The sequence below is a fragment of the Ambystoma mexicanum genome, chromosome 6p (genome assembly GCF_040938575.1).
Source record: "Ambystoma mexicanum isolate Mex_15411 chromosome 6p, UKY_AmexF1_1, whole genome shotgun sequence".
In the NCBI taxonomy this organism is placed as follows: Eukaryota; Metazoa; Chordata; class Amphibia; order Caudata; family Ambystomatidae; genus Ambystoma; species Ambystoma mexicanum.
In genome coordinates this window covers 451,654,601-451,726,689 of record NC_090935.1, presented here as the reverse complement: position 1 = coordinate 451,726,689, position 72,089 = coordinate 451,654,601, and positions in this window count along the sequence as shown.

The window sequence follows — 72,089 nt, the reverse complement described above, 5'->3', positions numbered from 1 at the left end:
TCAATCCATTGTGGTGTCAGGCCTAGGGACTAGGGTTGCAACAGAAAGGAAAAAAAACAGCACTATTGCGAGTTTCTAATGCACCGGGCTCACGTTTCACTCACAAATGGTCTACGTTACTTTAGCGCTGTCTATCTTATTTATTTACCTTCCTTTTTTTTAGGAGTATACAAAATAGCGAGTTTCTGAGAAACGTTCTGTCGCCATGCCAGGAAACCGTACACGCAATATGGTTGAACATTCTGTAAATTCGATGGAGAGCTGTATGTAAAAAAAAAAAAAAAAAAAAAAATACAAGCTGATGGAAGGGATACACTACTTGGAACACTAGAATATGTAATTCACGGCTTGGCAGTCTCCACTATTCATAACGTGTGTAGGCTTGTTTTTTTTTTTTTTTTTAAATAGTTCAGTGATGAACTGCAAACTAATTATTGGTGTAATGTGTCGTAGACCTGGCAGGAAGTCACGCATTGCTCTCGGCATCCACGTTTAGAACGAATGGGAGGCTGCAGCGAACACAGAAGGGCAATCACGGATCATTAGCAGGTTGTGTGCACATTGACTGGCTTGTACAGGCGATAGAAGGCCCAGAATATGTCCAGAGATGTAGCACCGCCAATCAATAGTACCCTATACCATGCTGGGAAACCCAAACACACAGCGTTGCATTCTTAAATGCTGAAATCTCGACGTTTAGTTCAGGATTAGGAATCAGGAACCTCTTTTTCTGGCCGCCGGACTTAGATGGTACAGGTTGAAAACACTGCCTTTTACAGTTCCCGAGCTGTTCCCATCCTAAAAGGCCTAGTCCAGATAAAAATGACATAATTGTATATAATCGACAAATGGGACTCATTTTCTGTGCCACCATAGTGTAAAACAAGGGTTTCCTTTCCTGCAAAAAGCAGCCGGTATTACAGAGCAATTATTGAGCGCTAACACTACTTGCCTGGGCTGGAAATGGTTAAAATTGTCTTTTATAAAGTAATGCGCTCTTCCACTATTAAGAGTCATTTTGTTATTACATATATTCCAGTCTCAAAGAATGGCCCGTCTAAAAGCCATAACAGCGTGAGGCCTGATGTTGGATCCCGTTACAGAATTCCTTTTAGGGACCTCGAGAATTCTCAGGTACACGAAAATCTCCTGCTGCCCTATATTAATGGTTCAAAGAGATGTGTCATTTGTGCAAAACATCCGTGGATGGTGCAAAATAACAAGAAGGCCGTGTTGAAATCATAGGAAAATGTATATCTGAGTGCTGATCACTGCGAATTCACAGCAGAATGAAATGTGTTTAATCATTTTTTGAAGAATGACTATTCAGATTGAATATAAAAAAATAGGAGCCAGCATCTAAACCTTGATGTAACACATGTGTCTCCAGTAGTGACAGGTACAAAGCATATGCTATTGATAATTCGAAGGGCAGCTCCCCAATAAAATGGATCTGGTATATTTAATAGGTATGGTTCACGTAGGCATATGATTGCACAGTTAGTTTTATTTTTTTTTAATTTACAATCTTAAAATGTGCAATTGTGAAATCATATGAGAAAAAAGAGCAGCACTGTGTGTGAGGGAAAGATGGTGGCCATCAAGTGGGGCTGGACCTGTGAAGCCAACGCCAATGTACATGGACTACGCCAGTGGGACGAAGAACTCACACATTTTAATAATTAATGGAATGTGACAGATTATATGGGCATTGACTTGAGCTCTGGAACCAAAATACCTGTTCTGTGGACAGAGGCATCCACGTTTTCCTGCCCTTAAATGTTGAGGGGGCTATACATGCAGCTGTGGGCTCTCACACCTGACACGGCTGCGGAGCAGAACAGCGAGATCTTGGTTCCTTCTGGTTACTAGTACCTGCATTCACCAGTCTCTCTTCTGCTAGAGCTGTAAACACATGAATGTTGTGGCAGGCCAAGCCCAAGCTGTCAGTGGGACACTGTGATGGTCAGGGCCTCACAATGAGTAGAGATCCGTGTTCACTGCTGAAAGACAAAGCAATGAGAGTGACTACAGATATTTCAGTCACAGAGTCAGGAGGCAATCCAGATGGCGTAGAGGGCTCGTCTTCTTGTATCACCTCAAGCAATTTATCAGACAAAGAAAGATACCCAATGAACTGGAGCAACCCAGTACCTCAAAGTGGTAATCTCTCTTTACATGTATGCGGAGGGACCAGTGTCTGCAGATGGACAGGAGAGGGAGTGATTGTAAGAGTGTCTTTATCGGATGTAACCCAATCGTTTTTTTTGTTAAGTGACTGGGTGTCCTCAGTAATAAACTGGGATTTCAGAGAAATTATACAAAAAAGGAAATCTTTAGAGGGAACGTGAATTTCTGGATGCTCCTCCAGATGGAATGCTATTGAAAAGTAGATTGACAACTCTGTAACTGACCGAAATGACCTGATGGCCTGCAACTTCCCCATTCAACCTTTTTGCAAAACACACGATATAACATCATAATTGGCATTTCATGGCTTTATACCAACCCCTATCATTTCAAACCATCCCTTTAATGCCACTTATGCTGTGGGACCAGTATGGGATTTTATGGGGAATGCTACTGTCCTTACATTCATGTCATGCAACCAAGAGGCAGTTCTTTGCGGTACACCTATGGGATTGCTGCTAGGTTCCATAGGAAGAATGCTATGATAACAGCAGCTGATTAAACAATAACAAATACAATATGAAGACAAAACGGTGCAACCACAAACAATGAGTCTAGGAAGAGAGGCCAGAGGAGAAGCAATATTATACATGTGTGCAGTGGGTGAAGGAACAATAACCAAAAAGAGTAGCTTGAGAGTTGTCAGAGGTGCTGCTTTCATAGATTAAGCAGGGAACAGTCCAAACTATGACATCTTTGTATATCAAGAGCACTTTATTTTTCTCAGGGTGAAAAGTGTACGAGGAGGCGGTTGACGTTTATGAAACGAGAAAGTGGAAAAGGGGAGCCTCGCACAACTACAGTAATTTGATGGACATGCCTTAAATAATAACCTCGCTCATAAATGTGCCAGCTTACCTCAAGACAATGTGAAAAGAAGGAGTCATGGGCAATAGAGGGTCAACAGTAGAATATGATCTCAAACTGCAGGTAAAGATAGTTATTTGATGGGTAATACTTTGTATAGGAAAACCATATGCATTCCCAACCTGTGGGAGCCACTCTGCTCTGTGGTGAATGACGGGGGTGATAGAGATTGAAACACAGATCATGTATTTCATTTCTGTATCACTTATAAGACACCCACAGTGACCATTCACATTGTGCCCCTGAAGTTTAAGATAGAAATGGTGGAAGGGATCAGGAAGACTGTGGATGGAAGGGGAGAGGGGAGGTAATGAGGTAAATAGTCAATCCAGATTTGTCAAGTGCCAAAAGGCGTGCAGGGGGAAAAGTGCAAAGAAAAAAGTACTTGTCTTCTAGTGTTCTTCATATGGCAAGTCTCTGAGGTTGGTAAGGTCAACTTGAAAATTGTGGACGTGAAGTTTCTCAGGGATCTTCAGTAGTAGTTCTACAGTAACCAGGGTGAAAGTGTGGGGAAATGGAAATGCTGGTGCTGTTTCTGCAGAGTAAAAGTCAAAGAATTTCACTGATTCTACGGTTTTGTGAGACTGTAGGAGTTTGAGAGCAAAGACTTGGAGGGAAGAAGCCAGTCATCACAGGTCAGTTTTAAGCAGGCCTGGTAACCTAAAGTGGCCCTGGAAACGTTTTTCAATGTGCCCCCCTTAGTAACATATAATGGGAGTTTTGTAACACATTATTTAGTCCATCCCACTCAAAAGAGGACCATGGTGCAGAGGCCCACTGGGAAATGTTATGTTCCGCACATCATTACCGCCACTGGGGTGGTCTCCAGGCGCTCACAGGGCTCAACAAGAAAGGGGGGGTGTGGGGATAGTGAGGGTAGAATGATAGAATATGTCTGGAACCAGGAAAAAATTGTGTCTTTGTGTGTTGGCTTGCAGATGAGATGATTGTGAGCACTGGTTTGTTGTATCCATAAGGGGAAGGCCCAGTGTTTGAGTTGTATGTTGTATGCAGGTGTTTGCTATGTTGGTGTGTGTTTATGTGTTTCATGTGCAGTTTGGCTGGTAGTTATTATTGTGGCTGTGTGCATTGGCATGTTGTATCCATAGGGGTAACATCAAGTGCCTGGGATTGTTTGTTTTGTATGCAAGTGTTAGTTTTGTTAGATGTGTTTTTGTGAGTAGTTTGGCTAGCCCATTGGGTGTGTCTAGTACTTGGGAGGTATGATGGAGGGGAGCAGGTTAGTACATTCAGTACTCTCAATGTTCTTCCAGGTGTGTCCTCAGAGCTCATCGAGTTGCAACTCAATAGTACCCTCCAAATTTCTAAGTGCTATACACTGGGTGAAACACATTTTCTACCCCCAGAATAGAGCTAAAGAGTGAAGCCTTGGCCCTAATATAGTATTAGAAAGTAATGAAGTGTTGGGGTTTTACTGAAGTACAGTAATAGCCATACTCCCTACCCAGACCATCATACCTGGCTATTGCTGTAGGTTGTCTTGCTGGGTGCTCAAGGGCGAACAGGGGAAAACAGGGATGAGAGCTGCCCAGAGGGGACCTTCCCTTTGCCCTGGCCCTTAGCCAATGGCTGCCTGGGTAAGGCTGCCCTGGGAAGGTTCCTTAAGTGGGGTGTTCTGCTCACCTTGGACTGAGTGGGCCTATCCACACTGGGCTGGGCAGGGGGCTGAGAGGGACTGGGAAGACATAGTGATTGAAAAGATATAGATGTGGGTGGGAATGAATAGAATAAATCCATGGTGCGGGCAGGAATTACTTAAATTATTACTTTCATGGTGTGGGTGGGACTTAATTAAATAATGGGTCAGAGATGAGGGAGGAATCAGGTAAGGAAGGGATCAACTAAGGCCAGAGGAGAGGGGCAGGCAGAGGCAATCACGGTCAGTGGTTCACACTCAGCAAAATGGAAGTTCTAATAAATCCAGCCCAGGGAGAAGTTTCCAACAAAGCTCAGAGTGTTCTGGTCACCTGGGACTAAGTGGGCCTATCTGCACAATTCTTTGTGGGGGAGGGATAGGGCAGTCCTGGGAACTGAAAAGGTAGTGATGTTGGTGTTATCTGACATACATGGCTGCTATGTTTAAATCAATGGCTCTATAATGACTTTACTGCTAAAAGGCTGGTCATTTTGGCGTGTCAGTATTACCATCTCTGGCAGGGGACCAACGGAAATTCCAGTGCACTGCAGGTCCTTGGGCAAGCTCAGAGAATTACCAGTGTTGGCAGCAATCAGCTGGTAATACTGGCAGAAATGTGCCGTTAATAGCGATACCGACACCCAAACTGCTGGAACTACCAGTGCCAGAAATAGCGTCACCGCCAGAATGGGAAGCTAGCCAGTGCCCATTTTCAAAACTCAATCCACTTTGATTACCCCACTTTCAACTGCCATTCACAACAGCAGGAGGTGCCAAAATGGCTGGGAGCAAGAAGTGAACAGTCCCTGACGGTGGCAAGTACAACTTGAGCATCCTGCTCAACCGTCTTCGTGATAACCTGGGTATGACCGGTCAGGCTCTGGCGTGGCTGACTTCTTTCCTCTCCGACTGACCCTCCCAGGTCCAACTTGGGTCCTTCCTCTCCGATATATTTTTCTCTACCTGTGGTGTCCCCCAGGGATCCAACCTCTCTCCCTGGCTGTTCAACCAGTACCTGGCACTCCTTGCCCACTGAATTGCCGCTCTCTGCCCCAACATTCAGTGCTATGCGGATGATACACAGCTCATTTTCATGCTACCCTCGGCCTCCTCCTCCCCTTCCCTCATCCCTGACTGTCTGTCTGCTATCCAGGATTGGTGAGCCACCAATGACCTCTGCCTTAATGCCAGTAAGACTGAGATTCTACTCAACGGCACACCCACTCCCTCCTTCCCTGCAGCTCTCTGGCTGGCCTCTCTTGGCCCACTTCCTGTTCCCACCTGCAAGGCTAAAAACCTTGGGGTCATCTTCGACTCCACACTCTCCTTCTCAACTCACCTCTATGATGTCTCTAAGAAGTCACACTACCAGCTGCACCTCCTCAGAGGTATTTTTCCTTTCCTCTCCTTCCCCCAGAAGCTCACCATCTCCAGAGCCCTGGTTCTCTCTAGGCTGGACTATTTTAACAGCCTCTATCTAAACCTGCCTGCCTCTACTTTCCGCCCTCTAACTTATCCAGAACAGGCCTGTGAGACTTGTCCTTGTCCTCAAGCCCAGGGATCATATCTCTCCAGGACTTATATCTCTGAACTGGCTCCCAGTGGCTGTGAGGATTAAGGTCAAAACCCTCTGAATTGTCCACAAGGCCTTCTGGGGCCTGGGGCCGAAATACCTTCAACTCTCTCTTCCCAAATATCTTCCTTCTCGAGCTCTTCGCTCATCCGCCTCCAACTCCCTCAGGGTCAGTCACTTTTCTAAGAAACAAGTTGGTGGTAGATCTCTATCTTCAGCAGGGGCATCCCTGTGGAACAGCCTTCCTGCCTCCCTGAAACTTGAGAACCATCTCTGGTTCCGTAAGCACCTCAAAACCTTCCTCTTTGCTTCTGCTTTCTCTCCCTCTCTCCCCTGCTGATTTCCTGTCTGAAACTGCACTGGTCAAAACTACCTGGCCACCCTGTCTGATTTCCGGTAAATGCACCACCAGTTGCACACCTGCACTGGCTCCCTGGCAACCTTTGCACCTAGGGACTGTTTCTGTCTCCCTACAGTCCCCCTACTAGCACTTATGTCTGCACTTACTTTGCACTTGCATCTGGCTGTTTTATTATCTTATTTATTCTATTACCCCTTGTAAAGCACTTTCCCCTCTCCCTTCCCCCTCACACTTTTCCCCTTTCCCCCTTCCCAGGCACTTGCGAGATCTGAATGACACCATGCCTAGTAAGATCGCTGTCTGTCGTCCCTTTATTCCCCCTCCCTTGACTTGTCGCACCTTGAAACACTCGTGTATAGGTGTGTTATAAATGCCATATCACATCATATCATATCATATCATAACATAACAAACCCCATGCACATGCAAATGTTGAATCCAAATACAAATTTCCATGGCAAAGAATCACCAAATGGGCAAGGGAACATGTCCAACAAGTGTTAGTCACAGCAAATGGTCCAATCATACACACATGCCAGGGGATGCACGTAGACGTAACCATGCACAAGCACGGTTGCCAAAATCTACAGCCCCACACAAAGACACGTGATTAGCAACCATGTGTTACAAGGGCGAACAGCACATGAATCATAGGCCCACCACACACACAACAAGCCACATTGGCAGACAAACAGTCAATGTGCAGTCCCACCACCCACATGTTGAAGGACACATCAGAGCAAAAAGACTGAAGAAGCAGTATGATAAAAGCAGGACACACACAATGTAGCATGAGTGTAATGCAAGCTCGCAGATATGACCTCCAGATGATTAACAGTATGCTCATCTGTCTCCAACAGCCAAACAGTCCTCTGACAGCAATGCGACTGGACCATTAACTTCAGGCCCGTCCGCTGCAGGAAGACTTGCGAAGGCCCCACAATCTCCAGCTATGGCAGCCCCATGACCTCCAGCTGTGACAGCCCTACAATCTCCAACTGCAGCAGCCCCACCACCTTCATCTGCAGCAGCCCCGCCACCATCATCACCACCATTGCCACCAACCACTGTAAGTGGCAGAGCAGTAGTGGTGTATGTGGCTTCTGCTGTCACCATATTTATGGTCAGTAGCGCCACCGTCCTTCCTGGGCCCTCATTAACACTACAGGCAAGGCAGCCACCAGGCCATCGTAGCAGGTAAACCATGGATGAGGAGGAGGAGGATGAGGACTGCCCCTACCCCACACTGTGTTTCAACCAGACAACTCCACATAGCCCCGCTTCACTGCCACTGCCCAGCATGCGTTTCCTTGATGCACACCTGTGACCAATGTGTGCATGCCTGTAGGCCTCCAACCACAGGAGTGCCCAGTCTAGAGTCCATGCCACTGTCACCCTCCTCACCCTTGTCCAAAGAATGCATGAGTGTAATGCGATTGCCTCTGCCACAGCCGAGGCCATGAGAGCTGTGACTAACAATTGACTCTGGAACACATGTGGGACTATGGGTCTGACCCATCGAAATTGGTCACACCCACTGAGGACTCCCAGCATGGCAGCCCAATGTTCTGCATGTAACGACTCCAGTCCACAATGAAGTCTGCAAAGGGCCCCATAGCAAAGAGGGGCCACAAGTGAATGTACATGTTACACTCAGCTGTCATCCACAGGGATGCCACTCAGCCCTGGTTGCTTGATTCGTGCCCTGGACCCCTTCCCAATCCCGTGTGGTACCTTTGATGGAAGTTGGGCCTGAAAGCACAAAAGGACTGGGTTTAAGATCAGGTACAGTCTCCTCCCACCTGCCCTGGGTTCGACCCGATGGCCCTCTCCTCACTTTGTTGTGATATCTGGCGTGCTCTCCATCCTGCCTTCTTTGCAGGGGTGCGTAGTCTTCTGCGGGCTTGAGCGACCGAGTTACTTCACTGGTGCAAGCCCATTCAAATGTCTTTAAAGGTAGGCCTTATTTCGGCAGTCTTTTATTTGTTACTGTCCTTGCATTCCTTTCTTTGTGGTTAATGTCTTTTCTTTGCCCCCTTAGGTGAACGGAGGTTTGGCGTGTCGTGCTGCTTGGGTTGAGTTCCTGCCGAAATGGGGGGCGCAAGAAGAGTACTATGATTGGTAACGCTGTTTTGTCTTTCACTTGCTAACCTGTACTCTTTCTTCTTTCTCAGGTCGCAATGGTCTTCTCTGGTGCGCAAGGTGTTCCGGAATGATGCCGGCCTAGAGTTGCCCAACTCAGTGAGGTTCTCATAATGACTGAGGCTTACACTGTAAGTAACCTGTTCTAACGTTGTCTTTCTCTCTCTCCCATCAGGTTGCTTTGTTCCGATGCTTTCGCGGTGTCATGAAGATGCTGATGACTGGATGGATGACCGCAAGCAGCAGAAGCATGGACGAGCGTCGAGCAGGCACGGGATGGAATTCGCAGGTAAGTGAGAGTCTAATAATGATGTTCTTTGTCTCCTCTGCAGGTCCATTGTTTCAATGATCGCCGGTATCAGGACACTGGACACGGTGAGCGTAATGCTGCTGCCTGCAGAATAACGCAAAGCGTGTTCTGTAGCTTGGATGTGCTTTAAATAGCCTTATAGAAATGTAGTCCTGGTAAAGTAGTCCCAGGCTACCACACCCCAAATCACTGCAACGCACAGACTGTGTGGGTGCCTCCATGTTGGCTGCAGGCCCCAAAGAAAATTATACTCTTCAAGGATGTTTCCCATTCTGAACATGAGCCTGGTGCCAAAGGTGCCAGGACTGGCTCCAAGAGAGTCCTGTAAGGTAGTGCAAAGCTCCTGAGGCCCCAATGGAACCCCGAATCCTGGCCCCACCATGTGGACATGCCAGTGGGGGTTTGGGTCAAGGGTCGTGAAATTACACTGACTGGGTGCTTCACTGGGTGAGTTTGGTGGGGGGTCTTTAGGGAGGGTGGGAGGTAGTGTTTGGGGGGTGTTTTGGGGAGAGGGAGGGCATGTGCGCATTTGCATTGTTAGTTAATACATAGTTTTCACCTGCATCACTGACTGGACATTACTTTTTTGAAAGCAGGTGTTTACTGCGATGGTGCATGATGACTACAAAGGTACAAGGGCTGTACAGAGTGAACGGCAAACTCAAAAACACATCTCTATCAGTTCTTGGCTGTCCATGCGCCCATCCCTGGCCTCCATGCAAACAAGCCTCGGTCCGGCTGGTGCTGCATCATCATCATCCTCTGGTGGAGGAATGTCCAGATCTGGGAGTAGGAGTATGTTGCACCTGATGCAGATGTTGTGCACAGACCAGGACTATTTGCCCAACCTTCTCTAGCCTGTACATGAGCACACCCCCAGACCAGTGTAGGCATCTGAAACATGCCTTCAAGAGCTTGAAGTCCCGCTCGATGGCCACTGTTGTCCTCACATGGGCCCTGTTGTATGCCACTTCCTGTAGAATTTGGGGATTCCTCAGAAAGGTCATCAGCTATGGAAGCAGTGGGTATCCAGAGTCACCTACAAGGGTTAAGGACACAGGTGTGAGTAATGATGCTCGGCAGTGGTGTTACCTGTGACGGTGGAATGTCAATGGTCAGTCTGTGCATGCATGTCCCATGCAACATTTTGCACACTGTTTCACATTACAGTTCTTGCATACATATTGCACTGTTCAGGGGGCAGGGTTGCATTCTGGTACCTGTAGTGCATTGCACTCAATTGTTGGGTTTGAAATGGCCTGGTTAGTGACTGATACATCTCCAGTCTTGTGACACTTCTGTGTTTTGTGGCCTGTGAATTAAGGGGTGCACTGGTGGGTCCTGCGTGTGCAGGGGGAACTCTGGGCATGCATTTGTGAAATTGTTGCACCCCCTTTGACTGTCACTCATTTCGTTAGGTAGATGGTATTGCACATGTACTCACCCAACACCAAGGTCATTTGACCTCAGTGACACTCCATGTAGGCCGGCAGCATGCTATTCAGAAAGACCATTGCATTGTGGGTTTATCCTGTGAATCATGCACAGCAGTGTGTGACGGTAAGGTCAGCATTACAGGTGACCTGGAAATTCAGGGAATGGACCTGCTTCCAGTTCCTGTAGACCTCTTCTGAGGAGTGAGGGGCCACCAGCTCAACATGTGTGCAGTCCAATGCTGCCACAACACTGGGCATACCCACAATTGCATGGAAGTGGGCCTTGGTGGCGTTGAACTGGGCCTGGGTGGTGGGGAGGGTGATGTGCTGGCCCACATGGCGCAGGATGGCCTCCAGTACCTGCACCAGCATTCTGAAGAAAGCAGGCTTTGAAATGCTGTGCAGCTGTCTCACAGAGTGCTGGAACGTACCACTGACCAGGAAGTGCTGGCCCAACATCAGCTTTAGCAGCAGTCGTATGACTGACCTGATGCCGATCCTGCTCTCAATGTTGTCCTGGATGTGTCTCAGGAGGTCAAGTATGTTCTCCCTGTTTAGATTATACACAGGGTTAGTATCTGCCTGTTTCTGAGGGCCCAGGGTGTGGCCCTTGTTCAAGGGATCTCTGCATGCACCTATCTCTCCACCTGTATCCCCATCATCCTCACCACCTCCTCCACATTCTCTCCCTGGCTTCCTGTTGCCACTGCTGGTACTCCAGCCCCTGCAGCTGTAGATTTGCATATAGCACCTCCAGCTCCATGTTAGAGGTAATGAATGGCAGCATGCTTGTTTTGGGAAATGTATTTGGGGTAGGTGTGGCCCTTTTGTACTCTTTCTGTGTGCAAAGAGTCCACCTGGGTGGATTGGGTGCAACTCTGGACTTATTTCCTTCACTTGTGTCCATTTACTGGCCGCTCTGAGGTGTTTTTATCTGTGCCTTGCTTTTGCCGGTATTACCAGGATATATCAGCTGGTATTAATGGCACATCCAATTTAATAATATGCTGGTGATGCCATTGTGCCTGCATTACCACCGGTGTTGCTGTTATTTTCATTGCCAGTATTACCAGCACCATTAATTCTGGATGGGGTGCTATCAGCGCTGGTAATTCTGGCAACTGTGTTGCTGCAAACACGTACCTTACAGGCCCAGTAATAGTGCTCATAAATGGTATTACCAGCACTTTCACTGTGTACCGGCAAATTTGTAATGAGAGCTAAAGACTTTTGAAGTCAATACAAAAAACTAGCAGGAGACAAAAAAGGCGGTGGAGTGTGGGGATGTTGTGGTCCTTACATTTTAGATACAATATCAACCTGGCTACTTATTTGTAGAAGTAGTATATTGTGGATAATGTTTTAGGGGATACCCAAGTGAAGGCTATTATAATAAGTGATGCAGGACAAGATTACAATGCTGTTTACATGTCATACATGTAAGGAAAGGGAAGGATGTGGTCGTGCATGTTAAGGTGGAACTGGATTTCAGTCAGAATCTCATTTTATTTTGTAAAAGAGATATTCTCATCAAACATGATTCTATGATTTTTAACCTTCAAGACAAGAGTGGGGGACACCATAGTAGATGGACAGGCAATGGAAGAGAGTGGGTGATTGTTGAATACATGAATATTACCTCAGTTATTGATGCATTATGTAGAGATTTTATGTAAATCAAGATTAAATGTCATCCTTCTGGTTTGACAAGGTCTGAAATGTGTTAATCTTTTATATCTGTAAACTAGGCCTAACTATTCTTGTTTGTAATTCATGAAAGCAAATATGACGGTTCAAATTGTTATCAAGTAGGGTCCACTTGATAATCTATAAAGATGTAACATTGTGACTTGAAAAAGGAAAGTTACGTAATTTATTTTGTATATTCACTTATCCCATAGTCAAATCAAATGCATTTTTAAAAATGTAATTTTATTTTTTTCCTGAGACATCATATAGGTTAAAAAGAAAATGTTAATCTTGCAAAAACAATTACACAACTCATAAGTGCCATCTTTCATGTCATGCTCATATGTCAATATATATGTAATTTAGGGATAGACTGGCAATCAAAAATGGGCCTGGAAATTTTTTTCAAAAATGGCCCCATATTGCACTGTGTAAGCAAATGCTGCAAGGAAGCTGAACACTGCTAAGCAGTACATTTGAGAAAATGAATTAAATTAGGGAAGTTTAAAGGACATTGGTTCCTATATGACAATTAGAAAGTATAACAATTAACAAAAATGGCATACACCATTTTTTTTAAGATTGAGAGATAATAGTCTGCAATCTTTATAGCAAATTATTTATTTTAACAGGACATTTAGGAAGAGGAGAGATAGAAATAAGGGAGTTGGTGACAGCAGCAGAACCCATGGTGACCAGACTAAAGAGGCCCAGTAGGGGATCTTCAGAGATCCCTCTAGGTAAGTACACTATCAACGTTAGTCTACAGGTGTTCATATGTTTAGCCATAATCTTTTGTATTATTTCTAAAGAGAGAAAGATAGTGCTTGAAAAGTCACAAACTAGGTATTGCTTAGAGAGTTATTAAATCTCCAATCCGGGAGATAATACAAACATGTCAAATGTAATTTCCAAGAAACGGTATGTTAAGAGTGCTAGTATGGTAAACATCTAATTTGGAGAGTCTGGCTCCTATTCATTTCAGTAATTGGTTTCCTGAAACACATGGAACGTGACCTACAACTGGTAACTGAATGATAATTGCCAGATTCTGGCTATCAAAGGTACTTCTTGACAAATTCCACGTTTGTGCTTTGGGAAAGACAAACAATACATTTTTAAATTGTGCCTTTCATGAAATCCAGGAAAGCTCTTATTCATATGGAAATGGTATATCATGTCACTTTCTTGTGTTACATAAATGCCAGACCTCTTCTGATTTAAACAAGTGAAACTCAATGAAAAATGTTATCACTTGGCAGAGAGTGAAATACATGCAAACCTCTTCATAAAACAATATAGATATTCTAAGTATCATCGTATGAAGTAATGAAGGTAAATATTTTCAATCAGTGGACAGACCTGAACATATTACAAATCACCAGAGTCGAAAGAAGATTTTCAATCTGAGGCTAAATACATTTACAGTAAAATCTCTCATGCCCATATCCAAAAATGTTTCCTTCAGGAGGGGAAATCAGTGGGTTTTAGACTAACTAGAATTAAGTTTTAAGCAATAGTGGACCAATAGGACTTTGCCTCACCCAAAGCCCTCTTAGGGCAAGGATTAGCAGTTTCTTAATGGAACGGTGTGAGAAATGGAGCTAGACAGGGGACCAGGTAGATTGTAGAAGAGAGGGAGAAAACGAGTAGAAGAAACCCCATGGAACTGGGGTGGCAGTAGACTTTAAGAGCATGAAGTCAGATTGGAACAATAACAGAGTAGAATCTAGTGCTTAGACTGGAAGAAAAATGTACTTCCTGGGTTCCAGATGATTCAAGGCAATGCTGAGTACCATCTAGCAGGAGAAAAAGTCAGCCGAGCTAGGGTAAAAGTAAGCTTACCAGAGACTGGTCAAATTGTGATAAGCACTTCTGTCATTTTCTCACCACAGTCTTTGAAGAAAGTAAGTAAATCAGTAATGTATCACTGTAATTAAATAAAACACCACTTTAGAATTTAAATATACTGCCGGGTGATACCCCTTTACATTAAGAATGAATAACTCAATTCGGCATGGTATTGCAGAAACAGGGTATTCATAGGTTATGCAATCTATTCAAACATGTCAGTTTGCTGATTGACAGGAGAATTGCAAGACTTTTTCCCCTTTAAGAACCAGTAGTCAAAGTAATGCCCATTATTAATTTTCAGAAGAATAAGGGAAGAGTACTGCGTGAGAAATGAAAGTTAAAAGATGTGTGGCCTGAATTGGATTATACATTCATGTGTTCCCCTTAAATTAAATCTAATTTTAAAGTCCAACCATTCAGTTGCCCCGAATCTCTGTAATCGTCTGGAAAATAAAGGTGTTTGACCACAAGTCATTCCTCCAACTAAATGATTATAGAGTTCCAACAGCTTTACAGTTTTCACTTTCGGAAGGACATGATTAACCTGTCCTTTCGAAAGTTCAAACTGTAAAGCTGTTGGAACTCTATAATGATTTAGTTGCCATTGAATGGTTAATGTATTAAATGGGAAAACATTTTCAAAAGCCTTTTTCAATGGCATTCAGAACTGTTGTTGTATGTGTTGAATTAAATGTGAGCACCGATTTTGAATAGCAGTGTCATTACATCCTGCACATCTTATTAATTCTGAGTAACACTATTTGAAACAGGCAGTGCCCTTTATTTGTGTTTGTGTTGAAAACATCATTTTATCATCAGTGTGGCAGACACATCTTTTGTTTTGATGATTTGATACACATTTATTTTATTGTTATAGTAGTGTTTAGTTCCAAAGAACTTTTATAACTGATACAATTTCATATTCATTATCACTAAACAAATTCATTCAAACAAACTATCACTTAAACAATCAATCAATATACATCTATATTGAGTATGTGGTCCTCACAATACATACAAGCATTTACTATTCTTTTACAATTCATTTTCATTAATTAATATGTAAAATCCTAAAACATACTGAAAACTATACAATTCCAATTTTTTTTATTTTTTTTTATTACGAGTATATAATCACCGAAGTGATTTTTACAAGAAGATGAAGAAGGTAACGTAAGATTTCAAAAGTAAAAGCGAAGGTAAAAGCAAAAATAGTAGTAGAAAAAGTAAAGATAGAAGATAAAACTGAAGAACTGGTTAACAATGAAGCCAGGGTGGAAATACAGATGGAAAAAGTGAGGACGAAGGCAAGAAGAACAGGACATAAGAGGATCACTCCCCACAATCTGTTTGTGTTAACCCATTCTGGGGAGGCTGTAGTGCTGCTTGTAGAAAGATCTGGTCCAAAATTTTTGTGGCTGCTATGGACCAGGAAGGTCTCAAGCCTCCTATTAAGCGCTCCCACCAAAGATCTTCTTCCCTCAGGTAGGCATTCTTTAGATGGTGCAATATATATGGGGATCTAAATTTGTCTGTACCTGGACACAATAGCAAAAGATGACGTAATGTTTCTGGTTGGTCGGGGTTGTTACAAAAGCGGTAGGTGTTAGATGGTGAAAGACCTCTTGAATGTAGAATTTCGTTTGTAGGTAATAAATTTAACCTTGCACGAAGAAGTGTATTCCGAGTTTTTCTGCTTGGGTGTTTTATCAGAAAAGGTTGAGTTACGTTCAGTTTTCTAGATGTTGGAGGTAAATGGGTGGCACGTTTGTACTCAGATGCCTTGTCCAATGTATTTATCCAATCCATTTCTTCAATTCGTGCTTTAGTTTTTGTTGGATTACCCATCAGTTCTTCCATCGAGCAGCCGCAATTTTCAAGTTGATGTAGGCACATGAGCTCCCATTTAGATAGTAACGTTGAGTTGTGTAGATTCATCTCAGCCTGAACCATCAAAAAAATTGCAGCGGAAGTAGGATCTTTGATCTTCCTGTACAGCATGACTGACGCCCTTTTGACTATTGAGTCTAGAGAGGAGAGGGAGAGTTCGCGTCTTATCAAGGCGATCGGAGTCGGGGATGGTAAGTTCAGGACTGAGCGCCAAAAAAGACTCTCCAATCTAGCCCATAGGGAATGGAGTAAAGATGGCATTGCGTCGGCTCCATAAGTGATAGCTGGAATAACTTTGCCCCGGTAGAATTTAAGTAGAGGCATCAGTGAGAAGCGACCATATTTTTTGTCGAGTAGTTTCGCTTGAGAAACTAGTATTTTCATTTTTTCCACAAGATGTTGTTGCATCGCTGTATCTTTCGCTGAGGAGTCAATGAGGACTCCCAGGTATTTAAATTCTGTCACTTGTTCAATTTTGTTTCCTGTCAGGAACCACGAGTTCTTCTTTTTCCTTTGGAGATTTTTTCCCAACACCATGATCTTTGTTTTCTGTTTGTTTATCTCTAAGTCATTATTTACTGTGTAAGTGTTCAATGCAGCCAGCTGGCGTTGTAAGCCAATTGGGGTCTGATCCAATTGGATAAGATCATCCGCGTACAAAAGTCTTGGGATCTTCTCTTTGCCTAATTCTGGAGGAAATGCTCGTAAACCAATTATGGTTTCTTTGTAGTCTCCGAAATATGAGAGGAAGAGGGCTGGTGCTAAAGGGCAGCCCTGTTTAACTCCTCTGTCAGTAGTTATAGCTGATGAAAGCAGGCCTCTAGTGTTCAATCGTACCTGTACCGAAGTGGAAGCATGGAGAGCCTTGATGGGATTTAGAATTTCCTGTGGACAGTTCCATTTGGTAAGTTTCTCCCAGAGTTTCCTGCGATTGACAAGGTCAAAGGCCTGGGAAAGGTCTATAAATGCCAGATAAAGGTTCCTGTTGGATTCACGGGCTTTGGCTTTCAAAAGGCTGAGAATAAAGATGTTTATGCTGGTACCTACACCTTTTTTAAACCCAGATTGAAAATGATCATTACAGGGTGCACTTTTTGCCCATTGGTTGAAATGATCCAGCAAAAGGGAGCCGTAGATCTTCCCTATAACGTCGAGCAGGGCCACTGGGCGAAAGTTCCTGGGATCATCTTTCCTTCCTTTTTTAAATATAGGGATAATGATCGCTAAGGTCCAGGTAGGCGGGATTGTGCAAAAGGTTGTACCTTTGTAGAATATTAAGCTCAGCAAATGTGACCATTCTTCTGGTGCAGATTTCACGTTCTCATTTGACAGACCATCAGGGCCTGGGGCCCTTGATTTCTTCAGTTTTGATATTTTTTCCAAGATTTCAGTTCTGTCTGAAAGATCAACCCATGGTGCTCTTGTCTGGGGTGTTAAAGGGAGCTCGGCCATGTCTGGAGAGCAAAAGAGTTTCGAGTAGAACTCAATCCAAGATACTTCCGAAATGCTATTCAGCATCATTGAGGCTGTCTCTTTAGCTCGTGGGTTAACCAAACTCCAAAACTCTCTAGAGTTGGATTTTTGGATTTGTTCCAACATGTTTTTGGAGTCTTGTTGGTATAATATTAAACGGTGCTCCCGTAGCCAGCTTTTATAGGCTCTCGAAGCCTTTTTTGCATATGCCCTATTAGAGGGCGTGTTGTTTCTCAGGGCCGTCCTTTTTGCTTTACGAAGGAGATTTCGCTAGGCCAACACGAGGGCATCGAAATTGTGAGCGTGGATTTGTTTTGTGTTTATCCCCTTCGAGCTCTTTGTCGTGGTTCTGTGAGGTTCCAAAAGTGGTCTGTAGTCAACCTTCTCTGCCTCCTGCGCACTTCCATATGAAGAAGTAAATGCTCAAATGTTTGCCTTTGTAACTCTAACCCGGTTGCCTTTTCCTTCCGGTTCAATTCTAGCTGAGGCTAATGCTGGTTTTGTAAATGCCCATTTAACAACCAGGAGATTGTGGTCACTTTGATTAGTCTGCCGGATGCTGAAATCTGTCAGCCTTGCTAGCAAAAATTCAGAGGCGAAGATATAGTCTATTGTTGAATGGGCCATGCCTCGTTTCCATGATGGAAAAGCAGTGGAGTCTGGAAGAGCAAATGCAGTGTTAAACAGTTGCCTGGCCAACATCAACTTGTGCCAAGCTAGACCTTGTCTGCAAGGAGTGATCTGTGCGGGACTTGAGACGATCGAACTGGGGGTTGGACATTTGATATTTAAGTCTCTGCATACTATGACGTCGCAAATACCGAACTCTAGATATACTGAGTCCAGTGTAGAAGTCACTGTGTCGAATAGTGAAGTCTGTTGCATCGTTTTGTGATTCCAATAAATGGACATCACTAGCAAAAAAGTGCGTGTCTACTGGTCCTCTGCGGGCTCTTTTCGCAGGCAGGAAATTAGTACCGCGATGAAGTAAGGGGACTTCAGTATGGTTTTTGTTATTTCTAGTCCCACGCCCATCCGGACTGCAACAGTTAGGCCTGAGGAAGGCCTTCCTTTGTTTCCTGCTAATGCTTCTACAAAGGCGAGTTCAAAACCATCCAGTGATGGTTTAGATTGTAGCCAAACTTCCTGAAGACAAAGGATGTCATATTCTCCTAGGTTGATGTCACCGGGAGTTGTTAAGTGTAGAAACCCTCTTGTGTTCCAGGTCGCAAGGGAGAGTGAAAGTTGTGCTTGGACAGTTTTTGAATCAACTGGTGGCTATTTGTGAAGACGAGTAGTCAAAGCTTTGGGTAACCAGGCCCATGTGGTGGAGTTAAAGTTCGATCTTGCCTTTGTCGCCCTTTGGTTCTCCTCTAGTGAAGTAGTCGCCTTTGTCGTTATTAAGTTGCTAGGGTGGATATCTTGCCCGTTAGGTGACGATTGGGCCTGATCCGCCTGGGTGGTTGTTAGTAGTTTACTTGACAAATCAACTCTTGGGCTAAGGGGCCGACGTTCTTCATTTGTTGGTCTGTGATCAGTGACGCAAACTTTTGGCTTCTCATGACCTCCTTTAGGAGGTGTAAGTCGAGTTAGCTCAAACCCTTGTTTGTATAGTGACCCGCTGCAGCTGCCAGCAAAGTGGACACATTTTCTGATGATATGTATAACAAGCAGTAGGCCTTGTGTCCCTCGTGGGAAGGTTCCACCGTTGTAAGGTCTTCTGATTTTAAATTTCTTAAGGAGGAGATGCTATGTAGCAGTCTCAGCACTGTGCGTCTGTTTAACACTAGATATTTTGTGTTACCAGACCGTTGCCGTATTTTGATCGATGGATACGACTTGTGGCTGTTTGCCTCTTGGTACAGCTTCTTCTTCTGATGGGAACTGTAATCCCCACTCTCCTGATGTTTATGGTCGTGGGGTCCTTTCTTCTGATAAGAATGCTTATATTCCTTAAATTTGTCCGCTGAGTCATCTTTTGTTTGGATGTGGACTCTCGATCTGTATTCCGTGTGGGGCCGACGAGAAGGTGTGGCTGAGTCCAGGTTTTGTTCCATTCTCTTTTCAGTGGGCTTACTGGCAGGACCCCCATACTTGCTTCTTAATGTTTTGAATCGATCATCTAAGGAAATGAAGCCTGAAAGATCCCTGGTTACTGTCTGATGGCTGGGAGACAACTTAGGCAGATGGGAAGTCGCGTCATTCTGTTGACTATCTGTGGAATCATCGAGGTATTGACTTAAGTCCATTAATTCTTTATGTAGGGGAGAGGCTAGTAATGCATTTACTGGCTGAGGCAGCGCTTCGGTGGGATTGCCAGTGTCTAAAATGGTCGCTAATGCTGGTTTCGTCACAGCCTGCAGTTGGATCTTCTTTGGTAGAGGTTCCTTCTGACGAGGCTCAGGTTGCTGAGTCACGGGGTTTGGCTTAAACAGAGGTGCCGTTCTTAAACATGGCTGGGCGGTGAGAATCTGTCGTTTAGTTTTCAAACCTGAGTTCTCCCCAAAAGATGGGCCTAAGCCCAGTGATTTTTGGCTTAGGCCTTGAGTAGATTTCAGTCTTGACTGGTCTTTAAGTGGGGGAGTATCATCCAGACACATCACTTCATTTTCTCCCGACTTGGTGCAACTCAGATTCGGACCAACTATTAATAAACAGTTAAGGCCTTGTGAAGTAATTGCACCCGATTTGGGCCTCGTCCCACAATCCGAGTTGGAAGGCTCGCGCCACAAGATGTCACATGATGGAGTTTGACAACTTGCGTCCTTCCTTGGCCTATCTTTGTTGTTATTTCTTAAGCCTAGTAAAGGTTCTGTAGGCTCCGCTTGGTAGGAAGTGCCAGGTAAGTCATTTTTTCTTCTCTCCAGAGCATTAATGTAGCCCTCTAGGTAGATGAGCTTTGAGTTCATCATCGCAGAAATAGACGTGTGGTCTTTCAAAGAATCATTAATTCCCTCATATAGCTTGCAAAATGGCGCTAATGCGATTGTTACAGCCGACATGATGTACATAAAGTCTGCTTTTTTTGCCGGAGTCTCTTTTGGGATAGTATAGGAAGACTCCTTTGGGGTAGTGTAGGAAGACTTACTTGCTCTTCTGTTGAATGAGGAGCTCACCGGAGTAGGGGGAGGCCATAGCCGTGGTACTTCCTTTGCTTTGTGTTGAGGGGTCGATAACCTCGGCGTTTGGCCCCCCCGGGGGTCTATCACGGTCTCTTTACTTCCATTTCCCTCGTGTGCTTCCATATCCAAAGGGACGGTCAGGGGAGAAGGCTTAGTCGCCAAGTTCCTTCTCTCAAAGATCTCTTCCAATGGCCTTGGAATGGCGGTTTTCTGGGCCATTCGATCTGTCTGGGGAATAGAGTTCATACTTCCCTGTAAAGGTTGGATTTGCATGTCATGGTCCGTAGACAATAGGGCTTCAGTATGGGGCTCTGGGCTTTCACTGACAAGCACATGATGAGGTAATGAGGATGGTACTATTGGTGGTTCCTCTGAGCAAAGTTATTGGGGTTCCGGGATGACTGATTGAACCGGTAGCCCCGGGATGGAAGTGTCGTTTGGTTGCTCTTTTTGATGTAATGGAGATGCAAGGGACCGACTGCTAGGGATGTTCTTCTGAGAGCCGGCTGAGGCTGTACGCAAGGGTTCAAGAAGCGCTTCTAGCAAGTCTGCATCCGAGATTTCCCCGAGCCCTGCATGGTGCAGTTTCTTTTTGGCTTGTCTTTGGAAAAGCGTTTTCAACGAGTTTTCCAGACGGAGACTCGCCGATGAAGCTGTCGAGTTGATAGATTTCGAAGGCTTTTTTACTGTTGTTCTTTTAGTAGTCATGGGGAGATCGAAATTATTTTTTGATAACAGCCTAAACGGAATTCCATGTGGTTGTTTAATTGGGACCCCTTGTTTACTGCCTTCTCTCAGATCCCTGGGTTTGGCAGTAACTGGTTCGTTGGTATCAGAATGTAAGGGGGCCGCAGAAGAAGGTGGTAATGTGGGCGAGATTACAATTGATTCGACAGGATGGCCCACAGTCTTGAGCTTCTCCTCTAGTGACTGTAGGCTGTTTCTTTCATGATGATCTATTTCGTCACAAACAGGACGTGTTGAGGTCGAGCTATTGTGAATTTGAGCCTTTACAGTTTTTACCGAAGGAATCACTGTCACAATGTCTTTGGCCGCTTGGTGGCGCTGTGGCGTCGCTATACCAAGAGCAGGTGGGTATAAAGGCCTCTCTATCCCAGAGACTCTGGTTTCGTCGCCAGGACCCCGAGGTTCCAGGAATGCAGCCGGACCTGCGCTGCCCGCTCGCGGCTCTCCCTGGCCTTTGTCCCGGGTGGCCCCCCTCCTTCGAGGGATGGCTCCTCCGCGTCGACAGCCAGGCACAGAGACCGAGCTGCGAGCTGCGCGTCCTCGCTGGGACTTCCTCCGCGGCTGGCCCCAGTCTCCAGATGGCACTGCGGAGAAGCTGCACCATGGGTCTGCCGTCCCATGGAGCCGCAGCCGGCCCCACTTGTCGCCTCTCCACACATGAGGACCCGTACCAGCTCCTCCCGGATTCCGCCACGGGAGGTCTCTCCTCCTGCGAGGGGGGGTCCCCCCGCGCGGTCCTCCGTCGGAAACTGTGGCCCCAACAACGTGGACTCTCCGATGCTACAGTCCACCTCTATACCGGAGGCAACAAGCTCCTCCGTGTGCTTCACCCTGTTGGCAGCGTCCACAGACGAAGAGGATCCGGACGTCTGATCAAACCATCCTTCTGGTAAAAGTTTTTGTTTATGCTTCTGGAGAAGCTGATTTATTTTTGTAGTGTGCTGATGTTGAGTCGTTAGTTTAGGCAATTTTCTTGATGAGGTGTTATGTAATTTACCTCCTGGCCGCTTTACAGAGCCTGCACAGGATAAGGTGTTAAAATGTAAGGTTGGAATCGTTTCGGTGAGTAGGGAGGAAGCCAGCAAGAGGGCCGAAGGACTGTTGGCACTCCGCAACCTTCGTGGTTCGTCTTCACCTCCAGAAATATTATGTCTCAGGGCCAGGGCGTCTTCGCCATCCGCCCTAGCCGCCATTAGACTGCCACAGACAGTCCACTCTCACACCACTCCACTCCGCTTCGCTGCTGCCTTCTGGTTTTGAAGGAAGTGTAGCCACTGTAGAAAGACTGAGACTGAGAGGGACTGCCACAGACTGCCCACTCTCACACCACTCCGTTCCGCTTCGCTGCTGCCTTCTGGTTTTGAAGGAAGTGTAGCCACTGTAGAAAGACTGAGACTGAGAGGGACTGCCACAGACTGCCCACTCTCACACCACTCCCAATTCCAATTCAAATGTATCAACAAACCTATCAACAAACTCCAATAAACAATATCACTGAAGAGCAATGCGCTTAGGGAACTCGACTAATTTAAACTATTTTCACAGTTTCAAATAAGATCTCAGTTGATACATATTAAATTGATACCATTTTCTTTTTTGGAATTCAATATTGTTAAACACCTTTGTTTCTTGTCCCATTATTTGTGGTTCGAGTTTCTATTTTGGAACCATTCACCTGTATTTACACTCACCTTTCAAAGGATACACAACTAATGATTGTGCAGATCTTGTTTTAGAGTGGGTTATTACATTTGCACTGGATGGGTGTTGACCAATTAAAACATCATCACAATTCAGGAAAATCATTTTTTGCTGATCAACAAGTTATACATATGTGAAAGGGACTTGAGATCATTATTTTCAGGATGACTCCCAGCCACCCATAATAAATTCAATCTGAGTATCATTGGCACACATTTGGCCAGAATAGGAGATAATATCAAGGCAAATGTAGCAGCCAATGGTTTAATGTAGTTATTAAACAGACTCATAGATAAAGCAAAGGCATTGGGAATTTCACAGTTGCTTCCACATACTTTATTTAGAAAGTATCCTGGTTTTAGCTGCAACTCTTTGTTTTGAAGGACATGGTCCATTTCAGTGCATGCTCTTCAATGACCACAGAAACCTTGAGGCTATGTCTAACTAGGAAATGCAATGAGGAGAAACTGGAAATAGCAATGGGGAAAGTAGGACATAGCAATGCGGAAAGTAGGACAGATTGAGAGAACACGCACATTGACACCAAGAAGAACTAAGACTCCATCTAACTTACTTTATGTAACAACACGTTCAGTGCAGTGTCAAAACATTAAAAACTGTCAAAAGTAATTGGAAAGGCTTAAACATAGATACAACAAAATGATTGTTTCACAGCCCTCCAATATTTGACACAGAAAGGGTAATTAACTGAGAAATGACTAGGACACAAGCAAAGTAAGGGAATGATAAGAGAGGAATGCACTCTTGTGGCAACTGTCAACATTGCCACAATTTGATAAGAGTTAATACTGTTTATCTCCATTACAGTGGGAAAGCTATTAGAATGAACAATTCATTAAAATGCAGTGCTAACAATGTTATTAATGGCATGTCCATGCAGCCTGATCTATAGTGGGATGACTACAAGGAGAGGGTAAATGAGGTGTACAGACCATTAATCTAATGTATGAACCAGCAATGAGTGATTGCCAGTTTCATTACAGTTTGTTGACAAGAAACACACTATTATTCAATTATAATTTGTGATTTTTTAACAAGATAAATTGCCTAGGAGAGTTGATCATTTGAATCTATTGTTAACAAGAAAGGGAATGGTTTGGAACAGGAAGATACATGCTTTAGAACCCAGAGAATATAAGTGATAATGATGCAGACCATTTAGAAACATACAAGCTGGGATAACCACTACTGATAAAGGCTAGTGTTAACATGGCATTAGAATATGGAATGGTACATAGATAGCGATATGTATAAAACTAGTGTTCTGTAATTGCTGCAGTTTTCACTGGACAATACTGAAAGAGGGAAATGAGGCAGAGCATTAGTGAATTTATCAGGTAAGATTATCCAAGAGGGTGCTACTGATGCAGTAGCTTCATGAAGATTGACATTAGGAGAAGACTCTGGTCCTCATTCCAACCCAGGTGGTAAGTTCCCTACTTTACCACCATGGTGTAAACTCTGTTTACACCATGGTGGATGGCGGATTTACCACCCCATTCCAAGGTGAGTGGGGCGGTAAATCCCCAATCCCCATTTTTGCCCCATAGGGCATAATGGGAGTGGGGAAAGCGCTAATTACGGCACCGTAAATTACGGTGCCGTAATTAGTGCCAAGGACGCTTAGCGCCTTGGTACTTAACGCCTGCTAAAAGCAGGCGTTAAGGTGGAAATCAGGCGTTAAGGATTAACGCCTGGGTTGGAATGAGGGCCCGCGTGCGATTTATTTATTGAATATTTACTAACCTTGGGCACACTGTATTGAAAAGGAAGGTGCTAGCATCATTAAGTTGAAGGTACTGCTGGATATCAGGTATCACAGAGAAAGTGGGTAAGAATGTTAGCACTTAATGAGGATATGTGGTACAGTGAACTAGTGAGCTTTTGATAAATTATTTCTTTATTATTTTTGGTTACAGTTTATCAGATAATACAATGTAAAAGAAGTGATCTTGGAGACCTGTGAATAAGGTTAGTGAATACTATTGTGATAAAATATTATAGTAGAGAGAAATATGAATAAAGAATTATTTGTTGTCATTAATTATTCGCAGAAAGACAGACTTGAAGATCTCCTGGAGAAGCATATGCATTATCTGAAACCTGTAGAGAGGCTTAGCAGAATTAAGAAGATATGATGTCCTCTATTACTTTCAGTCTGTTGATGATTGATCAGAGATTAAGGCATTGAGCTATAAAGACTGAATTTTATTAAATTGTTTTTAACTGATGGAATTATTGTGTTTACTTGTATATTACTACAATTTTATGAACAGCATTTACCCAATAATAATGTAAATCAGATCCCCAATAATATAAAAGAGGCTGTTGTTTTTTCATATATTTTGAAAGGTCTGATGCCCCAACAGGCCTCATCCAAATGCACTTCAAATAAGAATGAACTTAGTGAATGTATAGTGGCTGTGTAGTTATGGTTAAGTTGCTGTTTCCATAGGAAGAGCCCTTTTTGGGTGGCTTGTAACTTCGCTCTCCCTGGACGAATCCTCACCAAACTTTGCAAAAAAAGTATATGGTCACTCTGAATTTTTTTGCAAAGTTTGGTGACGTTTGGTCCAGGGGGGGCAAAGTTATAAGGGGGGTCCCAAAACGTCTTTTTTTCCCATATACTGAATGGGGAAAAAACTTTGCTCACGCCTACAGCCCAAACCGCTGGATGGATTTTCGCCAAATTTGGACCAGGAGTAAGTAGTGGCTTGGTCCCGAAAGCATGCTTTTGCAAATTTGGTGAAAATCCGTCCAGTAGTTTTTTATAAAATGAGCAAAAAATAGGTTAAAAAAAAATAGTGATATCTATGTTCGGTCCGCGGACACACTTCCCTGTTCGCTCCGCGGACAGTGTCCTGATTGGCCAACCAGCTTGCGTCATGTCCGCGGACATGCAACATGTTCGCTGATTGGACGGCGAAGAGCGTGAAGTGCGTGAGATTTTCGGGAACGCCCGACATCTTGAATTCGCGGACATCCGCGGACATCACGGTGAAACTTGGCGGAGAAATGCTATTTAGTAGAGTGTGTTGGTGTGTAAGACTGTTTGGCGATGTTGGGGGAGTAAGAGATGGGTTAAATGTTGTATTTATTTAGGTGGTAGATCTCCTTGTTGTGTTCGATTTGTCCGCGGACAACACGGATGTCCTGAAATTTTCTAAATAAATGAAATGGGGGTGTTTTGAGGACAGTACGTCCGTAAATATGGTTCGTAGGCAAGTTGAAACTGTTCTAAGAAAACACGCGGTGTACTGATATGTTCGAAAATAAACAAAATGGGTGTGTCTTGAGGACGGTATGTCTGTCCGTACTGTTCGCAAGCAAGTTGAAACTGTTCTAAGAACACATGAAGTGTCTCGGGATGTTCGTTAATAAACAAAATGGGGGTGTCCTGAGGACGGTATGACTGTCCGTAGTGTTCGCAAGCAAGTTGAAACTGTTCTAAGAACACATGAAGTGTCCTGTGATGTTCGTCAATAAACAAAATGGGAGTGTTCTGAGGACGGTATGTCTGTTCGGTTCGCTGGCAAGTTGAAATTGTTCTAATAGCAGATGATGTGTCCTACGATGTTCGTAAATAAATAAAATGGGGGTGTCCGGAGGACGGTGTGTCTGTTCATTTCGTTCGCAGGCAAGTTGAAAATGTTCTAAGAATACATCATGTGTCCTGGGATGTTTGTCAATAAACAAAATGGGGGTGTCCTGAGGACGGTGGATGTTCGTCAATAGACAAAAGGGGGTGTCCTGAGGACGGTATGACTGTTCGTACTGTTCGCAATCAAGTTGAAACTGTTGTAAGAACGCTTGCAGTGTCCTGAAATGTTCGTAAATAATGGAAATGGGAGTGTCCTGAGGACGCGCTCCGTATTGTTTGCTGGCAAGTTGAAATTGTTCTAATAACAGATGATGTGTCCTAGGATGTTCGTAAATAAAATAAAATGGGGGTGTTCTTAGGACGGTAAGTCTGTTCGTTTCATTTGCAGGCAAGTTGAAACTGTTCTAAGAATACATCATGTGTCCTGGGATGTTCTTCAATAAACAAAATGGGGGTCTCCTGAGGACGGTGGATGTTCGTCAATAAACAAAATGGGGGTGTCCTGAGGATGGTATGACTGTTCGTACTGTTCGCAAGCAAGTTGAAACTGTTCTAAGAACACATGAAGTTTCCTGGGATGTTCGTCAATAAACAAAATGGGAGTGTTCTGAGGATGGTACATCTGTCCGTATTGTTCGCAATCAAGCTGAAACTATCCTAAGAACACTTGTGGTGTCCTGAAATGTTCGTAAATAAATGAAATGGGAGTGTCCTGAGGGCGCTGTCCGTATTGTTCGCTGGCAAGTTGAATCTGTTCGAAGAACACTCATCATGTCCGCGAATTAAAAGTGTTCATATGGCATAGTCAAAATGTTTGACTCTATGGGTGTGATATGCTGCGGTGGTTGTGGCCAGGGCATAGAGTCTGGGGTGCATGGCCATATGGCCATGCACCCCAGACTCTATGCCCTGGCCACAACCACCGCAGCATATTTCACCCATGGTGACTTATAACTTTGGGATCCAAGAACAAATTTATAAGCAACAAAGTTGTAAGCCATTATGGGTGTGATATGCTGTGATGGTTGTGGGCAGGGCCTATAGTCTTGGGTGCATGGACAAGAACAAATTTATAAGCACCAAAGTTATAAATCAATATGGGTGTGATTTGCTGCGATAGATGTACTTATTATAATATACTTACTGTTTGGTTTAGTAACTGGAGTACATGTATTTCTTGTTCATTTCTGTGATAAAAGAAAAGATTATGTTAGTATTGGTATTTTGTAATGACTTATAACATTGAATAATCAACATTTATTTTGACCCTCATATTTAGTAGATTACAAACCAGTGTACTGTGCAATTTGCTCAGTTTCTGTGTTTGTTGCTAAAATCATTGGGTCTGTGGAAGAAAAAAAAAATCCATGTTGGATTAAAAAAAAAAACTTTTTTTGTTAAGCTACAGTCTATTTGTTTGTTTTCAGTGTTCACTTGTCGTTTCTGGGTAATGCTCTAAGTATTGGCTTGTTGTAGATTTTTGGAGCATATTGTAACTGTCTATTTTTTGTTATAATGAAGTGGCATTGATTTATCTGTTTGGATATTGTACAATTTTGGGGCAGTCAGATACCAGTTGGCGTATTCTAACTGTCTATTTTTTGATATAATTTAGTGGTATTAATTTATGTGTTTAATTGTTGTATAAACTTGGGGCAGTTAGATACCTTTTGGCATATTCTAACTGTTTATAGTTTATTTTTATAATGAAGTGGTATTGATTTATCTGTTTGGTTATTGTAAAATCATGGGGCAGTTAGATACCAGTTGGCGTATTCTAACTATCTATTTTTTGATATAATGTAGTAGTATTCATTTATCTGTTTAGTTGTTGTAGAATCTTGAGGCAGTTAGATACCTTTTGGCATATTCTAACTGTTTATAGCTTTTTTATGATGAAGTGGTATTGATTTATCTGTTTGGTTATTGTAAAATCTTGGGGCAGTTAGATACCAGTTGTCATATTCTAACTATCTATTTTTTTATATAATTTAGAGTATTAATTTATCTGTTTAGTTATTTTAGAATCTTTGGGCAGTTAGATACCTGTTGGCATATTCTAACAGTTTATTGTTTTGTAATAGAAGTTTAGTTAAGGTTTAAGTATAGTTTAGTTAATAAATTTTGTTTTTTCAGATTTTTGGAGCAGTTAGATACCTGTTTACATATTGTAACTGTCTATTTTTTTATGTTATAATGAAGTGGTATTGATTTATCTGTTTGGTTATTTTAAAATCTTGGGGCAGTTAGATACCAGTTGGCGTATTCTAACTATCTATTTTTTGATATAATTTAGTAGTATTCATTTATCTGTTTAGTTGTTGTTGAATCTTGGGGAAGTTAGATACCTTTTGGCATATTCTAACTGTTTGTAGTTTTTTTATAATGAAGTGGTATTGATTTATCTGTTTGGTTATTGTAAAATCTTGGGGCATTTAGATACCAGTTGGCGTATTCTAACTATCTATTTTTTGATATAATTTAGCGTATTCATTTATCTGTTTAGTTGTTTTAGAATCTTGGGGCAGTTAGATACCCGTTGGCATATTCTAACAGTTTGTAGTTTTTAATAGAAGTTTAGTTAAGGTTTAAGTATAGTTTAGTTAATACATTTTGGTTTTTCAGATTTTTGGAGCAGTTAGATACCTGTTGACATATTGTAACTGTCTATTTTTTGTTATAATGAAGTGGTATTGATTTATCTGTTTAATTGTTGTATAATCTTGGGGCAGTTAGATACCTTTTGGCATCTTCTAACTGTTTATAGTTTTTTTAAATAATTAAGTGGTATTGATTTATCTGTTTGGTTATTGTAAAATCTTGGGGCAGTTGGATACCAGTTGGCGTACTCTAACTATCTATTTTTTGATATAATTTAATAGTATTCATTTATCTGTTTAGTTGTTGTAGAATCTTGGGGCAGTTAGATACCTGTTGGCATATTCTAACAGTTTAAAGTTTTTTAATAGAAGTTAAGTTAAGGTTTAAGTATAGTTTAGTTAATACATTTTGGTTTGTAGTGACCTGAATTGGTTGTTGCTCCTGCGTGGTAAATTATACATATTGTGTTGAAGGTTTTCTTACCAAGTGATACTTGACCATGTGTGAATCCAGTCAGCTTGCAGTTGTTTTTGGTACCATCTGCTTTGTAACGTCAAAGCATTAGTATTACGTATTTACCATGTGTTTGTATTAGTAAGGTGGAGCGATTATCCGAATTACAGGTAGAACATAATCTACCATGGTTTGCATTTTGTACAAGTTGCTGAAATGGAATGGATTCACAGTTAGGTATTGATATATATACGAAGCGTTCATTGGGGATTTGTTCTTTTGTCACATTGTTGCAGAGAGTGCATGTATGTTTCCACATGTATGAAATCTGCATGATTTCATTTATAGGTATGGTTTTGTTTTCTAGTACTTGTAGTAAGTACATTAGAAATTCTTCTGGATCTTCCGGTGAGATTATAGTGAATTTCACCATTACAGCACATTAGTCCAATTGTTGTATTATTCCATAAACACTATACATGTTGTAAGGATTGTTTGTTGCATTTCTATGAAGTACTAACATTTGCAAACACAATTGGTCTGTACTGTGTAAGTATATATTGTCAACAATTGGTGGTAATTGAAATAGAATATTCCTTGCTACATTTGCGTAGCAACTTACACCAATTATATTTGAGAGTTTAAATGGACCAGGTAATTCTGTATCTGAGTGATTTTTTTTGAGTTTGTCTTCCTTCTTTGACGAAGTACCTGGTTTACTTTCCCTAATTAGTTATTTTTTTTTGTGGTACTTGATGAAGTATTAGTTTCTTTTACTCTCTTTGGAGGATTAGCAGTGATATCCTGTGGTATTTCTGTTTGATTTAGTTTTCTTTTACAATGTTTTACTTTTCGTGGAACAGGATATATTTTTAGATGGGGGTGTATAGTGAACGAAGTCTATCGTATTCTAAAATGCAAGGAATATCAGCGTTTATTTTACTTGCATCAAAGTTGATTAGAAATTGACCGTCAAGTGTACGCAAGCGTGATAGTGCTACGTAGCTCATACCTTTTTTAAAGACTGTGTTACCAATGTCTATTAATGCTTTGTCTAGAATAAGACCTTGTGATTTATGAATGGTGACTGCGTATGCAAGAGTTAGAGAAAATTGTTCTCTGCGTACATACATGTCTTTGAAGAGAAGGAATCGAGCTGTTGAGCGTCCTGTCCATTTTATTTCTGAAAGTTTGTCAAAGAGAATATTGATAAACTGAATGTTGTCATGTGGGTATGTTTGAAAGCCAACAACTGTACCCAGTCCTCCATTATCTAGTCCTTGGTCCACGTCAAGGTTACTTTTAAGCATTACTTTGCAATTTAAGGATAATTTTAATATTTTTTCCAATCCAGCTGTGTTGGAGATTCAATTTTCTAAACTATTTAGTCCTGATGTGGCTTGTTCACACATGGGTAGTGTCATACCATGTACGTCTAGTTTGTCTGTGGCGCAGATTTCCAATATTGGTTGCATTTCTTTTTTTAACATTGTTTAATTGAATTTGAAACAGCTTGCAAGCGTTGGCATTAAGGCCATACAATTGACATTTTTGTGGGCTAATTGTTCCATAACATCTGTAGCACATGCATTAACGCCATAAGGTGCATGAATGTGCTGAGTTTTCAATATTGATTGTGCTTCTTCAGATAGTATACCAACTCTAATACTTTTTAAGATGTTGGCATAAGTGATATCTGCAGATTGCCGCATGTTTTCTGTTAATTCTCTGTATTGGAAATGTTGCCAAAGGTTGACATTTCCTATGCTGCTAACAGTTTTACGGCAGAGTTTGTGTCCTAAGGTTTTAAAAATAGGCTCACCTTTCACTGGTGTCAATTTAAGAAGATCTCCAAAAACAATAATGTGGTTTCCTGCAAAGAGCTCTTCGTAGTTTGTTTTGAGTACTTCTTGTTGTTGAGGTGAATCAAAGCCAACATTAGGTTGGAGACCATGCTCACTTATCTATTAGTAGCATTTTCATTTGTTTTAATACTCTGCGTAGTTCCATTGCAGCTTCTGTAGAAAGTTTGTAATAGTCTAATTTGTTTTGGTGTTCTACTGGAAGGAGTAGTAATCGGTGTAAAGTGACACCGCCTATGTTGTAGGCAGCTAAACCTGTGTGGGCAGTGACAACAGCTGACAATTTGTTGTTTGTCAATTGTTGAAGGAACTTACTGATGATTTTGATTAAGAATGTTTTGCCAGAACCAGCTTCACCACTGACGTACAGTAGTATAGGTTTGTAATTTTGACAGGTGCATTCTTTGTTTTCATGTTGTACACCATGTGCAATTTCTTTTGTTACTTCTTGAACAATGCTACGTTGCTCATTGTTTAGTTTTGATTGTAGTATAGTTAAGTCTTCTTTATCTTCATACTGACACATGGTGTGTTCTACTTCTGTCATAGCTAATTCTGCCTCATTTGTTATTAGTGGCTCTCCCAGTGGTTATTGGCTTCCTGTTACAGAAGGTTGACTACTGTCAGGAGTGTCCTTATCTAGTTGGGCCTGGAGTTCTTCTTCGTGTTGCTGTTCATTGTGCAACATTGTTTTGTACTGTGTAAAGTTTACATCAGTTATAGTGCTTTCATTTGCTTTGAAAGCATCTTCATATGAGTGATAGTTATCTAGTATTTCTTCATCTTTTCTCCATGGTTTAAAGAGTTGTAGCAGGGACATGTAATATAGTTCTTTATGTTGAGGAGTCTTTAATGACAATTTGATATGATTAATTAAATTTTGTTTGGTGAGTTTTACTAAGCTGCCTTCACAATTTGTCACTCTGTATTTACCTTTTTTTTCATCAGGTTTTATATTATTTTTGTATGTGAAGTTTTGGGCTATGTGGTATAGACACAAGGTTTCCAAATTGTTACTTCTGTTCGGGTAGTATGTGTCCAGTAAATTGTTTTTTTTAAATGTCTTGGCTGTTGGCATCATGTTTGGCTATTGTTTCTATATCTTCGTATGATTTTAGAACTCTTTTTCTAGATTTAGTAGGACCAAGACATAGCCATACTATATTTTCAGATTTTCCATACAAAGCAGTACCAGTTAGACGATCTGCTGCTTCATAGGAGCCACATTCTCTATGGGAGAGCATTTTTATGCCCAAGCTGTATAATTTCTGAGACAGTGTTTTGTCTGATGACAGGTCATTCCAGAGGTCTTGGAGCTCTGTTTTTTCTGCTTTTGTTAAGTATGCTGTAACATATCATGCAACTGCAGTGGAATTGTCTGCAATGTACTGCACATCTACGTTTGCATTCCATAAGTGGACAATGATTGCATTGTAATCATTGATATATTTTTGTTCTTCTGTTCTTTTTATGTAATATGTATTTTTAGGTGATTTACCTTTAACACTATGTCTAACTGAAGACATGAAGTGGTTCACTTGACCTGTGTTTGTAACCGGTCTAGGGAAACCAAAGCGGCATTTGGTGTAGTATTTCCATTCATTTTTGCGACGACAATATTTGCCACATTTGTGTCTTTGAAATTGTAAAATTTGTGCATGAAGATCGCTATTTGTTGCTTCTGATGGAATTTCACAAGCAACATATTTTTCAATGAACTATAAAACAGTGGCATCACTGTCTTCACCAAATTTAGGAACATCTTTAATCCATAAAAGCATGTGGATATGTGGTGCTCCTCTGGCATGGTATTCTTGTCTCCTAGAGAAGTGTTGCACTTCCCTGAGGGGAGGAGAAGCTTTATTACAAATAAAGGGTAGCATAGCAATGATGCGATGGTGAAAATATCTTGAAACATTAACAGGATCTAGAGAACAAAGTTCTCCAGGTGTTAGTATATCTATGTTTGTTTTGTTTTTGTTTGATATGCATAGGAAATCATGTAATCATGTAAATCTTCCCATGCATATTCTGCACAACTTAATGTAACAAACCAAGTGGGTGAGCCAAGGTTTCTTATCATACAACGTACATCTCCATGACGTTGAAACCAGTACCCTTTAGACCACGCATATTTGCTAATAGATTTGTAATATTTGATTGTAAAACCTCATCATTTTGTTGCACTTTTTGTAATAATTGTGTAGCTGACATATTTTGAAAGTGGGATCCTGATTTTAATGTGTGTGCAACTAAGTTACATAAAGTTGCTATTTCACTTTCAAAGAGTAGGTGGAATATGTATTCCACATTTTGTCTAAATCTGGGATCTTCAGAATACATCCATAATGAGCAGTATTCTGATGCTGTTATTTGAATAGGTCTATCATCGTACCTCCCTCCTTTGCCAGTAGGAAAGAGTAAAGGAAAAGCACATGCTTCTATACTTTTTCCCCATATGCTGATTGGTGATCCTTTTGTTTGACGCATTTGGCACGTTTCTAGTGCATTTTCTACAGTGTCATTAGAGTGCAATGGGTGAATTGTATAATGGTCTAAAGTATTGGATATTGTAGCAGGATCTAGGAGCTCAAATTGACTCTTGAATTATTTCAGTGGTATACTTCAAGTTTTCTTCAATATGAATTTCTTTGTAGTATTCATTATTGTCTTTTAGATATTGCAAGGCTTGTCTAACTTTATGTAAATATACCAGTTGTTGCCAAATTTTTTTGTCTTTTGTAGGTACACCATTTACTAAGATAATTAAAGATTGCTACATTGGACGTTGCACTCCTAGAGTGTGCACATTTTCTTTTAGATCTAATGGTAAATACACTACTTTTCGCCAAATACTTTTCACTAATTCAGAGGGAGGTAATTTTGCTGTTTTTGGTTTAAGGCGTATTATTGCTTCAAATGGGTGCACTGTTCGAATTATGATGCTCTCATATAAATTGAGTTGTTGTAGGGGTTTTGGTAGTGGAAATAATTCCAAATTATTTGTGATAGCACGTGAAGGAGTTTGGTTGTTGTCAAGTTTTGTAGTGCAGTAACTGTAAAGTATTAAGGGGTCAGTTATTTCGTATTTGTTTTCTGCTATAAGGTATAGAGCTAATTCAGACCATTTAGAATCTTCATTGTCTTCTATTTTGTATGTTAGGTCTACAGTTTTTGTGTTACTTTTATAAAAAGTCTACGGCAACATACACACACATGGTTTGGTATTTCAGTAGATGTACTTTTAAATTTCAGTATTTCTTTTTTGTATGTGTGTAGTAGAAGGATGCCGTGCATAGAATTGTTGCTAATTTTCTTTAAAGCTATTTCATTCTGTAAGTGGCTTTCACTTCCAAAATATTTTTTCTGGATATAGTCGATTTCTTGAAATAGGACATTTGCTGGTCCATGTAGAATATTGTTATTTAAATTGGCTAGTGCTAAAGCAGGACTTTTAGCATAGTACAGTTTATATACTAAAATTCTTATAGTTGAATGATGTGTTGCTATCATTTTGATATAATGGAAGGTGGTTTTGCAAGTAGGTACTGAAATGCAGGCCAATGAATGTCTGTGTAGTCCTGTGTACTTCCGCACTGGACAGGTATCCATATTTTGCAGTAGTTTAATTTTGATTTTGTCTTTGCCTTTCACATATTGATTGAGGAATTGGTGGAAAGACTTGAAAGATTTTTGGGGAATTGACGTGCATGGCCATTTGTATACTAGACGTTCTGATTCAGTTGAATGGAGAGAGAATTCTAAGCTTTCTGGGGATATTTTTATAAGCAGTATTTCTTGTTCTATTATGGTATTATTAACTTTTACATAACCCTGTCCACTGCTATGTATGGCAATTGTATTTGTTTGCTTTTGTTTGTATGCTTCTTCATTTAAGTATGGTTCTGTGCTCGTAGTATGACTCCATTCACCTCCACAGATACTTAAGAGGTTATTTCTGTTGACATTTCGTTTATTGAGAAGTCTTTTGTAATTTAGTCGTTAGTTTTGTTAGTAGTTTCATTTTGTTTAACACTAAAATAAATAACTTTCTTTTGAGAAGGATTGCACTGTCTATCAACACTTCTAAAATTAATTTCCTACGATAGGTTTTAAGGGTTGAGCCTGATTTCTCTCCTGTTTTTATAAGATTTTGGAGGACTCTGTGACGGAACATTTTTGCAAAAATTATTTTTTTAGTATGCTTACTTTGCACTGTATCAAGATTTATAGGAGCAGTTTTATCTGAAGTGGCAGCTGATTTTTTGTTAATTGTTTTGTGGTTCGTTTTACATTTTGATAGAGGAGGCAAAGTTTCTGTAGTAGAAGCTTGTTTTGTTTTGCTAAATGACTGTATTAGCTGTTTTGTTTTAAATTTTTTTTACAAATTCTGCTAGAGATGGATGCTTGTTTTGGACACTTCTATTTTCATTTGCTCTGCTTCTCCGTTGCTTTCTATGGACTTGATTTTTGGTAGGCATTCTTTAGGGTCTGTTGAAAAAAATAAAGAAGGTATGGGTTGGGGTGTTCTTAATGTATGTGTGTTGTGTGCATGATTGTCTGAGTAAGATGATAAAGATGTATGTAATGGTGTGTGATTGTGCATTGGGCAACTACAACTAGTTGGGATGGGTATTCTTGAATTTATGTGCTACTAAACTGGGGTTCAGATGACAGTAGAAAGTAAGCTGGTGTTGTGGAGAAGTAGAAATAGTAAATCTAATGATATACAATTAAAACAGTTGTTTATTCTATAATATCAAAATTCTAGGGGCTGAGCTGTGTCATTTGTGTGTCGAAAAATATGAAATTGTTTGCCATTCTGCCTGTAAATCTCTGTTTAAGAAATGGGGATTTGTAGACAGAATGGTGCACAATCTCTATTTTTAGGCACAGAAATAGCCTGAATTAACCTTACAGTGTCTTTGAATAATAGTACAAATAATATGGTGGTATTCAACTTACTTTTTTTTTTAAATGAGCAGGTTTCTTCTTAGTTGTTCTTTGTACTTCAAATTCAGCTGCTTCTTTTCAGGAGAATGGTCTTCACTGCAATTGTAAAGGAAACAAATTAGTAATTTTGTTTGTATATAGCACTGTTTTTAATTTAGACATTGATTTTTTTAATTGACATTGACCCTCAGCGCCTTCCTCAAAATCATGAAAACTATCTTATTCACATAAGATGTGTTGCACCAGTTGAATACATATCATATGTTCTTAATACATAAACTGTATTGTAATGACTAACTGTACAAACCAAAATATCATTTGTATGCCTTGTGGAATTCATAATGTACCACTGAATACCACTATTTCTGTAACTAAGCTCTTGTAAGTAACAGCACCTCAATGTCATGGGCTGCTTGTGCAGTATATAAATATAAGTAAATACATGTTTATGTTTTTGTACAAGTATTGTTGTTTGATATTTGAACATACTGTGTGCATGCAATTTTGTGTGAATATGTTCACTCTTCATATTAATATGTTAGTTCAACATGCTTTGAAAATGTGTGTGTAAAAAGAAATTAAATAGCAGATAGGTTTGGAAGTAACAGTTGATTTTAGGAGAGGGAAAAATGACAGTAAATTCATTTTAGAGATTATACAAGCTAAAAGTCAGTTAATCTGTTTATATGAATCTATAAGAATTGTACATGTCCTATACAGAAAATATGCATACCTGTAGTTTGTGTTCATGCATATGGATATGCATGCAGCTGCAAGTAGAAATCTTGGAGACTTGTACAGTATTTCTGGTAGATGCTGCTTTCCAATGATTTGACACTTGTACTCAGAGAGATTAACAGTACATTTAAAGTGCTGATCTATGATGATGCAGTTAGATGTAGAGGTCTTGGATGTGATTGGTGGATGTTCATGTGACTTCTTACCTATATCCAATGAGGGAATGGCACAGAAAGTGAAATGGAAATGGTAGAAGGACTGCCCATGTTACGATATGTCCGCGGGCATGGCGGTAGTCCGCGGACATGCGGTGTTACATCCGTGGATTTTGGGGTTGGGAGCCATGCAAATGAGAATGAGCAGAGAAAGGGATTGGTCAGGAAAGTTTAGTGGGTGTGTTGTGCCAGTAGAGAGTTTCTCAGATACTCTTTTTACTGCGAGAAGAACAGATAGCTATGGCTGTGTGTTTCAGAAAACAGATTGTTTGGATTGTGGAAGACTCGTGGATACATTGGTTGAAGGTGCATGCAGAAAGCTGTGGAATAGCTGTAGATCTTGGATTCCCACATGTGGAAGTGCACTGGCATGGAGTACGTGGAATTAATTGGTTGGACTTGCTACCTCTCTGTGCTACTTTGGAGACAGAGCAACATCCAGACATAATTGTAATTCATTGTGGAGGGAACAGTTTAGGACATGTGTCTGGAATTTCTTTGCAATTTGCAATGAAAGAAGGACTTGGGAAGGTCATGGACATGTTTCCAAATTCTCAAATAATTTCTTCACGGATTGCGCAGAGACAAATGTGGCTTTGTTCTTCTTCATTTGGTCCACAAATGGAGAAAGTAAGATACAATGTCAATAAGGCTGTTTGTGCCTTTCTAAGAGATGTTGGCATGTCCTCTTTTCACAATGAAAATATTATGTTTCGTAGTACATGTTACTTATGCTGGCAATCAGATTTTTCTGAGAAATGTACAAAATTCATTACAACCTTTTTTGGAATTGCAGCATCCATTTTGTAGTAGGTGTTGAGCATTTCAAATTTTCAAACACAAACAAACACCACCAAAAGGCTCTTTTCAGAGCCACCACTTCCTCCCAGATAAAACTGCAATGGTTATGATAGGGCAGCACCCCAACATTTTAGATGTCCGCGGACTGTCCACAGACTTCTAAAAAATACACGGGGCCCTGCTTCATTTATTTTCACTTTTATTTTTTAACTGTGAAATGCGGCTCTGAAAAGAGCCTTTTTTTAATTTTGTTGTTTTATATTTTTTTTGTTTTTTTATACAAGACACACTAGGAGAGGAGGGGAAAGGAGGGTAAAGGGGGACACCAACCACGGGGATAAGAAAGGGCGAGCTGAGAGAGGAAGATGTAGAGTGGGTTTTACTTGGGTAGTGAGCAGATCTTCTCGTGCTCTGAGACGATAGCCTCAAAAGCACTACAAAGTCTCTCCCCCTGTACAGTACTGCATCACAGTACATACACACAACTGTGACCCTCAAAAGGTAAGGGTCATCAGTATTGCGTATGGCCTTTGAGGCAGCTTGAGGAATACGCTGTCCCACAGGAGTGTTCCTTGTGGTGACAGGATCGGAAATGGAGGATGATGTAGAGGAAGTCTACCTGCTACGCTCCTTACAAGGTACAACCTTGCGATTGGCCCCAGTGTGGAATGACTTTAGCTGTTGCTTCATGATAGTTGTTGCAAATCTGTATGAACCATGCCTCCCGTGACTGAGTACCATTTTGCACTCGTTGCAGGTGACTTGGTTCGCATGCGCCTTAGGACCATTACCACGAATGGTAAATAACCGCCACACCTAAGACTGTCAAATCCCGGTGAACCCTCCCGGTCCTCCTCCTCACCTGTATCTTCAATCGTGCTGTCATATGTCTCTGACTCCTTTTTGCAGCGAGATCTTCGTAGTTCCTTGGACCCTTTGTCTTTTTGTGATGAAGATAGGGACGAGCTCCTTCGGAGGCCACCTTGACCTGAATGATAACCAGGACCAGGGGAACCCCGAGGAGCAAGCTCCCAAAATTCAGGGAAAAAGCAGCGTAGGCAAAAAAAAAAACCTGAAAGGCTGAGTTCTGAGAAGTCCCAGTTGTGGTTTGCAGATGAGTAGTGATTCTTGCACTTGGTGTCTTTGTAGATAAGAACAAATGTCCGTGAGGTAAATAGAGAAGGAAGAATATTAATTCTGTTGATGTGAAGCAGGCTGGACACTGAGCTTGACTGTGAAGGTAGGAAGAAGGCTTTCTCGGAAACCAGGTGGTGGCTGAGTACTGATTGTCGGAAGTGCTGGAAAGGGAAGGTCCTTGGAGATGGAGCGGGGAAACACAGGATAATGGAAAGTCGCTGAGAGCACGGGAAAGGACGGGACGAAGAGAAGAGGGAAGCCAAGCGGTTGGTAGGTCAGAGTAAAGTAGTACCGGAACAGATTGCAGCCGAAGAACAGTTGTAAGGCAGACAGGGGAAGACAGAGGAAAATAGAAGGAAATGAAGGCAGCGAGAGAAATAAGGCGGAGTCACAGAGAGAGAAAGGTAAGAATGGATATACCGAATGAGAAGGATGTGAAAGAAAAGGAAATATAAATGCGTGCAAAACACTTACCCGGCACCGTAGAAAATGGAGCAGTAGCGGAAAGGAAGGGAGTACCTACGGGTGAAAAATCGAAGGAAAGGGTAAAAGGAATACTGGGCGAGACCGGTATAAGAACAGAGCATAGAAAGGCTGGGGGCGAGGCAGAGAGTAGTAGAAGTTCTGAAGAAAACCGAGAAGGAAGAAGGAGGCAAAAAACCCTCTGGGCAAAAACACAGCACAAGACGTTCAGACTTACATTTCCAAGTTCCAGCACCTTTCCTCAGAAGCAGGGTGGCCAGATTCTGCCCAATTAAGCATATTTCGTAGAGGTCTCCACGAGGAGATTAAGGATGAATTGGCTCGGGTGGCACGACCTAATACCTTTGAAGAACTTGCTACTTTGGGGCTACAGATTGAGTTCAGGATGTCTGAGAGACGCCATGAAAAGAAAAGAGGTCGGGGTACACCTAGTCAATTAAACATACATCCCACCCCAAGGGAAAATGATCAGACTGAGGAACCCATGCAAATCGGCACTATGAGAGGTCCACTTACTTCGGAAGAACATCAGAGACGACATGACTTGAATTTATGTATGTACTGCGGTTCGTCCAAACATCTTCTGAGAGCCTGCCCTGAAGTTCCGCCACGGCGTCAGGGAAACGCCAGACCCCAGCTATAATCCCTGCAACAACACCCAACCAAGAAATGAAGAAGACAGCCGACTAATGGTATTTCCCATAACCTTCATTATTCCTTCCGGTTCTACCTTAAACCTCCTCACCATGTTAGATTGTGGTGCTGCCGGCAATTTTATAGATGGGACTTGGGCCAAGGAACATCTCATTCCATTGCAAGAAAGATCAAGACCCATTCCAGTGGAAGGAGTTGATGGTAAACCTTTGTCATCAGGACTGAACGTCTTGTGAGCCTTGATGTACATCCAGCATAGCTTCATAGGTGGAATATTGAACTTCTGGACGTTCAAATCTTATCTTGAAATTCTGTTTAAATAGGTCAAAGTCATTCACTGAAGGATCGGCACCGGTGAGCAGAGGTGTAGCCCAAGCAAGGGCACTTCCGGTTAGGTTGGACACCAAGAATCCAACCTTGGCTCCACCTGTCTCAAAGGTCTTGGGTCTGAAGGTGAAATATATGAAGCAGGCATGGAGAAATTCCTCTAAGAGCTTGGGATTGCCATCAAACTTGCCAAAGGAGAAAGGCATGGGGGGCAAATCTCCTCGACCTTCATAACAGACTGCTACTTGCTGGCGCAAAGCCACATTCTTGGATCGTAAATTCTGTACTTCTAAAGTTAATCATTGAATGGCGTTACAAAGTCCCTGGTATTGTTCTACGGTGGCCATCGGTTGCGTTTGGCGTTGTATGCTGTCAAATCCCGGTGAACCCTCCCGGTCCTCCTCTTCACCTGTATCTTCAATCATGCTGTCGTATGTCTCTTATTCCTTTTTGCGGCGAGATCTTCATAGTTCCTTGTATCCTTTGTCTTTTTCGTGATGAAGATAGGGACGAGCTCCTTGGAGGCCACCTTGACTTGAATGATAACCAGGACCAGGGGAACCCCGAGGAGCAAGCTCCCAAAATTCAGGGAAAAAGCTGCGTAGGCATAAAAAACCCTGAAAGGCTGAGTTCTGAGAAGTCCCAGTTGTGGTTTGCAGATGAGCAGTGATTCTTGCGCTTGGTGTCTTTGTAGATCAGAACAAATGTCTGTGAGGTTAATAGAGAAGGAAGAATTATAATTCTGTCGAAGTGTAGCAGGCTGGACACTGAGCTTGACTGTGAAGGTAGGAAGACGGCTTTCCCGGAAACCAGGTGGCGGCTGAGTACTGATTGTCGGAAGTGCTGGAAAGGTAAGGTCCTTGGAGATGGAGCAGAGAAATACAGGATAACAGAAAGTCGCTGAGAGCACGGGAAAGGAAGGGATGAAGAGAAGAGGGCAGCCAAGCGGTTGGTAGGTCAGAGTAAAGGAGTACCGGAACAGATTGCAGCCGAAGAATGGTTGTAAGGCATATAGGGGAAGACAGAGGAAAATAGAAGGAAACGAAGGCAGCGAGAGAAATAAGGCGGAGTCACAGAGAGAGAAAGGTAAGAATGGATATAGCGAATGAGAAGGATGTGAAAGAAAAGGAAATATAAATGTGTGCAAAACACTTACCCGACACCGTAGAAAATGGAGCAGTAGCGTAAAGGAAGGGAGTACCTACGGGAGAAAAATCGAAGGAGAGGGTAGAAGGAATACCGGGCGAGACTGGTATAAGAACAGAGCGTAGAAAGGCGGGGGGCGAGGCAGAGAGTAGTAGAAGTTCTGAAGAAAACCGAGAAGGAAGGGGGAGGCAAAAAACCCTCCGGGCAAAAACACAGCAGGAAAGCAAGGGAGCGTCACCAAGAAACGGATACAACGCTCAGAGCAAGGGAAACACACACAGGAAATAGAACTGGCGGCCATATTGGAAAAACACTAGACCGTCAAAGCAGGACATAAGCCACCATTTTACAAGTATTTCCATCTTTGCCATACTTTCCACGAGCGTGGCTTGACAAAGACTCACGCCGAGTGCTGGTAGTAGGGACTTCCACTACCTCATTCTCGTCATCCTCTTCATCCTCCTGTGCATTCTCACTCCTGTTTCCCTCTTCAGGCCCTTGAGGAGGTGGTGGTGGTGGAGTGGGTCGGGGTGGTGCTTAGACAGATGCAGCTCCAGGTGGCATGAGTGGAGCCATGGAAGCCATCAGCTTGGAGATGAAAATCTGCAAATTGCAGCAAAATTCGCTGTGTTCTGTAGGATAGCAAGAAACACAATGAGAATGAGCTCTAGGGCGTGGTCTTTTATAGGGGTGCTTGTGCACAGTTCGCGGACATGCGCGCTGTCCACGGACAGATCGAACAGAAAAAAGGGTTCAAAAAGTCACAAAAAGTATGTAGAAACTCAGGATTACTATGTGGGACTTGTTCTATGGTGAATTTTTATTGAAACATATCGTAGATTACTTGAAAATGTAATTTTAAATTGTTCGGGGACACGAACAGTGTTCGCAATCAGAACATACGCTGATCGTGGGTGCGGTCACATGATAGGTTCGTGAACATGTTCGCGAAGGGAGCGGGTGTCCGCAGGACACCAAATGCACTGAAACTGTTTTGCGCATGCGCGTTGGTGTTCCACGGACACTGTTCGGGTCCTGAAGTGATTAAAAGTGTGTCACAAGTGAAACGAACAGTTACGGACAGGCGTTTGTTCTTAGAACAGTTTCAACTTGCCTGCGAACAATACGGACAGGCATAGCGTCCTCAGGACACCCCCATTTTGTTTATTTATGAACATTTCAGGGCACAGCCTGTGTTCTTAGAACAGTTTCAACTTGCCTGCGAACAATACGGATAGGCATAGCGTCCTCAGGACACCCCCATTTTGTTTCTTTATGAACATTTCAGGACACCGCGTGTGTTCTTAGAACAGTTTCATCTTGCTAGCGAACAGTACGGACAGATATTGTGTTGTTAGGACACCTCCATTTTCGTTTCTACACGGACATTACGGACACCTGCACTGTCCGCGGACACCTGAACTGCTTTTTAAAAAAAGACAAGAAATTAATTAGGACACAATGGCCCTCATTACGACCCTGGCGGATTTTTTCCGCCATCGGCGGACTTTTCCGCCATGGCGCAAAGTCCCTTTACGCCATGGCGGATGGCGGACTTACCGCCCCATTCCGAGGTTGGCGGGGCGGTAAGTCCCCATTGACCCATTTACCCTTCCCCATTCCCATTTCGGCCCCATAGGGCTCAATGGGAGTGGGGAAGGTGTTAATTACGCCACCGTACACTACGGTGGCGTAATTAACACCGAGGTCCCATAGCGCCATGGATTTTTACGCCCGCAAAAAGCGGGCGGAAAAGTGACCATGGCGCTCTGGAAACTCGTAGTTGGCGGTAAGGGGTCGGCGCAGCTAACGCTGGCGTAAACCCCTTACCGCCAGGGTCGTAATGAGGGCCAATATAATAATTTTACTTTATTTTACATGTATGTTAAATTTATGACAGAGAAGGTGAGGCAGAAACAAACAAAAACAGGATAATTGGGGGTTTCAATAGGATTTATATGAGGTGAAGAAGGGATGGAAGTCTCATCAAAACGTTTTGGTTCATGGAGAGGGTTTGGGGATAATTGAGTGGGATATGGTGAGCGGGGACAGGTACATGTGGGACAATGGTATGTAGTTGTTTGTTTCAAGTGATCCTCCACAAAGTTTTTTAAATTATTAAAATTTGCCAAGAGTAGATCCATTTCTTCTTCTATGTGTTGAAGAGTCTTATCCAATACTGCTTTTTCTTTAGTATTTTCAATTTTTGTATTGTCTGTACAAAATAAAATATATGTGTTAAATGTATATAAAATAATATTTATTAATTGATTTATATAGTAAAGTGTGTACCATTATGTTCACTATCTTCTGACATTTCCTCACGTGGGAAATGCTCCTCTAGCCACTGCAGAGTACTAGACATTTCTTTGAGAAAAAAAACATAATATCAATACAGAAAGTTTACAAATATATGAGTAAAATGCAGTACACTTACTAGCTTCTGGTAAGGTGTGTTCTGAGTCGTCTGTAGATCTGCTGTTGCTCTCAGTTGTAGAGTTTCTGTGAGGTAATCATGTTGGAAGACTATCTTTCTTCTTTTGGTATATTCCACTTTAGAACATATTGTATTTAAATGAATGGTTAGTGTGTTATATATATGGTTTACAATTCTTATTTATTACTACATATAATGTGTATGTGTGCTGGTTTGTGAATTTGTAAAATGTTCATATGTTATGATATAACAATTAAACATACCACCCAGACTTTTTGGGTAGTGGTGCTGTTGTCCGCATCTGTTCGTGGACATTAAAAGAGTTCGCGGACATCAAATTCAGTAGAGGGGGTTCAGTATGTTCTATGTTACTTGTACATAAAGTCAGAGTTATTATTGTTTAGCTACTAAAAACCTATGAAAATCAGTAACAAAAATGTGTTAAAGGGACGTTATTGTTAGGTTGCGCTACTAAAAACCTATGAAATTCAATGAAAAAACTTTGTTAAAGGGACGTTATGGTTCCAAGTAAAACCGAAAAACCCCTGAAATTCGTAGGTTATGGTAAGCTAAGCAACCATAACTCGCGCCACCACCGTGCACTTCTAAGACTAACACCCATGACATCACAAATGTCAGTGATGACATCACTGATGACATCACATATGAATTTACTTTTCATGAAATGTCTGTTTAAGGCATTCTTATTATAATGTTGAGAAAAAAGTGTCAAGGATCATTGGAATAGATATAATGAGCTAATTAGTGCATTAAGCAATGCATTGATATAAATAGCATTCTATTATGAATTTCTATTGAGTATACTAAGCTACTCATGCAGAAACCTAGGCATTGCGTGCAGCATACATGATGAAGATATAATATTCATAATGTTGATATGTTGAATAATGAAATGATACATGTTTTCTTATTAGAGTTATGTGTACTGTGAAATATGTAATAAGTAGCTAATAAAACCCACGTATTACATAATTGCATAATTAAAGACAAAACACAAAGACACAATAACGCATACAAATATGTGTAGATACAGGGAAAGTGAAGTAAGCAAAAAAGCAGAAGTAGTAGCAGAAACAATTCATAACCTAACTGCTTATCTTTATGCTAATAAATGATTGCTCTGTGCTATTTACTCTATGTATATGTATCACATGATGTGACTATGTCTACAAATATGAACATATACATGGAAAGTATAGTATAGTAATAAAAAAAAAACAGATCTATCAGAAATTGCTGATAACTCTATTGATTATTTTCAAGCACAGAAAGGATTGCTGTCTTTCAAGCTTGTGTCTTCCTCTATGTATATGTTTCATATGATATGAGTGGACCCTAAGAGAATTACTGTAAGAACATACTTGAAGGATAAGTCTACAAATATAGTACATTTACAATTTTTAATTACTGACTGTTACTGAAGAAAACCATCTGGCCTAGATGTGTCAGTAAAGGAAAAAAGAGGGAGACAGACATGTGATATCATCAGTGATGTCACCAATGACATTTGTGATGTAATCTTTGATGTTGTGGGTGTTAGTCTTAGCAGTGCACGGTGGTGGCGCGAGTTATGGTTTAGCTTACCATAACTTATGAATTTCAGGGTTTTTTCAGATTTACTTGTAACCATAACGTCCCTTTAACAAAGTTTTTTCATTGAATATATATATATATATATATATATATATATATATATATATATATATATATGCTTTTATTGTGATATGGTTTCTCAAACATTAAACCTTTCACAAATGTAAACATTAAAATATAATACACAATAACCATCTAAAAATTAATTTCTGATCCGTTCCTAGCACAAACATGTATAGTCTATCGATAATAAAGGCAAGACAATTCTATCAAATTGGATACAGAACCTGAGATGCCACTACTTAGCAACACATGCTTAGTGAAGCCTCATGAAGCACTAATACATCTAAAAAAAATGACAATTGTAAACAAGTTGGTAGACTAATGGCCCCAGAGAGAATCCATTTACTCCCACATTACAGAAATGAACACATCTAAAGTGAGGAGTGCTATTATGTTTAACAGTTGAAGCAGCCTTTTAGACTTTAGACCTTTTAAATACTCCTTACCTGTTTTTACTCCATGCAACCTACTTTTGGTTCTTTATCCATAACCAGAAATATTTCTTTTAAAAAGATACCATAGTGATAGTCAGGAAGATTTGCCTTCCGTTCATTAATCTTAACCAAAAGATGTCCGGGCATAGCCCCTTTCCCGAATAGAGGAATTTCTCAAAGAAAAATAGACATCTGGCATCCAAAACCTTAATGTGCAAAACTAAATTTTGGAGGGTTTCAAGACCCTTCTCCTTGCATAACCTACAAGTGTGTAGATATTCTGCAATATGTTGGCGAGGGCCAATTACTTCAAAAGTGTGAATCTTAAAACCAGGTGGTAAAAGATCAATATTTTTGTATGAATAATGTTGGAGACCTTAGAACAGTTAAGCAATTACGATATTCCTTCTAACCGTTCAGTCTTGTTAGGCTCTCCCTATTTTGTATATTGTCTATCTCCATAAATGTCTTTTAACTACACCAGTGTTTCAATCGCTATGCTTAGAGCGATGTTTACTTCTGCCAAAAACTCTTCACAGGTAGATGTAAACTCCCAGAGGGCTTGATCCCACCCTAGAGTGGCAGCCTCACCCAATGCTGAAAATATGTTTTTAACATTATACTCTTTCAGCTTTAGATACAGGTTTATGATGTTCCATTTTATGGTTTGGCACAAGGATCAAAGCTACAACTCTAGGCAGACCATCACAGTTGGCAAGGAAGGGGGAAGACTCAAAACAGAACTCCATAGCCTACCATCCAGTAAGTTGAGCCAAGGCCAGCTCATTAATAGCGATACCTCCAAACTGTAGGTGACCCTTTGCAAAACTGTCATTTTTATTAAAACTCAATTAGAGGATGAAGTAGCATTATTTGGACTATACGATTTTCATGTGCATGATAAAGACGTCGGTTTTTGCTGATAATGTTTTTATAATGAGACCCAACTTATTCCAATTGGCAACAATCACCCCCAAATAAGTTAGTTGGGCAACCACCTCAATCTTCTTGGTATTCACATACCTCTTGAAATTCTTGAATTTCACCACCCTACTGAAATTAATAATTTAAGTTTTTCCAGTGTTTATTTCCAAATGATTGCCCCTTGCGAAAGCCTGAAAATAGTTTTGACTGGGTTGCAGACTTATTGGGGTAGTGCCAAGTATGTTTACATCATCTGCGTAAGCTACCTGATCACAGTTGGGGCATCAATTATTGGACGAAATAGACAGATTATTGGAGGAAATTGCTTGTCAGACAGATATAAATTAAAAAGGCATGGGGCCCAAAAGAACCCCTGTTTTAGCCCTGAGTTGGTGGATATTGTCTTAGAAAGAGCACATTCAGAATGAAGCTGCATTTGTATACTATTATCAATAGGATGTTTAAAAGGCCTTTCGGAAAATTCCAGGATGCTATGTCAATCTGGAAAAGTGAATACCCTTCATTTGGATGATAGACGTATCTTGATGGCCGAAGGCCAACCGTCTTATGGACAGAATTATAGAAATACAGACTGCTATGCTTGACCAACAAGCGGCCATTTTAAACATAGCAAGAATCGCCATTTTGCTTTTTAACCATTGCTCATTGCTTTCTGTCTAAACTGCTTTGCAGCTTGCAATTCATGTGAATTCTGCTTACTCTGCTCAACTGTTAACATTGTTGTCTGAATATGAAAGGGCAAGGCCGTGGGACTAAGGAGTTCGTTGAAACTCCTCATGAGCAGTCCAGAAAGGAATGCCCACGCTCCTTCTCTGTAGCCTTGAGGGAGAGCTGCAGGGCATTTAATCATTTCACAGCTGCCAGCCAGTCTCGTACTGTGGTAGAATATGTTAGAATAAAGCAGCTAAGGCTTGAATTATGCTCTTCTTACGGCCCCCCTTCACAAAACCCTTTAGAGCTTGTCGGCTTCCAGGACACGAATAGCACCTCATAGATAGCAAAGTTTGGATGTGACTCTTCCCCCGTGTGCAGCTTGCTTCCAAGAACAGAAGCACCGTGTTCTGTTCAACAACTAGAAGATGCCTCCGCACTTTCTAAATTGCACATTGTTACTGGAATAGACATCGAAAGTGTCATAATTGTCATACTCGTCGGAAATGTCCATCATCATCCCGAGTTCAAAGTAACTCAATAAAAGGGGGGTGTTAAACATGTCATAGCTGATTGTACGATATGCATTTTGTATATATGTAACTGATGTACGTAATTCGTTCTCTTGCGTCCCTCGAGGTCTAGAGAATACACGTCGCGCGGCGTGAGACCACAGTTGGCCAATTGGGACTATTTTGCTTGCAATAAACCCTAGCATTGGGAATTTGAACCTTGTGTCTGGTGCATCCTTTCGTGTATGGTTATTGCCTTGTTTTCATATCACGAGGGACCCCTAAGGGCCCCTTTCAGCTAGGTTCCGCCATAATCTATTTTGTTCTACTATGTCAAAAGCCGCTGTCATGTCAAGGGCTCTGGAGACAGTGAGCTTCTGGGGGAAAGTGAGGAAAGGTAGAATACCTCTGAGGAGGTGAAGCTGTAAGTGGGCCTAATTGGCAAGGTCCATGATGTGAGGAGAGAAGAAGAGAGTGGAGTCAAAGATTTTTGCCTCACAGGAAGGCGAGTGTAGATGGCCCAAAGGGGATAGTCAGAGTGAGAGAGGGTAAGTGGGAGCAGGGGTCTCAAAGAGAAGGATCTCTGACTTACTAGCATTAAGACAGAGATTAAAGGAGGTGCACCAATCCTAAATCACAGAGAGACAGTGAGGAATGAGCTAGGGAGGAGAAGAGGCTGACGGAAGCCTGAAAGAGAGCTGAGTGTCATCCGCATAACCCTTAAAGTTAGAAGAGAAGATGGAGATCAGTTGGACCAAAGGGGTCAGATAGACATTTTAGAGCCAGGGTGAGAGGAAATAGCCCTGGGGACACCACATGTGGAGAAAGAGTGTTGGTGGAGATAACTGACCCATGTTGGACCAGGTTGGGATAGTCCAGGAGGAAGGAGGTCAGCTACGCCAGGGCCTGATCTGTGATACCCAGGTTCACACAGAGTCTGTTGATCAGGGTGGTGTGATTGACCATGTCAAAAGCAGAGGAAAGCACAAGGAGGACAAGGACACTGGGAGAGCTGGAGTCAAGGTTAGAGAGCAGATCTTCAATGGTGTTAAAGGGCAGCAGTTTCCATGCTTCTGGCTGCTCTGAAGCCAGACTGATGGTCATTGGGTAGCCACCAGATTCAGTGTGGAGTGTAAGCTCCGAGATTGCCAGCTTTTCCATGAGATTCCCCATGAAAGGAGTGATAGAAATCAGGCAATAGTTTGTTTGACATGTAGGATCGGCAGATGGCTTTTTTAAAGGAGGGGGTGCACAAGGGAATACTTGAGAAGAGAGTGGAAAGATCCAGTGGTGAAAAAGTGTTTGCAGAAATTGGTCAAGGATGGAGCAAGGGTTGCTATATGGCCTTTGATGCTTCTGGAGGAGCATGGGAGCACCTGTTTGGACGACACTTTCATAGATAGGACTTGTCTAGAGGCATTGACAGGTGTTGTCAGAGCGAAGGAGGAAAAAGGAAGAGGGGAGGCAGAGGCGGCCAATGGAGGCCTGCAAGAGGTAGAGTGAGTGGAAGAGGAAAGTGAGGACAGGATCTGCTGAGTTTTAGTTGGGAAATGAGAGGCCAGAGCCACAAAGACGGCCTGGGAGGGAACAGGAGATGTGGAGACTGTAATAAGATTGACCAGCTCCTTGCAGATTTTAAAGAGTGTGGCCATGTTGTTAGAGGTTACAGAGATGTGGGCTTAGATATGCACCCTCTTCTTCGAGAGGACATAGAGTCTGTACTGCCTTTGGAGCAGGTGGTAGTCCAGTTTGTCAGAGGAAGTGCCCTAAACCCTCCACTTCTTTTCAGCCACCCTTGCATTTCAGGGTGGGAGGTCAGAGTTGTACAAAGAGTTACACTTGGAGGTAGTGTTCAGACAGATTCTCATGACAGGGGCAAGGATGTCCAAAGTGTTGGAGATAGAGAGATGCAGGTTAGAGAGGGCTGTGTCAGAGTGTGAGTCAGCCACAGCGGTAGGATGAGCAGAATTTGTAGAGGCAAACGCATCCACTGACACTCGCTTCATGAGCAGATGGACCAAGAAGGAAGGTGGCAGTGCAGGTGTAGGCTTTGCTTGAGGGGCAAGAAATTTCAGGTGAGAAGAGAACAACCGGTGGTAAGTCCAAGAGAGACGAGTGGTGAGAGGGTAAGAGATGTCTGAGGATATGAAAACATCCAAGGTGAGTCCAGCAGAGTCTGTCAGACCAGAGGGTAGAATGGAAAGAGAGAGTCATATATGTTGCAGAATAGCCCAGACGAGAGATTTGGAGCATCCAGGTGGATGTTGAGGTCTCTGAGGAGGCGAAGTTGAGATGTCGAAGCATGGAGGGAAGAAGAGGGGTCAGCCATTCTGAGAGGAAGAGGGTGACCTGGCCAGGTGGCCTGTAGATGGTGGCCACAGTCAGAGAGAGGCATGAGAGAACAAGTGCCTGCAGACTAGGCATTCAAAGGAGGAGTAGGCTCACGTTGGAATGACAGAAGCAGGGACCCATTCCAGAAAGGTCAGGGCCAATCCAACTCCAGGCTTTTTGGTTCGGGCATGGAAAGGATCTTCTAGCCCTCAGGGAGGAGAGTGTCAAAACCCATGAGAGTTCTGGCCCTGAATCATGTCTCGGTGAGAGTGAGGACATCGAGGTGAAGCTCTTTGAGGAGGAGGCAGATGTCAGGAGAGGGAACAACAAAGAGGATGTCAGTTGGAGTCTGTCTGGAGGAAGCGCTGATGTGGGTATCAGTGATAGGAAGGCCTGGGTTGGAAACCAGGATATCTCCCTTTAACATTTTCCTTCCAGACTTAGTAAGAAGGATACAATAGGAGATAGTGCAAAGTTTGAGAAGATGGGAGAGATTGAGAGCACCATAGAGGGTGCAAGGAGGTAAGAAGGGGGAGTAAGGGCGGAAGAGAAGCACAGCCCATAGGCGAGCACCACAGGTAGCAGCAGAGGGTGAGGGGGCACGAATGAGACAGCAAGCAGGCAACACACCGGGGAATGCAGAAGCAATGTCGGTGGAAGACAAGGGGGTGACAGTGCACTACTTTAAGCACAAACAGCAATGCAAAACACCTAGATTTTACTTTCCTAAAAGAGAGAAAAGGCCTATTTTCAGCACAGACAGCAATGCAAAACACCTAGATTCGACTTTGCTAAAAGAGGGAAAAGGCTTACTTTCCTTATAAAAACGTCCTCTACATTGGCATTCACAACACTGTTAAAACCTCTGGAGTTCCAACTAATAAAGTTAAAATGAATTTCTTAATATCCTGGCAAGGAGATGGGTTGGACAGACAGCATTGATGAGAGCCATGCCCAGTCACTGTGCATCATGTGGCTGTCAGGAATGGAGTGAACCAGCCTGCAAATGATGGTATCAATTGGGCATTTCATCTTCAAATCCTTGGTGGCAGATGAGTCCTGCCACGAGGGGTTACCACAAGACTTAAAACATGGTTTAAACCCTCCGAGTTGGATGGGAATACATGAGTCATAGCCTCATTGCAGCAGGTCCTCGTTGGCATCTAAAAATAGCTTAAAAGCCAATTTATAAATAAAAATAGACTGTAACTTTGTTAAGTGTATCCCCATCATCAAATTCTATACATTCAAAATCCGCTGAAGACAGGGTGGAAAAATGAAAGGGATTTTTAAATCAGTTTAGTGGTGTATTACAATTGTCCTTAAAAAAAGGCACATAAAGGGATGTCACGTCATGAAGAAACATCAGAGAACTTGGACCCAGTACTTCTGTGCGCTCCTTGGATCCCAAAGAGACCTCCTTGACAGAAACAGCCTAAGATTCTAGTTGTTGACTGCCGTTAGCTTGGTCTCATGTGGAATACCAGCTGAAACATTAGGCAAAATCGAACATAAAGCTTGAGCGTCCACATGCTTCTAAGCATCCCCTGAACCCTCAGTATCTACAATAGTTGAAAAGAAACCTCTTATGTCATTCCTGAGGGTTTTATTTTTTTTTTATTTTTCTTCGTTTTCTCTTTTCGGTTATGTTCTCTACCGAGCTTTCAACAGTCGCTGCTAAGGCCTCATCTTGGTGAAGGAAAGTGAGAGATTGCATGTCATGCTGTTGGACTTTTTCTTTTGTAGAATCATCTACACTGAGCTCCCTAGGCCCTAAATCTTGCTTTGGGGAGGGATAAGGTACTCTCAAAATTGTCCTCAGGAATTTCCTAGAATCGGTTTGTATAGAGGAAAATGTATTTTTAAATTCTTAGATTTTTTACTTTTTAGACTTAACCTGTAAGCCCTTGTATTTAACCTACTCAGAGTTAATGATTGCCCTTCCCCATTCCCATTTTTGACCCATAGGGCATAATGGGAATGGGGAAGGTGCTAATTACGGCACCGCAAATTGCAGAACCGTAATTAGCTCCCTGGGTCCCTTTGCGGGTTGGTTTTTAACGCCTGCAAAAAGCAGGCGTTAAATTCCCCAACCCGCAAAGGGACCTCGTAGTAAGGCGGTAAGAATTTACCGGTACCGGTAATATACCGGTACCGGTAAACCCTTACCGCCTACCGTGTAATGAGGCCCTTAACCTCTCCACTGATGTTGTCGTATACGCAAACCAATGAATGGAGGACCACATTCATGGCAGAAAAAGAATTAGCATCCAATGTTTACCCATCTGGAAAAGCTGAAAATCAGAGGAGTCAAATTGATATGACAGAATCTCATGAATCGTACTTCCAGTTAATTCCCCAGTGTTGCTTCCCTCCTGAATCTTCAATTAAATTATCTAAAGGGATAAACAGATGGGGGGAAGCACTTAGATTTGTGGCTGGTATTTCCAAGTTCAAAATGTAATTTTGGAATTTTAGGCATTCTTCCACAAGCAAGGTGTTAATCAAAGAAGATGGGTGGATAGTCTGTAGTTTTTCAGTCATCCTATTGCAGCACAGACACTCTTCGCTCCCATCCCCCTGCACTTCTTGTTACTGCACTTGCATGATCGAATGACACAAGGCCTAGATGTTTTCAGAGTAAGCCCTTTGAACCACATGCCCAATAGTGGTCCATTAATCCAGCTGTGCCCACCTTCATGCCTGGTAGGTCCATAATGCATTAGCAACCTTTGTTCATTACTAGTTTTGCTGACCATTTTTACCTGAAACGCAAGGTTGCTCTTTTTTTGGTATTATAGGTACTGGTCCACCCTAAGTTTCTACACAGATAAGGCCTTTGGAATGTTCAGTACATTCATTAAGGTACAATATATTTGCATTTGGCACAACCTCTCTTGATGCTGATATTAGAACGTGTGCTTTGCAACCCATCATTCCATCGACCCATCTGTCGCTATGAACATTCTGGGGCACTCATGGCATACCGACTGAGGGAACAAAAAACAGCTCCCGTAAGACCTCTCCCTTCCCACCCTTCTCATACTTTTGTATGACATGTTATTAGTAACATGGAGGAAAATATCAAAATACTGCTTCATGTGGTTTTGGTCATCCTGTACACTTCTTTCTAATCTTCTACATGGTGTGCTTACTTCAGGATGTGTTTCAGGTGTCATTTCAACTGCTATTACTTCAGGAACTATATTTGTATTATCATCAATGAAAACTGTCCTTGCCCTAACAGTAGTGTTAAGGCACTTCTTTGCAATACAATAAATAAAATAAAAACAACAGAATGCACAAAGGAATGCTAAAATCATAATAGTCAATGAATCTACCTTTGCAGATATCTATATCTATATATTTAAGTCCATTTGGGCAACAAAAGAAAACATTTGGTTTCATTTAAAAAATGCATGTAAAATGGTCTCTTTTCTTTCACAAAAGAATAAATGTCCCTAATAATAACATATTATATTTAAATAAGAAATGCTTTTCAGAAACGACTATTATAGAAATGTTCAACTACTCCTGAAAGGAGGAGCAGCATTCAATAACCTATAATAATCTAATGAGAATGAAAACAGCACCCTGACTCAACTTCTGTTGCTGCTTTAGCTGTTGGTTTACTCTGGTCATCTACCTCGCATGGGGTCTTCTTCTTCTGACTCTATACCTTCTTCCATGAGGGCCTCACCACAATATTTTTTTTTCCATTACTAAGGTGACGCCATGCTTGATTTCCCTTAATCTCCAATGCTGAGGGCATTGCTACTTCTACTGTATATGGATCTTCAAACCTAGGGTTGTGCCACTTTCGAGTACATTTAAAAAAAAAAGGACTGGTGTTCAGGATAAAATGGGGGAGGCTGTAATAAACTAGCTGGGTTAAAAAGTCTATTTTAATCTGCAGTGTTTCTTGATGAGGAGCCCCCTGTCTTGTTTGCACCTGTCGGCAGATATATTTCAGAGATTTAGTCATAGCCATTAAATATTCATGCATCTTGCTACCAAGCACTGTTGTTGAATTCTCAGCATCTTTTCGAGCACATGTGGGAGGAGCTATTGGGACATTTATTCTTCATCCTGTCACCGCCACATGAGGTGTCAGATGGTGATCAGAGCATGGCTGATTGTGCAAGGCAATGCAACCAATTTCTATGTAAAGTCTCTTTTTTTAAAATGCGTCCGTCAAGATGTTGTGTAGGCGCTCGCAAACTCCATTCACTTGGGGATGATAAACATATGAAAATGTGTGTCTTATTCCCAATAAAGATGTAATCTGCTCAAACACTTCATTTACAAAATGGGGTCCGTTGTCAGAATGTAGCATATCACATACTCCCCATTTAGGAAATATCTCTCTTACAAGGAATTTTGCAGCTGATATAGTGTCTGTATGTACACATGGCCCTGCTTCTATTCAGCAATAAAGACGGCATACTACCACTATCATATATTGGTAGCCATTACAATTTTGGAGCATATCCACATAATCGATACTCAGATGCTGAAATGGTCTACTTGGATGAGGTATTGCTATTGTCACAATTTTTAATGTATGACTGGCAGTAAACATTTGGAAAAACACACTTAATATTGAAATTGGGAGGTTGACACTGAGAAATGTATTACGCATGTCATGACAAAGTAAATTTTATCTAAGCGCATATGACAATTCTACTAGAGAACAGACAGAAATTACATAGGTACTTAACCAGGAAATTCATATTTGAAAAGATAGATTTTTACTGCTTGACGGAACAGGAGGAACAGCTCCATCTTCATGACCTCCCAGGGAAGTCTATTCCAGAGTTTCGCTCCATACATCTCCTCTGTATCTACAGGAACAGGAGGGAATGGACAACAACAACTTGTCCCTTGATCCAAAAGGTCTGTGATAGTTGGTAGAGATTCAGCTTTTCTCTCAGATATGCAGGTGCAGTTTTGTTAAGACACCTATGAATAATGCATTTGATTTTAAATTTGATCCTGCCCCCACTGCCATCCAATGCAGGGATAGGCGCAGCCTGAAATAGGTGAAGATTGTCCCACACCAAACACAAATCTAACGCCAGCCTTCTGCACCTTCTGAAGATGAAGAATTTGCTTCGCTGGATCCCCAGCTAAGAGACTGTTACAGTAGTCTAACTGTGTGTTTGCCAGGGACCCTTCTCAGAAATTAAAGGAGAGCATACTGTAAAAGCATGGACATCATTTAGGGGTTGCCAGGTATCTCAACTGCGACCCCTAAGGTCTACCTTGCTAAACCTGTGGTATCCGTAAACAAAATCTAAAACATGTTCTTTCCTTTTTTTTTATTTTGAGGCTCATGGGCTGTGGCCAGCAGCATGTGGCTCTTTGTTTCTGGAGTGTCTGGTTTTCTGATAGCTATAGCCAGTAAGATAGCTCAGTGGGTTGAGTGCTGGCTGTTGCAATGTTTGTGTGATCTGCAGGTTGCAGGTTCGACTCCCAGCAGGATCAATTCAGCCTTTCATCCTGCTGAGGTTGATAAATGAGTACTAACACAGTTGGGTGATATTGTATGTATATTTGTTCTATATGAAGCACTTAAGTGCATAAGTGCTATATAATAACACATCATTATCGTTTGGCCTTGGATGTCTGCTTGCATTCATAGTGATTTGGTAATATGGGCGTATATGCACTGATATTAACGATACATATGGTGATCCATTCATGTATGAAATGTATAACGCTTTACAGTGATAGCGTAACCATATTTTTCATAGTGTACTCAAACAATGTTATGTGATGCCACTGCCTGTTTTGTCGAGGGGTGAAAGGTCATCTTCCATCGATTCCTGTGATGTCACTTCGGTGTGGGGTCAAATGACATCACTTACTGTGATGTATTCAGCGGTAAGGGGCCGTGTGATGTCACTTCCACTACCTCTGGCTTTTTTGGTGAAATGACGTCCCTGTGTAAAAGGGGCTGAGAGTCAAAAATAGCCTGTACCTTGGATCCACTGTTGCCTTCACTACTGAGATTATTCTACCATATGCAGCCAAGATTATTTTTCCTGGATGCATACTTACTTCACTTCTGCTTCCAGAAAAAATTGAATTTGTGAACATCTGTCTCCACTAAGCAAGTTTTTTGGCACCATAAGAATGACCTCCATTTTATTTGGGTTAAGTTGGAGCCAGTTTGTGGACCTCTAGCTACTGATTTCCTCTAAACAGGAACTAACACTCAGGAATGACTCATGAATGACTCCTCCACATTGCCCAATCTAATGAAGACCTGTGTATCATCCACATATGACTGAAAACAAACCTTATATTTCCGCAGTATGTCCATTAAAGGCAGTAAGTAAAAGATAAATAGTAATGGGGAGAGGGAAGACCCTTGTGGGACTATGCAGAAGTAGATTTTAGAGCTAGACTACACACCTCATCCATTGCTGACGCTCTGCTAAAAATTAGATAAACCAATTGATTGTGCTTGCTGAAACATGACCTATTTGCGTCAGTCGCTTGATAAGGATACAATGGTCAACTGTATCAAGCGCTGCAGATATGCCCAGCATTAAAAGTAATGAAAGTTCTCCTTGGTCAGCTACAAACAAAAGTTCATCGCAAATTGCAACAAAAGCAGTTTCCATCTCAGATTTTGGGTGGAAACCAGATTGTAAGGGATCCAAAAGAGATTCAGTCTCCACATATTCCTGTGGTTGGACCGCCACCACTTTCTGCAAAATGTTGGCTTCCCAGAATAACACAACAACTGGTCAAAGGTTTAGCAGATTCTCTGTGTCCAAATCAGATTTTTTCAGTAAAGGGGACATTATAGATATCTTTTAAGTCCAGCAGAACTGCCTTCTAGGCCAACAAATTGTTTACAAAATGAGTGATAAATAGACCAATATTTGCCAACAGAGGTTTTGCAGTGCATGCAGGTAGGTAAAATAGTGAATAGTTTGTGGGTAAACAGGCCCTTAATAAGACAAGGATACTTTCCTCTGACACTGGTTTGAAATTGGCCACATGATCATTTACATTTGGTACAAACCAATCATCTGAAAGAGTTCCTGCAAGACACTCCCTAGTGGTGTTTGCTGGATAATGTAATTGGTGGTCCAGCGCTACTGTGAACACTTAATAGGCATGACAGGCAGGTTTCCCTGTGCTATCCTATTGCCAAAGTAATTTTGAAGGGCATAATGAGCACCCACTTTTCTTCCACAACTCTTTCTCCTTTTGTGGTGCGCATCTCTGCAGCTCTGAAATTTGCATTACTGTCAGTGGATTAACACATTCTTTCATCACCATGTTACGTATGCATTTATTTGGGGCAAATGCAATGTCTGATATCATGGGGAAAAATGCTGCCCTTTTTGATTCTGCATGTGCAGCTTTGTTGCTGCAAGAAACCATGTCTGAACCTCTTATGTGCACTGCACACTTCACTGCAACGATTGCTTGTGGACATTCAGGCCCCTCTACCAATCTCTCTAACAATGCTGCGTGCTATACTGGCATGCTGTTTGTTCACTGAAAGACCGTCCTTTTCCAATGTGGTAGACCTGAGTGTACTGTTGTCGTCACATAGCAAGAATTTAAATATATTGTTACTCACTCATCCATATGCGCTTCAAGCACTATAACCATAGTAACCAATTCTGCCGCTTGTGCTGAAAAATATGTGGAAATCTTGCTCTACCCCTACCTCAAACTTTCCATCCCCTTTGCCTTTACCACTGCTGTCCCACTATGTCTTAGTCCAGTACTTTGATCTATCATTGAAGAACGATCAACAAAGTGAATTATACCCCCTCCTAGGTCATTTTCCTTCACATGGGGCACATCATCATAGTATTCAGTGTAAGTAGTGTAATCATGTACATAATCTCCCTCCTGCACTGTTTTTGCGATACATTTTGCAGGATTCATTATGCGGCACCTAACAATTTCAATGAATGGATATGATATTCTGACTTCATAGCCAGATCCTCTCTGTGGCATCAATGTGCTTTTGGGCTTTTTAATAATGGAAAAAAGAGCATGTTCAACATGTAATGTAACTGTTATATTGTATGATTTCTCAATGACAAATGCTGCTGCAGCCAATGCTGGCTCACATCAGTAATGGCCTCTAATTACTGGATCAAATATCCTGCTGTAAAATGCCAGTGGTGTGTCCCCCATTTTAATCACAACTCCATTTGAATGGGAGAATAGGAAAACATCTTTATAATAATTTGGGATCCCCAACACGGGAGCTGTTCTTATTTCTTATTTTAATTAATCAAAGGTATCTGTCATCAGACCTCTCTACACAATCTCATTATTTTCTTTCTGTGGTTATTTCAGTCCCTCTAAGAGGGGCCAAACATAAGTGATGTAGTCAAAAACCCATGTGTGACAACAATTGCAGAGTCCTAAAAACTGCTGCAGCTCTTTTAATGTGTTTGGCAGAGATGTATTGGTAATAGCTTTGGCTCTTTACTGTGTCACCTTCCTCCCCTCCTTTGGTGCCTTTGGTGTATTCTGTCTCAAGTACAATACATTTTCCTGACAATATAATAGTTTCTCTGTGTCCACGCTGTACCCTTTTCCAGTACTGTCAATCATTTTTCCTACACCCTTCCTTTGTGGCACTGCAAACCAGTCAGTCATCAACATACTGCACATACTTCCCAAGTCCATCTGCAGCATCCTTTTGAATTCACTGAGGTAATTACAGTACCTCTGTGGGAGTCAACTGTGCTGTAATCTAATTCCATGAAAGGTAAAAACAATCAAATGTTGTAATTATTCATGCCGGGGAATGGAATCAAATGCCCTTTTCAAGTAAATCACTTTAAAATATTGGGCTCTAGGTGGTATGTTACATAATATCATTGCTGGATTTGGCACCAATGGGAATTCTGCCTCAATAATATTATTCAAAGGACCTCTAATCTCACATGAATCTTCAAGATCCTCTTTTTGGCTTTTTTATTGGGTACACTGCTATATTACATGGCGATTCTGAAGTCACCAATATATCTCGTCACACCAAAGGTGGCAATAGTTTCAGATTTATCTTGACATCTCCTACCCATTTTAGTAAACCAATGTCATACGGATCAATGGTCCACAATGAACTCGCTACCTTTGCAAATCTTCCTGCAAACATGATGGTATCTTCCTCTACAACAATATTATTTGGGGAACCTCTCTAATGCTGTTATTTGGATCTGATATGTAATGCAAATGTAAAAAATCAATTTGCCATCTGAAAAATCATCTTCAGAGAGTTTGTCATCAGTCAAGTCAGTAAGTCTGTGTGGTGAATCAAGCACTATTACTGTGCACACGTTTACTCTTTGATTATCAGTGCATTGTAAAATCCCTCTGTCCTCTCTCACTACTGCTGCATCCAATTTGATTGTAATAATCTGCCCTTCTACCACGTCTGTGGGTAACACTAGTCTATAAAAAGAATTCTGAGGGTATCTCAACAGTTTGTCCTGTATTCATGGAAGCCATTACAATAGTACCTGTACCCAATAAAGGAATACCTCAGGGTTTAGCGGCACCCCTCTTTGTGCCTTCTGACAATGAAATGCTCTCACAAACTCACACATGTTCACATAAAGAATGCCTGGTGTCAAACATATTATTCTCTCTTCAATGAAAGAAATCAGCATGTTTAGCTTGATCATTGGATCTCTCCCCAATATGTTGACTGTTTTTTTTCTTTTTCTCCAGAGAATATAATAATGGCATAGCCATCTCATGTTATCCAATCGTTAAGGGCAATTAATCCATAAAAGTAACCATTTTCATAGCCCCAGAGAATTCTTGTGCATCCATTGATATTCCTGACATTGTGAATTACCCCTCTTTAACACAGGATCTCATTGCCCAGTGTCAACCAAGAAGGAAAAAGTCTTGTCCCCTCTGGTCACCCCCACCCTCTTGTGGGTCTGCAGTAATCAATAGAATTGGGCACATCAATTTGCTCTGCGGACTGTCCTATAGTGGGTACATGTTCAGTCCTGTTCCAGTGTAGCGATTCCCTCGCACTACTGTCACTCCACCTACTCTAGGTGCCAGTGCCTGCGGCAATATGTTTGCAGCCCATTGTGCCACTGTATTTTTTGGTACTGGTGTTGGTACTGATGTTTGTACTTGCGTTTTCTCTATCTGATTGTGTACTGCCTATTGTGTTTGCGCTATTTGCTGTGCCTGTGTCTGGGTTGGCTGATACTGTGAGTAATCTTGGGCAGTGTTGCCTTGCTGTGCAGCACACTGTGGCGTTGGCTACCCGAACCCCCTTCTTGGGCCAAATTGTTGCCAATGATGTTGCATTCATCCCTACTTCTGAAAACGCATGCAACGTGTCTAGGTTTTCCACAAGTCCAGCACTATGGCCCAAATTCCCAAATCATATTTATCATCTGTTAAACCCCCCTGGCTGTGGTGCTTTGAATCCAAACCCTCTTTGGCTTGGGGCAAACCCTATCCTGTGGAGTTTATGGAGTTTATTATTGTTTTCTCCACTTCCCATAACATGTCCATTCAAACCTTGCTGTATTTGCTGTGACTCTTGAGCATTATTGTCTTCCCCAAAACTCATTATTACTGCTCCCTTTACTGCCAGTTCTGGCATTGTTTTCTGTACCAATTGTGTTTCCTGCACCTTTCTTTCCTCAACTTTCTTTCTGTCTCTCTCTTGCTTTAATCAACAATGATGAACAATGTTCAATTGTATCTCGGGCCATGGTTTAATCTCAATTTCTACAATTTCCCGTATCTGTCGTTGTACCTCTTAAGCGAGTCCCTGACATAACCTATGATATAACCTATGATATAAAACTGGTATATTTGTGTCCCAACCTTCTCTCATTTCTCACCACCCTTTCTCTTGTATTTTATTGTATTCTGAGAGCCCTCCAAATACCTGCTTGACAATTATCGACAGGTGCACCATCATGTCTGGTGTTTCATCCCAAGGTACACTGCCCGTTTCAAAATGTCTTCTGATTGTTCTCCCAATATGGCAGCAAACAAGCTCTTTATATCCCCTACTGTCAAAGTCATGCCTGATGTTTCTCTTTCCAACTCATAGATCCACTTCCCTATACCTGCTCTTAGAGACGATAATTAACAGATTTGATTATTTTTGTCTGTCTGTTAGTCCTCTGCCATTCTTTAATAAAGAGAAATGTGTCTGTCCACTTCTGCATGTGGATGTAGCCGCACCCTTTGTCCTCTTTGGCACTGCTGCCATATAGACCTTTTTATGGCCTGGTAATCTCTTAATCTATCTATATATGTGTGTTCCTTTGTGGACTCATTGGACGTCTCCCTGGAAGCAATGGATATCTAATGGGGTCTATCGCTCTTCCCTCCAAGGCTACCACATCTAACTCTCCCCCTGCAGGTTCACCTGTAGATGCGCCTGTAGAAGGCACTTTTGCGGCATCTTGCCCCACTCTCGTCATCATCTTCCCAGTCTATTTTTCTTTTCCTCTTTGTCCTCATCTATTTTCTCAAACTCTAGTCGTCTAAGGGGCTCTCTCACATATGTCCCACTCACAATCTCTTCCAATATATTCCTAACCATACTTTGTGGATACTTCCCACAACTCTATCTTCTACTCATGCTATAACTCTCTCTTCTACTCATTTTATCTCTTCTGCTCCTATTTAAGCTGTCATTGTTCCATCTTATAACGTCTTCCCTTTTTCTGTCGGTCAATGAATGTCTGCTTAATTATGTCATCAACTTCCTTTCTATGTCTCTCTCTCTCTCTCTCTCTCTCTCTCTCTCTCTCTCTCTCTCTCTCTCTCTCTCTCTCTCTCTCTCATCCTACTGTTTCCCTTTTCTTTCTCTATCTTCCTACAACCCTTTCTCTTTCTCTGCCTCCTGTCTGTTTACATCTTCTAATGTCTTTGCTTTGGGATCGTCTATGCCCTTTCCATCAAGTTTGAGTATTACTTGACCCTCCTATTCATATATTTGACAGAATTTTTGTCTCATCCTTTTCTCCCTGCATGGCTCTCGGTCTATGACATTCTTCCTCTGCTTCTGTTAGTTTTGCTTAAAAACTACATTGCGCATCCAATGACCAATTGTCTTTGCTTGTTCACTTTGTCTCACCTTATGTTGTCATCATCACTTTATGCTGGGGTGATCATCTGGGGTTTGTATATGCTGCAGGATGCTGTTCAGAGGATGAGGAGCTGTAGGCGGTGTGCACACTCCGTCATGCTGGTTAAGCATCCATTCTTTCTTGCTTGGTTCCACTACCTCCTCCTCGAACATTTTCCACATCTCAAGTATGCTTAGTTTGTATTTGTTTCCCGTTATTTGTGGCATATAAATATGTGCACATGTGTTGCAGCAACTCCTTCGAATGAGTACCATCTTGAGGCCATGCATAAATATTTAGCTGGCTGTATCTTTAACCCACTGAATGTGGTACTTGTCTTTATACATAGGAAGTGAACTTCACAAATGGACAATGGGGGTGTCTGCCATAATAACAATATAAAACATAACTTACTAATAATCAAAGAACACTGCTTCAACACTTGCTGACCTTTTCACACCCCTCACCTAAATGTTTTCTCCCCAAAGTTAACATACTCGCTCACACCTTTCTCCAAAACCACCTTCAATGTGTCAAATTCCCTCTCCTATACAATATCAAAAGACACTGCTCACAATTGAAACCACCTCCATTATTGACAACAGCAATTCAATCTTCAACCAAGTGAAAAATATATAATATCCTATGTTATACCACAATACAAAAAGATGGTGCCAACACTCATTAAATCACTTCAAAATGTAGTTGTCTTCCATTTATATGCATGGAGTCCTTCTCTTTTGTAATTCTGCCTCTTAAAGAAGATTACCGCATAGTCTTTCCAGGCCCTTATCAGAGGTTTTCAATCTCTCAATTTCTCAAATATCTCACAAGTCAATAATAAACAAAAATACATGTATTTTTGTGAATTCAGCATTTTGGATTCTAATGATTTGCTAATTCTTGGGCCTGCTGTGGCATCTATGTTAGGAAAATGGCTGTACTTCTGCACTTTCGCCTCCATGTTGGCGACTTATATTCATGTTCGGTTGTGTTACATTCACCTTGTACTTCTGGCATACATTGGTTTACCTGCCCATGTATGATGCACCCTTATCTATCTATTATTTCATCTGCCCTTCCAATCTAGTGAGTCACTTTCTTGGTATGCAGGAACGTATGCTACTTACAGCCCACGATTTGTACATTCTACAGTCTAATTTAAATCCCTACAAGTGTTGCTCACCCTAAATACTTCTTTATGGTAAATGTATGGGCATTAATAGTTTGACTGTTTTATGGATCCTGCCGCAGCTTGTATCGTTTCTCACCCCTGTGCTCATGGGGCGGATGGGGCATTTTGTACTCTCTCTCACCGTTAGAGTAACTATGAGGAAAAGGGGCAGAAGTTGGTACCGGCACATTTATCTGCACCATTACAATAGCAAACTAGACGACATTTTGAGGTTGCAATAAACACTGAAAGAAAGTCAGGTTTCAGTATTTCATCAGCAAAATGCCATTGATCAAAGGAAAGCAGACATCAAGACATATTGTGATGAGCTTCAGAACCAAGAAACACGTTTTTGAGTCCCCAGTACTTTGATAATCAGTGTATGGAGGTCGAAAATAAATCTCAGGCAAAATATATAATGTTCCAATCTACAATATACAACTCGACATGTAATAATGTCATGTTAAACAACATTATAACATGAACCAGCTAATTGTGGAATTAAAACAAAAAAATAACAAACTAATTCTCAATGAAAGAAATTGACGCTCTAATCCATGACAAACAGCAAATGATTTAATAAAGTAAATCAGGCACATGCAAATTAGGGTTTGAGCCTAGTTTCTTCCCATGGGCTAGCCAAAGTGAAAGATGAACATTTGCACATACTACAAATAAAGACTGACCTCAAACTAGCAGTCCAACAAAAAGAGAAAAGGTAGCACTGACAAGCAAACAAATCAGCAAAAATGTAGTACTTTAGAAGTGATGAAAAAGTAATCAAAAATAGAGTGCAACAATTGCATGGAAAAAAGCATGTATCTGCAAATACGGCTGGGAGAATCAGACAGCTCTGTAGAACTGAACTGAGCCCATCTTAACAATATCTCCCTGTTCGGCCTTCTGCATTTTATATTTTCAGTTTTGTAATGGGTTCTTTAGTTCTGAAGGTTTGTTTTAATGTTGTATGTTTTGTTTTGTTTTATGTGTGTTAATGTTTGTTTCGTTTATTCCTGGTATTGTTCTTGTAATTTTTGTTAGCACCCTGATTCCTACGGGCAAGTTTTGGTGCTAAATAAATAATAAAACAAAACACAAACAAACACCCACTTGGGGATACAATATTTAAAGCAAGAAACCACGAAGTAACATGTTATTCTAAAGCAACATCAATTTTAATTAAAACATTTCCATTGACTTTTAGTCATTGAGCCCATAAAGAACACTACACATTAAACAATATAATTGGAGGTTCCTTTCTCAGGACCATCAAAATACCACTTCTCGAACATCACATAATTGCATAGTCAGCACAAAGGGTATCATTTTAATTTGTTGGCACTCTTCATGGTGTAATTGATAATAAAGCTTTACCCTAATTGGACAGCGAAACCTGAGACAGCTCAGGCTGTAGCATCGCAGTGAGATGGACCAAACATACAGTGAGTGGATATCATCAAGGTAAACCCATGGAAAACCACAATTCCTTTCCCATATTTGGGTCTCTTAGCCTCCCGCCCTTGCACCTGCCCACTCTGGAACTCCCATCTTGATACATGTTGCAAACTCTGGAAGCAACCTTCTAGTTATCTTCTCAAAATGAATCGCTTCTGATAATTAATTTCTTCTAATTATTAGTTGTACCAAGGCACTTTTACCACTGCACTGCTTTCAGTGGGGGTGTTGTGTTTAAAAAAAAATAAAAAATGTTTTATTTGTTTTTTTATAACACCCTAAATACCTGAGTTTGGTTTCTAAGCACAGATCGGGGATTCAAACCTCTCTTGATCTGCATGGTCTTGCTTCCAAGATCATCACAGTACCCTTGTGCTATCCTCTGTTCACAGCCTAGTTCTTTGTTGTGGCAATGCTGCAGTCAGGCCTTCTCATGTATCTCTCTGTGTCCTTCCCAACCATTGTGTATTCATTTGTCTATTGTCTGGCAAGGCACCTGCTGTCTCATGTCTATTTTCAGGCCCCTGTAAACTTCCTCCCTTGCAAAAATTAACTGGAAACTCTTCGGCATTGTCACAGGTCCTTTGTGTCTTGTGCAGAGGTAGCACAAACTCCTGCTTTCTCGTAAGGTCTTGGCACCTGCACCTCAATAGTACACAGACCACAGCGACCCACTGGGAAAAGAGTGTTAGGGTCTGCTGGATTGGGTGTCCATGGGGAGATAGGATAACGGAAAGAGGCTTAGGGAGAGGTTATGGATGGGTAAGGTGTTTGGGTAAATGCTCCTTGGCTCCTTCTGCACATGCATTGATTTGCATGAACCTGAAATAACCTTTGCATTACCCCATGCAAAAATACACTGTGCGATAGAACTGTATGCATTACCTATTGCCCATTTGTGTACCAAAACAGACATTGTATTATCTCATACAAGTACATAGTGTGTCTCAGAACTGAACTTTGCATTACCTCATGCAAAGGTACATTGTGTGTGGAAATCTGAGCATTGCATTACCTCATACCAGGGTACATTGTGAGTTGACATCAGAAAGAACCTTGCATTACCTCATGCAAGAATACATTATGTGGCGGGAAACCATGTATCTCTTATGCAGGGAAAACTATTGCAAATCTGTACTGCAATCAACACGAAAGAAAGCTACTTAGATCTGGCTTCATGCAATGATCACTCTCAGCATTCTGCTGAAGCCTGTGTATATCGAACTAGGAAAACAAAAGCTAATGTCAGCTCTTGGGTAAATTGGATAGTGTGTCAAAATCGCTGTTAGCTGAAAGCAAGTTAATGTGGTCCAGAGTTAGTTACCAGTGGCAATCAGCAATACGGAGCTGTTCAAAGTGCCGCAGGAACGCTTAGTTGCATAATGATCAAGGAAACAATTATTGCCAGAACGTGCACTTATCTTAATATGAAGCAGGCCTGGGTAGTTTCTGGAGTGGGCTGGGACACACTAAGGCTTGCCTGACGGAGCTTCCTGAGAACACATCAGACATGTTGGAGGTTAAGAACATGGGCATAATTATAGTGGGGACAGGGGTTTTTGTCCCTCCCCAAATTCTGTGGCATGCCTTTTTGTCCCCCCATCTTTTGGAGGGAGGGCAGGGGGGTCGCAATCATCAATTATGTAATTGGACAGCGTAAGCCCGGCTGGGGTGCTCAGCACGGTTTGCACTGTCTCATTACATAATGCAGAGATGCCTAGCAGCCACGCTGCAACACATTCAGGGCTGGGATGCCCTGAGTGGCTCAGTCTCTCATCCTGGCTGGCCTGACTCAAAGTCAGCAGCCAGGGTGCTGAACTGGGTGTTGCAGACAATGGCGCCTGTGCTGTCACACTAGCAGCAGCACTTCCGGGGGCGAGCGACACAGAGCATTGCTTTCTGGCTTCTTGTTCATGCGACACACAGACAGGAACTAGGAAGCTCATTCAGCTTTCTGGTTTCTGTCTGGAGGCGCGTAGTGCGAAGAGGTTAACATGACCCGTGGCCCGGACGGCATTTGAAAGCAGAGCAGAGGTCCTTTAAAAAAAATAATAATTTTTAATTGTGTTTGTGTATGTTTGTTGGGGAGCTCTGTCCAAGCCCTCTGAGGCAAAATGCATGCAAACTTCCTAATTAGCATATGGATTGCACCAACAGACGCAATTTCACAGAAAAGGACATTTCAAAGCGCATTATCAGTCTTTGATACTTGGAGGCACCATGGAAGTGACTTTAGAATAAGTTGCCATAAATAAGCCAAGTGACAAATAACTTTGTGGTGTAAAATACCTAAATTGCATTATTGCTCTATGTGGAATAACTCTATAGTCATTAGCTTTGAAGTGAATTAGAATCACTTACAGAGCTGCAGATAAGGCGCAATGTGATTAAATAATTTGCTCAGGATCACACACTTGGTTAAATGGTGAAACTGGGATGTGGACAATTTAAGCAACCATGCACATCTTTGCAGGCTTAGTTGATATATATATATATATATATATATATATATATATATATTTATTAAGGTTTTGCTTTACATTTCATGTGCTTATTATTTATATAATACATACGACATATAATTATTTATAGCAATGCATTGGAAGCAAACCACATTACGTAATAAACTAGCCTTCCATATTAAACTAACCATACACTATATACATTATCATAGAAATATGTTGAGCAATGGAGTAATGCTTTAGATTCATTCTCCCCATTCTGCATGCAAAGTCACAATAGCATCATGCAGATTAATGTGAGCCTAACAAATCCTCCTTGGGTTTTAAAGCCATAGTCATTATTTCATAAAGCATGCAACATTATGCACCCTTCTCACTTCTGATCACTCCCTCCCATTCACATTTCTAAAGGGGCAAAAGTCCCTGCTGATAGTACCCCCTCCCTCCCGTCAGTGCCTAATGGCTCACATTGTAATACTCTGTTGATACAGAGCGACGTGAGGACCCTCTGCTGCCCAGAGCTCCTTGGTTCATTGTCCTGGCAGAGGGACACCTTTGCCTTTCGGAACAGGTAAGGTGTCCTGCTGCCAGGACAATGAGTGTGCTGAGAAGGAATTGCTCAGCACACATTGTCGTGCCAGCGGGACACTTCTGCCAATGGGCACCTTCTTTGAGGTGCTGAATGGGAGAGGTGTCCCAATGACAAATGTCTCGGTCTGGCTCTTAAAAGAGCTACAGGGGGGCAGCTTGACCACCCCCTTGCAACTCTCCCACTCGTTACTCCGCTGCTTGGAGCCATTTGAACACAGGAAAACATACCTTCATTTTAATCAGTCAGAATCTTGTAGACAAAATCTATCAGCACGTAGACATATAAGGTGCTGTGCAGAACCCAGGTTTGGAGATATATGGCATTTATAAATCTATACCAATTATACTTGGTCACCCACTGCACTGCATTAACCAATGGTTTCTGCCTTTGGGTGAAAGGAAAAATCAGGCAAATTGCTGACATTCCAGTGAATCTGATCCTTTTTGCCATGGCTTTATAGTTCAGCTAGGTCAAATCAACATAGCCCAAAATGTTAGGTATCAGGGGTGATAAAGTCTGGTCTGCTCAATGGACATTGTGCCACTGTTTCCATGTGTTATTGTAAATGTACATATACATGTTGTGTGCACACAGTGTACGTGTACTGGGTGCATTTGTGTGTGAGTGAGAGTGTGTGCAAGCATATGTGTGTTGACTTTTGGGTCTGAATGAATGGTAAAGAATGGATTGTTTGTATGTTCTAGTAGAATTAAGTTTGTGAATGTTATGTTGTGTCACTGGGTGCATGGCATGACAGCTGAGTGTCAGCAATGGACTCTTGTGGAATTGTAGTTTAGTGTTATCCCTCAGGGATTTCGGTTGTTTGACCGACGTACAAAATCACGCTGGAATTAACCGTAGTCATTTTCGCTGCAAAAACATTTTTACTTTGGGACAAAAAACCAAACCCATGTCCCCTCAAACTGCCAGTACACCCATAAACCCCCCACTTACCTTTTCTCCATCCGCGGCCTCTCCTGTAACCTGCTGCAGCATCAGATCCATCCCTTTAACGCAGATCGGAGGTGACGCTGCAGTGTAGCATTTCTTCTTTTTTTGTTGGATCCCCTGCCACCAATGCTGACGAAGCGGGGGACACACCCACAACCGCCAAAGCCAAAAATACTGAACATGGGCTGAGGGGACCACCCCTGCAACCACTGCTCTTCATGTTCGGTATCTTTGGCTTCGAACTAATGGTGGTGACCGAATTAGGTCAAATCTACCATTTGACCACATATATTTGCCCAAAACGATCCCTCAGATCCACCATCCACCCTCCTTTCGCCCCACCCCTCTCCTTCAGTTGTCATGTTCCCCCCCAACATTTTCCGCAAAGTTACTCTACTGGTTAAGAAGCACAAGTGGGGCCTTGCAGCATCCAAGAGTGTATGCGCACTGGCTTGGGTGTGTTCTGGACAAATCTCAAAACTCATGATGCCGCGGGCCTGCTGGGAAATGTAGTCCTTTGCTAGTTTTGCAGACTGTGGGCCTTTAATGTTATTTTTCTGCCATGTTTGCAATAAAATCAAATACGACTCCTGCCACATCACTCTTTTGGTGTTGTTACAATGCTGCCAACATGTTTATTCCTGACAGACATCCCTTTTCATCCTGTCATTGGCTACTTGGACCTTTCTGCCCAACAGCAGAAGTTAAGTTCAATTAAATGACTTTAGCTCAGATATCTGGCATACCATACAAGAATGGCAAAATGTCTACTCTCAATACAATGTCACACCACAGAAAGCACATGACCACTGTTCCACTACCATGGCCCTAATACCTTACTAAAATAGCTCTACACTCCCCCCTGTTGTTAATGTATTAACCAATAACTCCTCCTTCTTCCTATCCCAATCATCTTTTGGAACCCATGCCTTACAGGCACCATGTAAGCTTTCTCTTCGTGCTGCATACTGGTCAGGTGAACTGGTAATAAAACAGCAACCACCATTGCCATTACAATCTATCCAATGTTCAGTATAATTTTAAGGATCTAGAGGTTGTCTAAAGAGCACCCATTGAGGATCAATTCAATTTCCTATCCAAACCATATTGTGATCAATCGCACCATTCCACTTATCTGTCACACCCCTGGAGTATGTCAAAACTCCTCCCTGACCACGGAAGCAAAATGTAGTTGACCCCTCCCACCTTGGTTGGAACGGGCTCCTGATTCTTATTAACAGGTAACCTTGAGGCAGCCAATGGGGGGAAGAGGGTAAGGAAGAAGTTTTGGATAGGGAATGGGGTGTTAGGGTAACCGGATTGTGGTTTAGGGTTTGTGTAATGGATGGGTAGTGGGGGTTGAAAGGGAAAGAGACATACAACATTGATCATGAGAAAACCACAATAACACTCTTACTTTCTTGGTTTTCTTATTCTTAGACACACTCTCCTATTCAACAGGGCACACTCCTTCTTAATTAGGAATATGCTCTCACAGTATGCATACATTCAATAAATCATACCTTAGCTTAGAAGCAACTAACAGAAGCACGTTGCACCAGGGAATCCCTGACAAGCACTAGCACATAACAGAAAACAAGAACATGAGCTTAACTTTTAGCACTTGAGTGCTTGCTAGGCAAAATGGACAAATTACCTCTTAAATGTGCTTGCCACAGAAGTTATTCCCATTGTTCTATGTTCCTCTGACAACACAACATGATGCCTGGCTGCTCCACATATGTATGCCTTAGCAAGCAGCAACAAACAAGCATAGAGTGCGACACATGTCCTCTCACACGGCTCCTCCAGTAGTGTTCCTATGCTTTCAGCTGGGTTTCACCAGTCACATTAATGTGCAAGGGGTAATGCTCCTTTCAGGTGACATTTATGCGCCCACGCACTTCTCCTCCTCCCGCCCCCTCTTTCACTTGCTCTCCATAAATATAAATGAGGCACTTAACTGAGGCCTGGGGGGCTGGATGGCACCTCCCCAGGCATGGGATGAACATGCGGTGAAAGCGGGTGGACCCCGCGGTCTTAACAGCACTTGGTCCTTATTCCGCAAAGGAGGGCTAGCTGGTGCCACCTCCCGTCCCTCAATCCTTGCAATGTCTCCACATGCCAACCTCCTTTCTCCGAGCCCGTCTTCATGCTCCTTGCCCTGCTCTCCTCTGGCAAGTGCCTGCAAATGCTAAAATCACCAACACGCAGCACAGACTCGGGAGGGGCTTTATAGGAAATGCATTGTGCGCACGCTCCAACCACCCATGATGTTCATGGGAAAAGCAGTCTTTTGGCGTTGGGAGCACATGAATGGAGTTTCTACGTTCCTGCAGCACGATGACAAC